The following is a 71,283-nucleotide window of genomic DNA, read 5'->3' as shown; positions in this document are numbered from 1 at the left end:
CATTCACCAAAAAGAAGGGGGAAGAGAATCCCCTTAGTGTCTCTTTGGACAAAATAATTTCAGGAGCATACCCCCTATCAGCAGCTACGGAAGCTCCGTGGGTACCTAGAAGCAAAAGAGCTGAAAACTGTACCATGCATAAGGGTTGTTTTCGTCAACCTAGTACTCAGAGGTGCTGGCTTCCATTATCCCGCCCTGCAACCAACCTTTGTCAGGATTTCATGCTGAACAGGCTGCTTCCTGGTAGAGAATCAGTTGTATAATTTCAGAGAGGCCTCAGGCCACAGCCAATGCTCATCCCTTAGGGAGCAAATGCTGAGTCCTATTTATTTCTCCATACTGGTCAGAACTGGACTTGTCATTGAATTGGGAGATTCTTTCTTTCTGTTTTTCCTTTCTTTCCTTTCCTTGTTTTTGTTTGTTTTCTGTTTGTTTTTTGTTTTGTTTTGTTTTTTTGAGACAGGGTTTCCTGTGTAGCCCTGCTGTCCCGGAACTCACTCTGTAGACCAGGATGACCTTGAACTCACAAAGATCCCCACCTGCCTCTGCCTCTTGAGTGCTGGGATTAAAGGTAAGAGCTACCACCACCCAGCTTGAATTGGAAGGTTTAAAGGTGTTTGCAAAACAGACTTAAGAGAAGGCTAATAATGCATTGGTAAACATTTTAAATTGATACATTTCCATTTAGGATTTGGGTTTCAGTTTGGGTTTTTTGTTTGTTTTTTGTTTTTTTTTTTTTTTTGGTTTTTGTTTTTGTTTTTTTGTTCTTTTTTTAGTTTTATGTATGTGATGTATATGGGCATATGTGTGAATGCTCAGTGTGTACACATGCATGAAGAGACCAGAGATGGGTGGCAAGGGTATTCCTCAATCACTCTTTTGTTGTTATTGTCTTTTTTTTTCTTTTTTAGAGTTATTTATTTATATGTAAGCACACTGTAACTGTCTTCAGACATACCAGAAGAGGCATCAGATCTCATTACAGATGGTTGTGAGCCACCATGTGGTTGCTAGGATTTGAACTCAGGACCTCTGGAAGAGCAGTCGGTGCTCTTAATCGTTGAGCCATCTCTCCAGCCCTTGTAGTTATGGTTGTTTTGATTGTTTGTTGTTTTTCTGAGACACAGTTTCTTTGTATAACATCCCTGGCCGTTAGGAAACACATAGCTCCCCGCCTGCATCTGCTGGCGACTAAAGGCATGCGCCACCAGCACAAGACGGTCTTAGTGCTCTTTATAGTGTTTCTTATTGGACCTGGAGCTTGGTGACTCTGGTTCTGCTAGACTGACTGGCTGAACAGTGAGCCCTGGGAGTCAGCACATCTCTAGCTCCTCAATGCTGGGATTACAAGACCACACCCAATGCTTGGCTTTTCATGTGGGTGCTGGAGATCCAAACTCCAGTCCTCCTATTATAAGAACTTTACCAACTGAACCATTTCCCCAGATCCCTTATATGCCAGTCACTTTTTAAAAGTCACACACACACAGACACACACACACAAACACACCATGTATAGCACATATGTAGAGAGATCAGAGGACAAGCTGCAGGAGTGGATTTCCTCCTGTCGATTCCCGAGATCACAGTCCAGTCATCAGCTCAGCAGCAACTGTCTTCACGATGAGCCACCTTGCTGGCTTTCTGTATCTGTTTCTTTAAAATCTCACTCAAGAGAACTGAGTGACTAAGCTTGTAAAATCCACAGGCTGATTCTGAGCTATGGTAAATTCCACAAGATCATATCTCTTTCGAACCAATGAACCAGGCTTCACTGCAACACTATGACAGCCATACAGACCATCCTTGTCCATCCAACCAACACTGAGGGAGACCCACAGACCTTTTCTTATTTGAAATTCCCCTTTCTGTTTTCTATAAGTAGGTGGAAAGCATACTGTTTCGCCTTTGCAATGGTTTAAATAGGATTCATGTGTTTGAATGCTTGACCCTAGGGAATGGAACTATTAGGAAGTGTGGCCTTGTTGGAGTGGATGTGGCCTTGTGTCACTGGGGGCAGGCTTTGAGGTCTCAGACGCTCAAGCTCTGCCCACTGTTATCACTGTCTTCCTGCGGTCTGCAGATCCAGAGGTAGAGCTCTCAGCTCTTTCTCCAGCACATGTCTGCCTGCGTGCCACCATGCTTCCTGCCACAATGGACTAAACTTCTAAACTGTAAGCCAGTCCTCAATTAAATGTTTTCCTTTATAAGAGTTGCCAGGTCATGGTGTCTCTTCATAGCAATAGAAACCCTAACAAAGCCACCCTTGAACAGCAATGAGTTTGCAGGTCAAAGACCAAAGAAGGAGGGAGGTACCACAGACAATGGGTTCTCTTAACCCTTTCTCCAGGAACTACAGCCTTTTCCCTTTCCTCCAACACCTGTTGTGTATCCTCCGTGACCAGCACTGTTCACAGAGACTAGACCAGGAAAAAAGAACATTTGACCCAGGGTAGACCAATTCCCTTCCCTTTTCTGAAAATGTGAATTACAGCAGAATAAAGCATTCTTGTAGGTGAAACTGAAGGCAGCAAATCTGGAATAGCAGAAAACCTGGAGCAGGTGCAGTAGAGATACACCCTCAGGCCACTCGGTTCTACCTGCATAGACTTGTAGAACACCTGCAAGGGACTTGAAATATCTGTATCATTCTCTTTCCTTGTCAGGGGTTATGTACTTCTCAAGAGCAAAGCTTTCTCCACCTGCCAGCTGAGCCCCAGATCAAATCAAACAACACCATCTGTTGAGTTGTTCACACTGGGAACTGGAATGGTTTCAAACCCGAATTTCAAGTCTTCTGTCGGCACCATTTGGTACTTAGTCAAAGTGGACGTGAGGGGAAAGGGGGCAAAGAGATCCAGCAAACCCTCAAGTCTTTAACCTCCTACAGTGAGATCACAGTTTGAATGGAGAGCCAAGGATGGATGTGCACATCTAAGCAGTTCTGGTCAAGGTATGGTCCCACAGTGATCTGGGCTTCCGTCACATCCTGTAGGATGACATGACAAGTTGTTGGGACTGTTTGAAATCTCTGGGAGACCAGCTCTCCTTGACTGGGGGCTTTCCTTCTTCCAGCATGAGATTCCTGGGGAAATTCCCATTTCCTTGAGGTGCATTGTTTTAACAGTTCATGAACTGAGAGACACAAGTGTCCCTTTCGAACTTCTCCATTTCCGCCAAAGCAATTGCAGCCTCATATACATATATAATTCAAAGATGGAGTGTTTATGAGGTATGATATGCTAACAATTCATGGAAAACCCAGTACAGAAGAACAAAAAGAGGGAAGGGGAAGTGTAGCTCAGTGCTCGCTGGGGAGTAACATTATCTGCCTTCTGCCTTGTGCATGAAAGAAGCCTGGGATTCGATCTCAGCACCGCTGGCCACACTGACCCCAGCATTTGGGGGATGGAGAAAGAAGAGTCAGAAGATAATGCTTGTCTACAACTGTACAGAGAGTTGGAGAATGGTCTGGGCTGTATGAGACCTGTCTCAAGGAGGCAGGGGTGGGTGGGCGGGCCAGGAACAAGAGATAAAATGTAAAGGAATTTTCTTTTGACTTATGAGTGATTTTTGCCAGAACATAAGGAATCCTGGGGGGGGGGGAGGGACAGAAAACAGGAGTAAGTGTGGAGAACCAGATATGCCCAGAGTATAGAAGGGTCCCAAGTACCCAGAGAGTTTTCCCAGACTGTGGGAGGAGAGAGGGGAACAGGATGTGAAGCTGGAATCTTCCAGAGCTTGAAGCAGACAATGAACTCAAACAGGAGCCCCCACCACAACAACCAGCATCACCAATGAATGAACCAAACAAAAAACTGGTGGTCACACCTTCCAGACTCTGCTGCCCTGGATGAATCAGGCCATACCTACACCTTACACACCCCACAAACCCACGCTCCTCTACAAAGGGAAATGTTGCTATGGAGATAACAGACAACACCCGCTGTGACCCTGAAACCCCACTCCACCCCAATGGCAAACAGGGACTGCGGAATACTCACTGTGCCTTCCCTCTCCCCAAGGAACCTTATGAGAAGGGAAACCCAGCTTGTCTTCTGGGTCCAAATACTCTTTAGAAGCCCTGCAATGGTTTCTGTGGCATTAGTAACTCTCCTAGTAAAAGTCCTACCCAAGGGACAGTTTGCCTCAGTGACCCTCTGTCCAAACTAACCTAGTAGTGCAATTCACTAGGCTAGTTCACTCTGAGTACTCAGAGTAGAATAAAACAAAAATCCTTACCTGCCAAGAATTCTGATTAGGGACATCTACTTAGAGACACTGGCCAAGCAGTGGTGGCACTCTCCTTTAGTCTCAGACCTCAGGAAGCAGAGGCAGGCAGATCTCTGAGTTTAAGTCCAGCCTGGTCTACAGAGCAAGTTCCAGGATAGTCGGGGCTGTACAGTAAAACCCTGTCTGTCTCTCTCTCTTTCTTTCTGTTTTTTTGGTTTTTTGTTTGTTTGTTTGTTTGTTTTGTTTTGGTTTGGTTTGTTTTGTTTTGTTTTGGTTTGGTTTGGTTTGGTTTGTTTTTTTTTTTTTGAGACAGGGTTTCTCTGTATAGCCCTGGCTGTTCTGCAACTCACTCTGTAGACCAGGCTGACTTCGAACTCAGAAATCTGCAGGCCTCTGCCTCCCAAGTGCTGGGATTACAGGCATGCACCACCACGCCCAGCTAAACCCTGTCTCAAAAAAACCAAACTAAACCAAACCCAAAAACAAAGGTTGTTGGGGTCAGAGCCTGGGCTCTGGACGCCCTCTTCCCCACTCGCCCAGATCCCCCAACTAACGAGATCTGTCCACTCATTCTCAAAAGGCCAAAGAGACAAGTGTTAGGATACAACAAAACAAAACAAAACAAAACAAAAACTCATGGTCCAGAGTGGAGACTTGACATTCCGGTTGGGCTGGTTCAATCACTTTGGCTAAAGTGGGCTCACTTTAAGCGATGCTGCAAAGATAGACAGGATAATTAGTTCCTCAGGGAGAGGCTGTACTTTCCCTACCAAGATTCCCTTCCCGAGTACAGACGCTCAGGGGTTGCAACCCTGTTTGGGTCTTAAATCTGATACTTTTTCTGAATTATACAAAAAGACATGATTTCCCCTCTTCTTTCTCTCTTTGCTGTTCTTTTTTAATTTATTCATTATCTTTATGTACAGAAACCTTAGTGTAAGCTGGGCGGTGGTGGGGCACTCCTGTAATCCCAGCACTTGGGAGGCAGAGGCAGGCAGATTTCTGAGTTCCAGGCTAGCCTGGTCTACAGAGTGAGTTCCAGGAGAGCCAGGGCTACACAGAGAAACCCTGTCTCGAAAAAACCAAATCCAAAAAAAAAAAAAAAAACAAAAGAAGAAGAAGGAAGAGGAGGAGGGGGAGGAGGAGGAGGAGAAAAGAAGAAGAAGAAGAAGAAGAAGAAGAAGAAGAAGAAGAAGAAGAAGAAGAAGAAGAAGAAGAAGAAGAAGAAGAAGAAGAAGAAGAAGAAGAAGCTGGGTTAAAGATATTACCCACAGTCGGACGTGATGGCACAGGCTGCTTCCAACACTCAGAAGGCAGAGGCAGGCCGATTTTTCAGGCTAGCCTGATCTACCAAAAGGAAATAAGTTAAACTTTACCCCATTGTAGGAAGAATGGCAAGATGTCTCAACGGGGAAAGACCCACATCACCAAGTCTAATGACCCAAGTTTGTTCCTCGGGATCCATAGCGGAAAGAGAAAACTGACTACTGAAGGTTGCCCTTTGACCTCTACATTCACACACACATGCACACGCTCAAACAAACAGGTAACTAACATTGAGAAAGACATTTTCAAGTTGTAGAAATTGCAAAGCTCAGCAGCCTTGTGTTTCTTTTGCTTTCTCACCCCATCGTTTCCCTAGTCTTTGCTTCAATCTTGACCAAATTCTAAAGACTAGTCTCTCCTATTCCTTCCCTGGCTCCTATGAATTTACTTGCAAAAAATAAAATAGAATTCATGTTTATCTGAAAGGAAAATGCAGATCCTGGCCCAAGGAGGTGGAGAGCTGTTTTCTTTCTGACAAAGAGAATCTAATGTGCAAATGTGCACTGCCTCACCAAGACCTTCAACATCCGAGAGAGAGCGAGCGAGCGAGAGAGAGAGAGAGAGAGAGAGAGAGAGAGAGATCCTCTGTATTCTTTAGAGCCAGCTTCAGCGCTTGGATTTTAAAATAGGCTTCTGTATATGTGTGTGTCCGGGCAGTAGCTATGGAAACCAGAACCCCTGGAGCTGAAGTTACAGATGTTCATGAGCTTTCTCACACCGGTACTGTGGACCAAACCCAGGGCCTCTGCTAGAACAGCAAGCACTCTTAACCCCTGAGCCAACTCTCCAGTCCTAATTTGTTTTGTTTTGTAAACATGTCTCCCTGTAGCCCAGGCTAGCCTCAGACTTACTTGTAGCCAAGGATGGTCTTCAGTTCCTGATTTCCATGCCTCTGCCTCCTTAGTACCTGGATTGCAGGTCAAGGGACTCCAGCCAGCCTAGCAAACACCGCTCTGGCAGGCCTTGCCCTTCTCCCCAATTCCCTCTGCCTTGCTAAAAACCATTAGATTACATTCCTAAAGCCAGCCACCACAGTCCATTCCCTTACTTGGCTACTTCCTCCTCCTGAGGCTGACTACCGAGGTCCAGCTATCCAAGTATTGAAGGCCAGCAATTAAAAGCCTCCTTTGACTCACCTAATAAACATTCCCAATTAAAATTAAACACCTTGTCCTAGCCCAGGGTTTCCCCTTATCTTTATAAACCACCATTTTCCTATGCGTCAGGTCTGTCTCCTCTCTGTCCAGAGGCAGCCCTTTGTTCCCCTTGAGGACAAATATTGCTCTCCCACGTTCCTTTCCCCTCATCCTCCAGCTCCAATCTTTGTCTCTTATTCCCCAGCCCTCTGTCCCTCTAGGGCAAATAAATCTCCTTTGTGGTGAGAGCCTGGTCTTGTGGGTCTCCTTGTCTCTCCTTTCAACAAGTAGACACCACCATACCCTCAAAGACCAGCTTTGAATGAACATGGTTTCTTCCATTGGATTTTGTCTTCCGGTTCTTCAGTTGTGTTTAATTGCACAAACTACCATGACCCAGGAAGTTACTCTGGGTAGCATATTATACCTCAGAAAAGGTCATATGAACCTTTCCTACCTTCATGACAAAGTCTTTGACAAATACTGTACCCTAAGCTATACCTCAGCCCTGTATTTCTGTAGTCACAGAGCATAGAAAACTACAAATCAGCCAGGAATAGTGGGACAAACCTCTCTTTAATTACAATACTCAAGATCTCTGTGAGTTCTAGGTCAGCCTGGTCTACACAGTGAGTTCCAGGACAGCCAGAGCTATATAGAGTGAGACTCTGTCTCTAGAAGAAAACAAAAACAAAAGAAAAAGAAAACCACAAATCAATATATTTGATAAAGCTGGGTAAGGTGGTGTATGCCTGTAATCCTAGCATTAGGTAGATAAGACAGGAATGTTGTCATGAGCTCACTCTTAACCTTAGTAGTTCAAGGCCAGCCCAAGCCATAGTCTGAGATCCTGTCTCAACAAACAAGCAAGAAAATTCAAAAAATTCCTTGGTAAAGAAAGTAGGTAGGCAGACCATATACCAATTTGAATTTCTTTACTCTAGGTTTCAGAATATATATATATAGGATATATATATCCTATATATATATATTTCCTGTAAAATATATACATAGGATATATAGCCTATATATATATATATTTCCTGTAAAAATATATAACTTTATTATTTTAAAAACTTGCAAATGAATAATATCGTATGCTATTTTATAGGATTCTTGGTGTAGGGTTGATGAAGGCTAGAGGTCTTCAGAGTTTAAGTACACATTCCTTGTAGTCATGAGGATATGAGGCCAGTTACAGAAACTGCAGCAAATAGTTATTAGAGGCACTCAGATAGGCCAAAGCAATTTTGGCTTCCAACCTATAACATTCCTCCGTCCACAATCACCATGATGTTCTACTCAGCCAAGGTCAGTCTGTGGGATCTTTAATACAGACTTGTCTTTTTCTGAGAACTTCAATGCCATATATACTATTAAGGAAAAGTTTGAAAAATTCAACCACACTAAAATTACTATATTCAAGGCCAAGCAGAGTGGCACGGCCTGTGATCCCAGCACTTGGACGGGGAGGGCAGGAGGATTCTCTAAACTCAGGAAATTAAAAGTAGTCCAGGCAGCACATGGAACCCTGACCCTGTGACATCCCCCCAATTAGCTTCTTTGGGCTGGGGTGTAGCTTTTAGTGATAGCTTGCTTCTTTGGCATGTTGAAGGCCCTATGTTCTATCCCTAACCTACAAAAGAAAAAAAAAAACTAATGCATTTTCATCAAAACATATCAAAGCAAATTTGGAAAGATAGCCAATTAATTTGGGAAGTTGAGGCAGGACGGGAGACATGGCCAGCCCAAGGTTAAGCTCAAAATAAAAAAAAAAAAGAAAAGTGTATGTGTGTATACCTATATATTTAGAAGTTAGAGATAAACCTTATCTACCCTTTTTTATTTATTTGTTAAATCAAGACAAGGTTTCACTATGTACCCTGGCTCTCCTGGACCTCTGTGCAGACCAGGCTGGCATCCAGATTGAAGGATTCACCTGCCTTTGCTTTCCAAGTCCTGGGATCAGAGGTGTGAGCTACCACGCCGTTTAGCCTGTGTGCACCTAGGCGTATGAGCTGCAGAAGCCAGAGACCCTCAGGGATCTGGAGCTAGGCTCCGAGCCACCTGAAGTGAGTGCTAAGAAGGAACTCCACTTCTTTGCAAGAGCAGCAAGTGCTCTTAGCTCTCTAGCTCTGAAAGCAGATTCCTGGGTTGAAAGACTTTGGAGAAAGCTGGTTCCTCCCAGGAACATGGCTCTCGTCATGCCACAGGGCGCTCACAAGACCTGAAACAAGTCTGTTTCACCAACCACTTTCCAAACTTGTTCAACCTCTCCCCTCTGACAGGTGGTGTCATGCCAGGCAGCTGCTCATCCCACACCACTGGCAATGCCTTCTTGTTGTGTGTCAGAAGATGGCATCAGATCGTAGCCAGAGATGGCTGCTGACGTGTACCCGCGTGGCATTTTTCCAGACACAAGTAGCTATGATTTCACAAGGTTGGAAATATTGGGATAAAGCTTTTATCATTATCAGTTGGCTCCGAAATTACTGTATTGACATCTTGAAAAGTGTGATTTTATTGATATATAAATCTGATTGGTTAATTAATCATAAGGAGTCTTGATTCTACCGGGTAACTAAGTATTGAGACGGCTGATCGTGGGGAGTGTGGGGTGTAGAGTGGAAGTGAGAGGAACTCGGGGCCTCCACCAGAGAGATGACCCCGTGGGAGCTGGAGAGTCAGCAGGCCAGCAGAATTGTGGGAGCATGATCTGAACCCAGGGACCGTTGGCGGGTCATTTTTTAATATTTCCCGCAACACTGGAGAGATAATTTGGCAGTTAAGAGCACTTGCTACTCTACCAGAGGACCAGGACTTGATTCCAGCACCCACATGGCAGGTCAGAACTGTCTGTATTCAGGCACTGCACATACATGGTGCATAGACATAAATGTGGGCAGAGCATTCATACATACAAAACAAATTAATTTTTAGCCAAGCATGACGGTGCACACCCTTAATCCCAGCACTCAGGAGGCAGAGCCAGGTGGATCTCTGAGTTGAAGGCCAGCCTGATCTACAGAGTAAGTTCCAGGACAGACAGCCAGGCCACACAGAGAAACTCTGTCTTTAAAAAAAAAAAAGTTAATAAACAAATTTAAAAAAAAATAATTTAAAAAAAAGGTGGCTGACACCTGAGGGAAAACACTTGAAGTTGACCTCTGCCCTCCTTAAAAGTGCGTGTAATTGTGGGTTGGGTGGTACACACTTTTAATTCTTGCACTTGGGATGAGAGGCAGTTGGAGCTCTGTGAGTTCCAGGCCAGTCTGGTCTACATAGTGAGTTCCAGACTACTGTGGGCTACGGGGTGAGAAAGAAATTAAAAAAATAAAAAGTGAAGCAAAGCTGGGGAGTGAGAATGAAAGGAAAATTGAATGAATATTAGTGTCTGCACTGTGCAGAAACATTCTTGCCCAGTTTGTAAGCTGAGCAGAGGTAACGGGGATGCAGTTCAGTGGTAGAGCAGTTGCCCAGTGTACACAGTCCTGGGCTCAATCCCAGAATAAGGAAACAAAGTATGGGGCATCCCAACCATCTGAGATACACCACCCAGTTATTTCTGACACTGAACTGGTAATACAGGCTCCTTTTAGTTTCTTTTTCAAATGTTGTTGTTTTGTGTGTATGAGTGTTTTGCCTACATGTAAGTTTGTGATTCATGTGTGTGCTTGGTTCCAAAAGAGAGCATCACATCTCCTGGAACTGGAGCTATAGACATTTGTGAGCTGCCATTGTGTGCTGGGAATCAAACTCAGGTCCTCCGGAAAAGCAGCCAGTGAGCCGCCTCTCCAGTTCCAGGCTCACTTTATATGCGCCCCTCAGACAAGTTATGATTTCCCTAGGCTGGAATCAACACTTGCTTGGTCCCTTCATCTGAGTCTTAGCTACATCACTCGGCAATCTGGCAGAAGAAAGAGAGCTTGGTCCCCAGGGATGATAAAACCTGCTCCAGCAGCCACCAACAGCAGCAGAGAGGAGGAGGCACAGAACAGCTCAGCAGCCACAGAAAGAAGGCCCACGGCTCTGTGGCACCTAGTCCAATACTGGGATTCTGTACCCTGTAACAGAGGGAGATGGAGCGACCTCTGGTGGCCTAAAAAAAGCTCCATTCCTGTGCCACGCTGAGGGCTGGGAAGTATTGGGTTTAACTGTAGACAAGAAGTGGGGCGGTGAGGTGGTGGCACACGCCTGTAATCCCAGCACTCTGAGAGGCAGAGGCAGGCAGATTTCTGAGTTCAAGGCCAGCCTGGTCTACAGAGTGAGTTCCAGGACAACCAGGGCTATACAGAAAAACCCTGTCTCGAAAAAAAAAACCAAATCCAAAAAACAAACAAACAAACAAAAAGCTGTAGACAAGAGGATGGGAGTGTGGGGGTGGGGCACCTCAGCTACTTCCAGGTCACTCATTACCCTGCCTTCACTCCATACTTCTGGAACATTCAGCAATCTACATTTTTCTTTTGCCTTTTTCCTCTCTTTTATTTATCATCATTGACCAGCTCTATCCCTCAAAGACGACATAGAAGTCTGGATGTGGCTCAGAGGTAGAGAATCATTGATCGCCTCACAAGAAATCCTGAGCTTGGGTCATTGAGATGGCTCAGCAAATAAAGACCCTAGTCACCGGGCGGGCCTGACTGCCTTCACTCCATCCCTAGGGACCACATTGGGGATGGAGAAAACTGACTCCTGAAAACTGTCCTCTACCCTTAACATATCTGCTATGATATGCACACGCCCACTGACACAGTTACATAAACAAATGTAAAAATAAATAAATTTAACATAATAAATCTTTTAAAATTGTATCTTATCAAGTATTTCTGTTGCTTTTCTTGTTTTCTATTGTTACTTTCTTTGTATGTGTGCATATGCTCATCTGTTTATGTATGTGTATGATGTGCCTGTGTGTATGTGCTCATGTGTGTGTGTGTATGATGTGCCTGTGTGCATGTGCTCATGTGTGCATGTGTATGTATGATGTGCCTGTGTGCATGTGATCATGTGTGTGTGTATATGATGTGCCTGTGTGCATGTGCTCATGTGTGTGTATGATGTGCCTGTGTGCATGTGCTCATGTGTGCATGAATGTGTATGATGTGCCTGTGTGCATGTGCTCATGTGTGCATGTACTCATGTGTGCATGTATGTGTATGATGTGCCTGTGTGCATGTGCTCATGTGTGCATGTGTGTGTATGATGTGCCTGTGTGCATGTGATCATGTGTGTGTGTATGATGTGCCTGTGTGCATGTGCTCATGTGTGCATGTGTGTGTATGATGTGCCTGTGTGCATGTGATCATGTGTGTGTGTGTATGATGTGCCTGTGTGCATATGCTCATGTGTGCATGTGTATGTATGATGTACCTGTGTGCATGTGCTCATGTGTGCATGTGTGTGTATGATGTACCTGTGTGCATGTGCTCATGTGTGCATGTGTGTGTATGATGTGCCTGTGTGCATGTGCTCATGTGTGCATGTGTGTGTATGATGTGCCTGTGTGCATGTGCTCATGTGTGTGTATGATGTGCCTGTGTGCATGTGCTCATGTGTGTGTATGATGTGCCTGTGTGCATGTGCTCATGTGTGCATGTGTATGTATGATGTGCTATGTGCATGTGCTCATGTGTGCATGTGTATGTATGATGTGCCTGTGTGCATGTGCTCATGTGTGCATGTGTATGTATGATGTGCCTGTGTGCATGTGCTCATGTGTGCATGTGTATGTATGATGTGCCTGTGTGCATGTGCTCATGTGTGCATGTGTGTGTATGATGTGCCTGTGTGCATGTGCTCATGTGTGCATGTGTATGATGTGCCTGTGTGCATGTGCTCATGTGTGTGTATGATGTGCCTGTGTGCATGTGCTCATGTGTGCATGTGCTCATGTGTGCATGTGTGTGTATGATGTGCCTGTGTGCAATGATGCATTGCATACCACAGTCATGTGCAGAAGTCAGAGGACAAATTTTAGGAATCCATTCTCTTCTTCCTCCACAGATTCCAGAAATCAAATTCAAACCACCAGGCCTGCACAGCAAGCAATCTCACTCACGGAGCCACCTTACATATTTATAAAATGTTTTAATGCGTGGAGCTGTCATTTGCTTAGTGTATAGCTCTTAAAAGTTCTTAAGTTATGCCATTTATTATTATTACATTGTTAGTCAATTTAGTCTTAGTACTTTAGATTCCTCTTTTTTTGGGGGGGGGGGTTCTGTAGTCTTTAATTGTGGCAAGAGCCCTGTGAACAAGAAGGAACAGAAAAAGTCAGCCAGGTGGACAGCCACATTTTTTTTATTGGGGGAATGGGTCTCTAGTGGGTGGGGCTGGGCCCTCACTGCACAGCTTGTTCATTGGCACTGCCTCCAGAATCCTGTGGCTTCATCACATCTGGAAGCTCTGGAGGGTTGGAGAAGGGCTCTAGACACAGAGCTTCGAAGGCATCATCTGCTCTGAAGGCCAGGCCCACTGTGGCTGGGACCGGAGGCTGTGTGTCTGACTAGTGAAGCCACACTCGCCCAGAGTTTTTCCATCACGAAGCTGGTCATCAGCAGGGCGGTGGTGGCGCACGCCTGTAATCCCAGCACTCTGGGAGGCAGAGGCAGGCAGATTTCTGAGTTCGAGGACAGCCTGGTCTACAGAGTGAGCTCCAGGACCGCCAACAGCCAGGGCTACACAGAGAAACCCTGTCTCAAAAAAACCAAATCCAAAAAACCAAGAGAGAGAGAGAGAGAGAGAGAGAGAGAGAGAGAGAGAGAGAGAGAGAGAGAGAGAGACTGGTCATCCTTGTACAGCCACTGCTTCTCTGGCGGCCACTTGAGGATGCCCTCGACAGTGTGCTTCAGTTCGAAAATGGTGCTCGACTTCTTGGAGTCCGTAAAGATCATGAGAAACACGTCCATTCCGGCGGCTGCTTCTTAGATTCCTCTTGAAATCAGCATCGTCTCTCTGACTCTCCCAGCATTTCATTACCATGTAGTTCTTGCTTACACCTTTATTTGACTTTTAAAATATTATTTTTAGCCATGTGGATGGTGACACATGCCTTTAATCCCAGCACTTGGGAGGCAGAGGCAGGTGGATCTGTGTGTGTGTGTGTGTGTGTGTGTGTGTGTGTGTGTGTGTGTGTGTGTGTTGTGGCCAGCAAACATCAGCCATTTTCCTGTATCTCCCAACCCCTTTTCAAGCTCTGGGATTACTGGTTCATGGGTGGTCACATCAGGCCTTATTTGTGGGTGATGCAGATCTATATTTAGAGCCTCGTGTTTGTGCAGTATTTTTTACCAGCTGAGCCATCTCCTCCTCTCTCACAGTCTACTGTTTGTTGTGTTTGAAACAAGGTCTCATGTAGTCCAGGCTGGCTTCAAGCTCAGCATGTAGCTGAGAATGAACCAGACTCTTGATCCATCTGTCTCCACCTCCCAAGTGCTGGGATTACCAGTGTGTGCTGCTACATCCAGTTTGGTTTGAGACTGGGTCCATCTGTGTATTCTCAAACTTAAGGTCCTTCTGACTCAAGTGCTTCGGTTATAGGCATAAGCCACTACCCTTTGATTATAGTCAAATGTGTTTTATCTTATTCACTTAAGAACATTCATAGATGGGAACTGGAGAGATGGCCCTGGAGTTAAGAGCACCCAGGTTCCTCTTCTAGCTTCCATAAGTACCCACACAAACATGTCAGATACACAGACACATATAATATACTTTTATAAATAAATTTTAAAAGAAAGAAGGAGTCTTCAAAAAACTGGGTGTGGTGTGACTCCACTACTCAAGAAGTTGAAGCTCTAGAATTGCCTCAAGTCCAAAGCTAGTCACACCTAGTTAGTGAGTTCTAGGCCAGCCTTGGGTATACAGCAAAGCCTAATCTCAAAAGAAAAAGTAATCAGCTTTGCCTGTGGCATAAGCTTCTGTCTTAGTGTGGGTTTCTATTGCTTTGACAAAAGTATGGCCAACATGCAGGTTGGGGAGCAAAGAGTTTATTCATCTTATACTTCCAGATCATAGTCTATCATTGGGGGAGTCAGGAAAGGAACTCAAGCAAGGACCGTGGAGTCAGGAGCTGATGCAGAGGCCATGGAGGAGTTCCGCTTACTGGCTTACTGGACCTGCTATTTCATAGAACCCAGGACCATCAGCCCAGGGACGGCCCCACCCATCCCCAGGCTGGGTCCTCCCACATTGATTACTGAGAAATGCCTTACAGCTAGATGTCACGGAGGAATTTCTTAACTGTGAGTCTCCTTCCTCTCTAATGATTCTAAATTGTGTCAAATTGACAACAAATCAGACAGTAAGCATATACTCAGGAGGCAGTGACAGGAACATTATATTTTCAAGTCCTACCTAGACTGCAGAGTGGGTTTAGGGCCAGCCTGGACAAGGATTGGTTTTGTTTAGAATCAGAATCTCATGTAGTAAAGACTGAAACTAGCTATGTAACTGAGGCTGGCCTTGGTCTCCTGATCCTCCTACCTGGCTCAGCATCCCAAGTATGGGGATTACAAATGAGAGCCACCATGCTCTTAGTAGTGGGCAAAGGTGCCTGCTACCACACCTGAAGACTCCCTGGGACTCAGGTGGTAGAAGAGAAATGACTTCCACACGCTACCCTCTGACTCTACATGTGTATTGTGGCTGTCATGTGCACACACATAGGTACATATACACTCACTCATGCATGCACCCACATATACAAACTTTCTCATGAAATAGCTCTGAGAAAATCAAAAGCCAAGCAGTAACATGTAAACTTTGCCACCCCTCACCTCCACACTGGGACTCACTGTCACCTCCACACTGGGACTCACTGTCACCTCCACACTGGGACCCACTGTCACCTCTACACTGGGACTCACTGTCACCTCCACACTGGGACCCACTGTCACCTCTACACTGGAACTCACTGTCACCTCCACACTGGGACCCACTGTCACCTCCACACTGGGACCCACTGTCACCTCCACACTGGGACCCACTGTCACCTCCACACTGGGACCCACTGTCACCTCTACACTGGGACTCACTGTCACCTCCACACTGGGACCCACTGTCATCTCTACACTGGGACTCACTGTCACCTCTACACTGGGACTCACTGTCACCTCCACACTGGGACTCACTGTCATCTCTACACTGGGACTCACTGTCACCTCCACACTGGGACTCACTGTCACCTCCACACTGGGACCCACTGTCACCTCCACACTGGGATTTACTGTCACCTCCACACTGGGACTCACTGTCACCTCCACACTGGGACCCACTGTCACCTCCACACTGGGACCCACTGTCATCTCTACACTGGGACTCACTGTCACCTCCACACTGGGACCCACTGTCACCTCCACACTGGGACCCACTGTCACCTCCACACTGGGACCCACTGTCACCTCCACACTGGGACCCACTGTCACCTCCACACTGGGACCCACTGTCACCTCCACACTGGGACCCACTGTCACCTCCACACTGGGACCCACTGTCATCTCCACACTGGGACCCACTGTCACCTCCACACTGGGACCCACTGTCACCTCCACACTGGGACTCACTGTCACCTCCACACTGGGACTCACTGTCACCTCCACACTGGGACCCACTGTCACCTCCACACTGGGACCCACTGTCATCTCTACACTGGGACTCACTGTCACCTCCACACTGGGACCCACTGTCACCTCCACACTGGGACCCACTGTCATCTCCACACTGGGACTCACTGTCACCTCCACACTGGGACCCACTGTCACCTCCACACTGGGACTCACTGTCACCTCCACACTGGGACCCACTGTCACCTCCACACTGGGACCCACTGTCACCTCCACACTGGGATTCACTGTCACCTCCACACTGGGACTCACTGTCACCTCCACACTGGGACTCACTGTCATCTCCACACTGGGACTCACTGTCACCTCCACACTGGGACCCACTGTCACCTCCACACTGGGACTCACTGTCACCTCCACACTGGGACTCACTGTCACCTCCACACTGGGACCCACTGTCACCTCCACACTGGGATTTACTGTCACCTCCACACTGGGACTCACTGTCACCTCCACACTGGGACCCACTGTCATCTCCACACTGGGACTCACTGTCACCTCCACACTGGGACCCACTGTCACCTCCACACTGGGACTCACTGTCACCTCCACACTGGGATTTACTGTCACCTCCACACTGGGACTCACTGTCACCTCCACACTGGGACTGTCACCTCCACCCTGTGACGTACTGTCACCTCCACACTGGGACTCACTGTCACCTCCACACTGGGACTCACTGTCACCTCCACACTGGGACCCACTGTCACCTCTACACTGGAACTCACTGTCACCTCCACACTGGGACCCACTGTCACCTCCACACTTGGACCCACTGTCACCTCCACACTGGGACCCACTGTCACCTCCACACTGGGATTCACTGTCACCTCCACACTGGGACCCACTGTCACCTCCACACTGGGACCCACTGTCACCTCCACACTGGGACCCACTGTCATCTCCACACTGGGACTCACTGTCACCTCCACACTGGGACCCACTGTCACCTCCACACTGGGACTCACTGTCACCTCCACACTGGGACCCACTGTCACCTCCACACTGGGATTTACTGTCACCTCCACCCTGGGACTGTCACCTCCACCCTGTGACGTACTGTCACCTCCACCTGGGACTCACTGTCACCTCCACACTAAGATTCACTGTCACCTCCACACTGGGATTCACTGTCACCTCCACACTGGGACTCACTGTCACCACCTCAGAGTTTCACTGTCACCTCCACCCTGGGACACACTGTCACCTCCACACTGGGACTCACTGTCACCTCCACACTGGGACTCACTGTCACCTCCTCAGAGTTTCACTGTTACCTCCACCCTGGGACACACTGTCACCTCCACCCTGGGACTCACTGTCACCTCCTCAGAGTTTCACTGTTACCTCCACCCTGGGACACACTGTCATCTCCACACTGGGACTCACTGTCACCTCCTCAGTTTCACTGTCACCTCCACCCTGGATGCACTATCTTCTCCTGAAATTCACTAAGATCTGTTGATTCCATCTCCTAACCTCTCTTCATTATCTACAGCTACTTTCCTCCATAGCTTGCAGTCATTATCTGTTTTAGTGGAAAGGTCGAGAGGAGTAGACATGATTTGGTTTCATTTTTGAAAGAAAGTCTTAATAGTCCAGGTTGGCCTCTCACTCGCCACATAGCAGAGATAGCCCCGATCTTTCTCCACCTACTAAGTGGTAGAATTTCAGGCCACCACACCAGGCTTCAATGCTCTCCTCTAAACATTTTTATCTCCTTCTTGCATTTGTTATCCCCTCCAACCTGTTCTCCATAGTGTAGCCAGGAGTTTTTTCACATGTAAATCTAATCACAAACTTCTAGTTCTTATTTTTTTTTTATTATTATATGTAAGTACACTGTAGCTGTCTTCAGACACACCAGAAGAGGACGTCAGATCTTTTTACGGATGGTTGTGAGCCACCATGTGGTTGCTGGGATTTGAACTCAGGACCTTCAGAAGAGCAGTCAGTGCTCTTAACCTCTGAGCCATCTCTCCAGCCCCAAACTTCTAGTTCTTAATCTCTCAGAAATTCATTATGCTCTCGACCACAGCCACGTGAGACTTCTTTGGTTCCTCCAGCATTTTTGGTTTGGATTCTTTCTGCCATAGGCTTTTCTACAAGCTGCCTCTTCTTGGACTTCTAGCACGCTTTCCTGGTTACATTGTTACATTGCCAGCTCTTAACTTGAAGTCTGCTTCTTTGGTTGTCATCAGCTTCAGGACAGGTTAAGACTCCCAGTTGTATGCTTGCTTATTTATTTATTTATTTATTTATTTATTTATTTATTTATTTTTGGCTTTTTTGAGACAGGGTTTCTCTGTGTAGCCCTGGCTGTCCTGAAACTTATTCTGTAGACCAGGCTGGCCTCAAACTCAGAAATCTGCCTGCCCCTGCCTCCCAAGTGCTGGGACTCATCTTACTTCCTGTCCCTTTCCTTCCCAGTACTTGTCACAGATTATAGTTAGATATGTGTTGTTGTGACTGTTTCATTAGTATCTGTCATCTCTAGCAAATGAGAAACCCTTGGAGGACAGGAAGCAAGCCTTTCATACCAAAATATCTACAGACTTCAAAGCTTGATGTTATGATGCCTTACACATGGAGAAGCTCAATTACGTGTGTGGGGCACACGTATGTACATGCCTAGTCAAGTGACTGTGTAACTCACAACAAAGTTGACCTGGAGTGTGGTGACCTCATAAGGACTGCATTTCCATCCTGTCAGAGCAGCCCATCCACCTCCCTCAAAGGCATCTCTCTGGGCCACTGTCATTTGCAACATATCATAGGATATACCACCTACTTGTTTGGCTTCTGAATCATCTGAAAACCACCTCATTCAACAATGTGGTCTATCAACTTTCAGAGATAGAATAACAACTGCCACTTATTCATTGACTAATATTTATTCCATGTCGATTCCTGCCACATTCATACAGTGTTCGAGTCATGGGGGAATACAGATGAATAAAGGCTTCCTTGTTATTCTCAAGGAATGTATGATTTTGAAGGACAGTTAGACTTATATGCAAATTATAGCTTCCTCCTTTCAAACACTAATATTCCAAGGCACACTCAATGTTTTAAAGGATCACAGTGACTATCAAAGCACATAGCAAAACCCTAAGAGAGGTGTGTCTTTAGAATGACTACCCAAGGGACACACTTTTCAAGTCTTCTAATCTCTCACTTTGGATCTGTTTATGCCACAGGAAAACGATTTACTTGATGCTCTTAAGTCCCCTTAAAAAATAACCATCATTAAGTGGCTTTTCATGTCCTTAGCTTTTATTGAACATAGAAAAAGCCACACAGCTGTCTTAAAGGCTTTATTACATCACTGTTTCCTAATAAAGCCACGAGAGTCTACCTTTGGAATTAAAGTGATACACAAGATGATGGTCCATGTCCTCTGGTGAACCGATTCCATTCAGATAACATCTATTCATCATAACTGTGGCTTCATTTTTCTTTAGCATCCAAGAAGCTTAGAACTAAATTTTAAATTTAGTCATTTACCACCAAGATAATTGGGTTTTTTAAAAAAGCTCTAATGTTTTATTTCTAGATTTTAGTTTAAACCTTTATATCTATAGAGACACTAAATGTGCTAAAATAAACATAACGTGGGTAATGTGTCTAGGGAGGCAGGAGGCTCCAATCCCAATATGGCAAAAAGAAACAGAAAACCAGCAATTTGTTGGTTTATATTTATACACTGTGCTCTTATATTTTACAGAAATAAATGTGAAAGTATATGGCCTATGTTATGATCTTAAACAGTTTGTAGAAACGGAAGAGGACTCAGAGAAAAGCAACCAAAAAGAGCAGGAGGAGGACGAGGAGGTGGAGGAGGAGGAAGGGGAAGAGGAGATGATAGTATGCCTTTATTGTCTAATCCAAGTGTGTTGAAGTACTGTGACAGCCATCTTGGCAATTAGAAATGAAAATCTGTTCTAGGAAAATGTGTTATAGAGATCATGTTAAAGCCAGATTACAAGAATCTCAGCCACTAATATATGAATAATTACAGAAAGGCTTTGAATGGGGAAGTGTTCTGATCGCTCTATTGATGTATTTGAAAGCACTAGAGTTACTCCCCAGGAAAAGAACTAGAGTTTCCTAAAGCAGAACCTGTTTTCTATTATTTGCAGAATATCAAAAGCATTTTCTAGCCAACAGCAGAGAATCTCGATGGACCCAAGGAAGAACCAGCCTGAGTTGTCAAGTGGGATGAGGAAGCCAACTGCTAAATCAGCTATTAGGGGAAGTTCCTAACACCCTGGTACCACTTGGTTAGACAGTTTAAGCCAGTGGGTTTTCTGGTAGTTTTGGGTTTTCTGGTAGTTTTTTTTTCCCTCTCTCTTAATTCTTTTTGCGTAACATATCTATTTAGTGAGCCGATTAATGGCCGGGTCATCTATCCGCAAAATACATTATTTGTAACACATCTCTTCCAATTTTGCCCATGATTGCACAGGGTTCGTGGATTAAATAAAGCCTATCCTTAGTTAACCCGGCTGTTTGTGAAGATTTCCTGCGACTCAGAGAAAATCCCTTGATAACCCTTTAGAATCACCTCTTTTATCGGTCACGCGGCCACGGGTCTCCCTAGGTCTGTCCCTCCCCCCAGCCCCCACCCCCAAGGCCCCTGCCGCGCAGGTGCGAAAGACCTCTTAGGCCACCCCGGCAGAGAGGGTGAAGGGGGGCCCTGGGAGGGGCGGGGGCGGGGGTGTTGCTAGGCGACCACGCTCTCCGCCCAGACCGGCCCACTTCTTCCGCAGGGGGAGCCATGGGCCGAGCCCAGGCTTGCGAGCCTCCTGGGGCGGCCCTTTTCCGGCTTACTCCCCTCTGCCGGGCGGTGGCGCGCGCCCGTGACGTCACAGGAGGCGGGGCCAGCGCGGCTGCCGGGTGCCGGAGGCGCCATTGGAGCCGGCTTGGCTTGGGAGCCGTAGCTGTAGAGTTGGATTCAGGGCCGACCTTGCTGCCGCGTCTGCGTCTGGTCTCTGGCCCTTCCGCGGGATGGCGTGCGGGGCGACACTGAAGCGGCCCATGGAATTCGAGGCGGCGCTGCTGAGCCCCGGTTCCCCGAAGCGGCGGCGCTGCGCCCCTCTACCCGGCCCCACTCCGGGCCTCAGGCCCCCGGACGCCGAGCCTCCGCCGCTTCAGATGCAGACGCCGCCGGCGAGCCTCCAGCAGCCTGCCCCGCCCGGCAGCGAGCGTCGCCTTCCAACTCCCGGTAACCTGCGCTTCTGCTGCGGACTTGGCAGGGAGCCAGGCCGGGGCGTGGGGGGCGGGGAGGGTGGGGATCGTGGACACCGGCCGAAATCACCTCAGCACCCCTTATCGGCCTTGGGAGAAAAAGGAACTGGGGTGCTGCTAGGCCCGGTTGCTTCCGGGGACGAGAGACATCCGGGAAGGGCAGTGACCCCACAGTGTCGGTTTTCGGGTTTCCTGGAGCTGGAGAGTCTGAGGGGTGGGTACCAAGCTGAGGTGGGGATACCCCAGACCGCCGAAGGCTCTCGGTGTCCCTGAAGCCCCTCCTGCCTCCGCTTGTGCGGAACCTCCCAGGAGATCCAGTGGGCCATGGAAAATTGGATTCTGCTCACGAACCCAGCCATAAGTGGGGCGGGAGACAGATTAGAGGGGAAGGGGCGTGAGTGTATGTAGCGCCGCAGGGTGCCGGAGCATTTAGGGAGACTTGATTTCTAGAATTCTTTAGGGAGCAGAAGCCATAGGGTACAATTTCAACCAGACTATTTCTTAGAGGGACTGACCTTGTTTTATTGTGTGGCTATTGTCTTGTTTCGGGTATGACTTGAAGAGAGTAGTTGGTTGGCTAGTATTTGAGAATCCTTAAGTATACAGAGATTCTGTACTCAAAATTCAAATATGTAATACAGTGACTCGACTTGAGTAAGGCACTTCATTTTAGCCAAGGCAAAAGGAAGGACTCATGTGACAGTAAAGATGCCTATCATATTGCAGTAGGAGGAGGGAAAGTGCTTCAGCATTCATATTCAGCAATTTAAAGGGATCCCAGAAATAATCCCTCAAAAGTGGATTTGGGCAAGCTGTTTCTTTGGTTTTTTTTCTTCTTCTTCTTCCTCTTGTTCCCCAAGCATTAGGGAAACCTGCAGTCCCTTAAATTCATTTTTTCCCCTTACATCTTTCAGTTTGTAGTGCCTCTAGCTTTCATTTCCTCCTTCCTCTGCTTAGCCACTCAAGGATACTGCTGCCACCAGCAGACCTCTCAAGCTTTACCTGTGTTCACATCCTAATCATATACTTCCTTTAAACTTCCTGCTCTTCCCACCAGGCCTGCTTTCTGTGTCTTTTCTTTAAGTTTGTTAATCTCAATAGTCCTTTGCTTTGTTGATTTGGGACAGTGTCTCACTCTCTAGACTGGCCTGGAACCCACAGCGCAGCCCAGGCCTATCTTGAACTCAGCAGTCCATCTGCCCCAGCCTCACAAGTGGCTGGAATTACAGACTTGTAGCCCATCATGGTTGATTCCAAGAATCATTTCTAAATAGAGTGTTAACATCCATTACCTAGTCTGACACACAGTGTAGTCTTTTCAGTTTAAATTCCTTCATGACTTACTGTTCTGTATAGTCTTACACACAGAATGACTGAACAGTTGGAAGACTTTTTTGCTTATTTGTTTTTAGGAAGGGCCCCAAAAGCAGGGGCAGGCAGGGCTGAGACAGGAAGAACCGAGTGAACCAAAAAATTCACACCAGCCAGGGTCACATAGGAAGACCCCATTTCAAAAAGGCAGTGGCATAGATGTCTGTTTAAACAAAAATTTTATTTCTTCAGTACTTACCTTTCTATACCATTTATGTTGTGGCCAAGCTAAACTCAGTTGTTTAATGATCATTTTAAAATGTGTTCAAAGACTGAACATGGCAGTCCTGTAATGAGGTCTTCTTTGTTGTTGGGGATGCTGGCTCTGAAAACCAGAACCTCAGTTTGCTCTGGGAAAACTAAATGCTCAAAACTCAATTACAGTTTTTTTGGTTTTTTTGGTTTTGGTTTTTTGAGACTGGGTTTCTCTGTGGAGTCCTGGCTGTCCTGGAGCTCACTCTGTAGACCAGGCTGGCCTCGAACTCAAATCCTCCTGCCTCTACCTCCCAAGTGCTGGGATTACAGGCGTGCGCCACCATGCCCGACTTCAATTACATTTTTTTAACTTTTTAATTTATTAGATACACCCCCCCCCAAACCTTGTCTTAATGCCTATTGGATGTTTGGTTCTGTCCGTCATGAAAGAAACATGAAGTATTAATACATTACTTAATGTTTTAGTTTAAGTAGAACATGTCATCTGGATTCAAGGATAAAATAGAGATGTTGCTAGTTGCTCTACAAATAGACTAAGTGGGTTTGGCATCCCATACTGTAGTCTCAGCACTTGAGAAGCAGAAGCAGGATCACTACAAGCTCAGGACCAGCCTGGTCTATGTAATGAATTCCAAGCTACCTAGGGCTTATCCAGACGCTATCTCAATATACCAAATAACAGTGATGTCATCTAAGGGGAAAATCAATTAACAGTGGGATTTAATTTTCCTTCTCTTGTTCCTCCCTCCTTTTGTGGGTTGGTTGGGGAAGACATATAACCCAAGATGGTCTTGAAAAATGATCACTAGACAACTAAGAATGTCCTTGAACATCCTTAGTTCATGTGTTGCCTGGTTTGGAGTCAGTCTGACTTTGAGTAGCATCCCACTCGTTAGTGTCTTGTAGCCATGCTCGAGTTTGAACTCTGTTCTTCCTACCTCTACCTCCTGAATACTGAGTAGGATTGCTCAGTATTCCTGTCACCATGCCTGCTTTAGGGATGAGTTGGGGGAGGGTGTCAAGACAAACTTTCTTGAGGTAGCCTAGTTGAACAAGAATTCACAAAACTACACCTGCCTTTGCCTCTGCCTTCTGAGGTGTACTCCTCCCTCCCATACATAAGGCTGACCCTTGAAAGGCATTTAGTTTTATAGTAGCTTATAGTAGCTCAGAAACATTTGTTTTAAGGAGGAACTTAGCTTGATAAGTAACCTGGAAGCTAAATAATAATGAGACTTGAGGAATAGCATCATAAGCATTGTAAAGAAATTTGCATAGTTAAAAATAAATGCTGTTTCCTTTTTTAGGGTGGTTTTCAGAAGAAAATCAACTGTTTTCTTCCCGGCTAAAAGAGGAATGTTAGAAACTGTGTTAGCATCTCGGACTTGGTAGTGGATCCCTACCAGCCTAGAAGTGTGTGTTTCCATTGCTCTCTCAGCTGCTCGGAGCAGGTGTAGTTGGTCAGAGCCTTCTGCCCTGATACTTGTCCTTTCTTGTTCCCTGGCAGTTGCCTACACCCTTGTATTGAACGAATCTGGAGGGTATGCTCTTGAGGTGTAGGACTTTAAAAAAAGCTTTCCGATATGCAGGCGTCTAGAGCCTGAATTTCATGATTTTTTTTTTAAGATTTATTTATTATATGTAAGTACACTGTAGCTATCTTTAGACACACCAGAAGAGGGCTTCAGATCTCATTACAGATGGTTGTGAGCCACCATGTAGCTGCTGGGATTTAAACTCAGGACCTTCGGAAGAGCAGTCAGTGTTCCTAACCTCTAAGCCATGTCTCCAGCCCCGAATTTCATGATCTTGTTAAAGGAAAATGTTACTGTATTCTAGCATGTAGGCAGAGTTGGTTTACCTAGATGTACAACTACTGGACCATATTGTAACTGGCACTATTACCTGTTCTGTGATTTAGGGTCTCATTACCTGTTCAGATGACTTCCTAAAATTGCTCATAGCAAACAGAGCAACATCATCATCACCTCCCTCCCCTGAAAAATATGGTTACAAAGCAAAGTGTACACCGGAACAATCTGAGTTGGGGAATATAATTTCCTGGGTTTTAGCTAGGCAGCTGGTCAGAACTTGTTATATAGGCCAGGATGGCCTTGAACTTTGCCGTGATCCTTCTGCCCCCACCCCCACCTCCCTGTATTAAAATCCTAGGCATTCATCACCATGGATGCAGTCTCTGCTTTTGTTATTGGGGTGCTACATATTATCTCGAAAAGGAACACAGTATTTTGTCACTGTATATAAAACTTAAAACCTGCATCCTTCTAGATGCTTGTCTCTAGGAATACAGTTTTGTAGTTAGTTGCTAATTGGTGTTTCCTGCTTATTAGCAAACTCAGTTTGTGATGACTGACTCAGAATAATAATTTGACTTCTGGCAAACATTGCCTGTTATAATATCACATTTCTTTGTTTTTCTTTATGGGATATTGAACATAGATTGCATGTAAAGCCAATGCTTTATCACTGAGCTGTATCCTCAGGCTTAACTTTTCTTTTCAATTTCTTTCTTTTCTATATATACATACATACATACATATATATATATACATACATATATATATATATGTATGTATATATATATATATAGTAGTTTTTGGTTTTTTGAGTCAAGGTTTCTCTCCAGGTAACAAACAGCCCTGGCTGCCCTGGAGCTCACTTTCTAGACAAGGCTGGCTTTGAACTCCGGAGATCCACCTGGCCCTGCCTCCCTAAGGCTGGGATTGGAGGTGTGGTGCACCTCTTGTTTAGCTGCTTAGGCTGACCTTTACTCTAACTCTCCTGGTGTAGGCTGCCTTGGCCTCTGAAGAAGCTGGGATTACACGTTGGCATCACTAGGCTAGGCCTAGCTCAGAAATATTTTGGTTTTGAGACCATGCATGCCTCCAAAATATTTGTTCCGAGACAGGGTCTCACTCAGCCCAGGCTGTGCTGGAACTTATTGAGTGGCCCAGGCTGACCTTGACCTACCAGCGATCCTCCTGTTTCTATTTCCCAATCACTGAGATTACCAACTACCAAGCCCAGATTGTTTTTTTGAGATGGTGTCTCATGTAGCCCAGACTGTTCTCAAATTCTGTATAATTGAAGATGACTTTGGGTTCTTGATTCTTCTGCCTCCCACCTTCCAAGTGTGCCGGGATTACAGGCATGGGCTTACCACCATACTCAGCTCAGAAACTTTTTCTTTCTTCTTCTTCTTCTTTTTTTTTTTTTTTTTTTTGGATTTGGTGGTTTTTTTTTTTTTGTTTTGTTTTGTTTTTTTGAGATAGGATTTCTCTGTATAGCACTGGCTGTCCTGGAACTCACTCTGTAGACCAGGCTGGCCTCGAACTCAGAAATCCACCTGCCTCTGCCTCCCAGAGGGCTGGGATTACAGGCGTGCGCCACCACCGCCTGCCTCAGAAACTTTTTCTTTAAGAATTTATTTTTCTTTTAAAGTGAGTGAGTGTGCATGTGCCTACAAAGCCATTGGGGTCCTCTGGGACTAGAGTGACAGGCAGTTGTGATTTGTCTAAAATGTGTGTGTCCTGAGAACTGAACCCAGGACCTCTGGGAAAACAGTGTTTCTTCTTAATCTCAAAGCCACCTCTCTGGCCCTTTCAGAATCACTTTTTTTGTTTTTTGTTTTGTCTTGGTTTGGTTTTGGTTTGTTTGTTTTTTAAGATTTTTTTTATGTATATGAGTACACTGTAGCTGTCTTCAGACACACCAGAAGAGGGCATTAGATCCTATTACAGATGGTTGTGAGCCACCATGTGGTTGCTAGGAATTGAACTCCAGACCTCTAGAAGAGCAATCAGTGCTCTTAACCACAGAGCTATCTTGCCAGCCCCCCCCCAGTTTGTTTTGTTGAGACCACATTTTTCTGTATAACAGCCCTGGCTGCGTTTAACTCACTTTGTAGACAAGGCTGGCCTTGAACTCACAGAGATCCAACTGCCTCTATCTCTTCTGAAATTAAAGGTTTGTGCTACCATACCTGACTCAAATACTTTTAATGAGCCTTGATAATCCCAAACAGTAGCCTTCAGCTCCTCCATTAAAAGTATTTCTAAGTCAGGTATGGTAGCACAAACCTTTTTATCTACCATCTTCCCCAAAGATCTTTAAAGTCTCAAGGAACAAAACCTTAATTGTTAAAAGACCTTTAGTGATAAGCATAAATATAAAGCATAATACTGTGCTTTGTAGAAATATAAAACTTAGCTGATCTAAGGCAGGGGGATTGCTGTGAGTTGAAGGCTGATATGAGCCACAGTCTGAAACCACTTCTCAAAACAAAAAACAAAAGAGCCAGACAAGGTAACACACATGTGCCAGGCGGTGGTGGCGCACGCCTGTAATCCCAGCACTTTGGGAGGCAGAGGCAGGCGGATTTCTGAGTTTGAGGCCAGCCTGGTCTACAGAGTGAGTTCCAGGATAGCCAGGGCTACACAGAGAAACCCTGTCTCAAAAAACCAAATCAACAAAACAAAACAAAAAAAAACAAACAAACAAACAAAAAAAGGTAACACACATGTTTAATCTGAGTGCTTCAGAAATAAGGCGATCCTCAGGAGGAGTCCATGGACATCTCAGCTATACAGCAAGATCGAGGCCAGGGTAGGCTACATGAGACTCTGTCTCTAAAACCAAAACAAATTAAAAATAACAACATGGTTTATTTTACTTAAAACTGTACTAGTGAATCCAGCAAAATGCAGGTCTGACTTGCTTGCTTACCACAGGAAAAAGTAAAGGAAACTGGTTGATAGGCATAACCAGAATAGCTGTTGAGATTGTCTTATTTTTATTTTATGTATATGAGTGTTTGCATGCATGTGTGCATTCATGCATGTGTGCGTTTCTGTGTCTGTGCATGTGTGAACCACTTGCATAGCAAACACTTTTGTACACTATAACATTGACCTGTTAATGTAAGGATAGGGAAAAGCTTATGACCCTTATGAAAAAGGGATATTTAGTCAGAATAGCTTCTTTGGACTGAGGATGTATCTCATTGGCAGACTGCTTGCCTAGCATTTAAGACTCTGGGTTTGAACCCCAGCATCTTGTAGAATAAAATAAGATCTCTCTGGTCAATCTTCTCAAGAAAGTTTGTAGGTGAGAAGTTTGAAGAAATGACCATAAAATGAATATTCAAGTTTATTTTCTTTTTTTACTAGAGCAAATTTTTCAGAACATAAAACAAGAATATAATCGTTACCAGAGATGGAGACATTTAGAAGTTGTTCTCAGTCAGAGTGAAGCCTGTGCTTCAGAAAGTCAGCCTCCCTCCTCGGCACTTACTGCACCAAGTTCTCCAGGTAAGCAAACTTCCGTGTTAAAGATGTATTTTCAGAGTTTGTGAGCTGGATTTGGTGGTACACACCTAGTATATTTTGGAGGCTAAGGCCAGAATTGTGCATTTGAAACCAGCTAGTGACGCCTAGCAAGACCCTGTCTGAAAACAGTTGGTTTCTCTTTAACTGCAGTGTCTCTTTAGCCACTTGTGCTGTATTGCTTTTCTTCCTTTCTTCCTTCCTTTCTTTTCCTTTCTTTCTTTCTTTCTTTCTTTCTTTCTTTCTTTCTTTCTTTCTTTCTTTCTTTCTTTCTTTCTTTCTTTCTTTCTTTCTTTCTTTCTCTTCCTTTCTTTTGTTTTTTTTCAAGACAGGATTTCTCTGTGTAGCCCTGGCTGTCCTGGAACTCACTTTGTAGACCAGGCTGGCCTCGAACTCAGAAATCCTCCTGCTTTTGCCTCCCAAGTGCACTGTATTGCTTTTCATTCCTATGACAATATACTTGACATGAGCAACTTCAGGCAGGAGGGCTTTATTTTGGCTCAGAGGTTTAGGTGGTTTTGTCCTTTGTGGTAGCAGAGGCATGGTGAAGTGGCTCCGTTCATGCAGTGAGCCTGTGGCTTCCTCTTCAAATGGTATAGATCAGGAAATAGAGGTGACATGGGTCCAGATGCAGATAAAAACTTTAAACGCCTGTCCCAGTGACCTGTTTACATCTGCAAGGCCTCATCTTTTTAAAGACATAACAGCCTTCAAAATAATGTCACAAGCTAGGAAACAGGCCCTTAAAACATTGGCTGTGGAGGTACTCTAGAGTTAAACCAAAACACGGAGCTAGGTTATTTCTTATTTACACCTGCTAATTAAGTTTTAGGGACAAGAAATCCACTTTGAGGTTTTACTTTTGACTTGGACAAGTTGTTGATAAAATAGTCTCACATACAGCCCTGGCTAGCCTGGAACTCCCAGATATCCTCTTACCTTTGTCTTCTGAGTGCTGAAATTAAGAGTTGTGTGTCACCGTGCCTGGTCCTGTGTTTTGTTGTCTAGACAAAGCCTCAGTGCATCCTTGGCTGGTCTGAAGGCCCGAGCTGTTCTTCGGCGTGCGGCCGTCTTCTTGCATGCTGACTGCACTCTTGAGCCATCACTCCAACAAGGTTTAAGGTCCATTGCTCGTATGCATTAACTTTATTTCAGGTGCATAAGTAGCAGTCACATGTGACTGCTGCATTGGCATGCAACTGTAGAAAATTTGTTCTAGAAAGTTCTCTTGGGCAGGCCTGCTTTGTAAACCTAACATGTGGTTTGTGGGGGCTATGCTCAAAAATCTCAGGGTGTGAGGTTGTCTTTGTCACATAGTGAACTAGACTTTCCTGCTGTGTCCCTGTAAATAGTCAGCAGGCCAGTGTTGCCAACCTCTAGAAAAGTTTGTTTCCGCAAAGTATTCAGTTTCTTAACGTTTTTAAAGTTAAAAATTATCTTGCTTAAAAGTTATTGGCCAGAGCCGGGAGGTGGTGGTGCACGCCTGTAATCCCAGCACTCTGGGAGGCAGAGGCAGGTGGATTTCTGAGTTCGAGGCCAGCCTGGTCTACAAAGTGAGTTCCAGGACAGCCAGGGCTATACAGAGAAACCCTGTCTCAAAAAAACCAAATCAAAAAAAAAAAAAGTTATTGACTGGTACCTGACTATCTCAGCACTCAGGAAGCAGTGTCAGACAAATCAGGCAGAACTCGCTGAGTTCAAACAGCCAGGGCCATACAGAGAGACCCTGGTTTTTTCATCTTTTTTTATTTTTTGTTTTTCAAGGTGGCGGGTAGAAAGAGGAGAGAGAGGGAAAGAGGAGAGAGAGGGAAAGAGGAGAGAGAGGATTGTCTCCTGATAAATTGGTGGTTTCGAGAAGCTTGGTGGGCAGGAATAGTAAGGAGCCATTGAGTGGGTAAAGGGTTTTTTTGTTGTTGTTTTGTTTGTTTTGGGGGTTTGGGGTTTTTTTTGTTTGTTTTTTGGTTTTCCAAAACAGGGTTTCTCCGTATAGCCCTGGCTGTCCTGGAACTCACTCTGTAGACCAGGCTGGCCTCAAACTCAGGAATCCACCTGCCTCTGCCTCCCAAGTGCTGGGATTACAGGCATGTGACACCACTGCCCAGCAGTTTTGTTATTTCAAAACAGGCTTTTTCAGTGTAGCCCTGGCAGTCATAGAACTCCCTTTGTAGACCAAGCTAGCCCTGAAATCATAGACATCCACCATCTTTGAGTGCTGGGATCAAAGGTGTGTACCACACCCATCTATGGAAATGTTATTTTAAATGAGGCAGGAATCTTAAAACTTTAGAGAGCAAAGGTGAAGTTTGTTATTTTGTTTTCTAATTTGGGGATAGAATCTTAGTTGTCCAAGATTTTAGTAAATTCTTACCTCATAATCCATAGGATCTAGAAATAAATATTTTTAAAATATGTAAATGTAAGCAGACTTATTTATGGTGGGAGGCAGATGTGCTTATGTCATGGCACGGATGTGGTGGTCACGTTGGTTCTCTCTGTGCATAGTCTGGGTTCACTCAGACTCAGGTCCTCAGGCTTTACCCACTGAGCCATCTCACTGGCCCGATAATTTTAAAGTAGCAGAAATTGTGAATAGAGAAATGATTGCAGATGATGGGTGGCCTAATGTTTTGGTCATGTTTCATTTGTAAAGGAAAAAATACTTTGTTTAGTTTAAGAGAAAAAACCCACAGGGTTTGTTGTTTCAGGGTGGTGAGTAGCTTAAATACTGAAGAAAGATTCTACAGTCACGCTTGAGGATAGGCTGGGTAATGGCTTGATCTTTATGCAGATTTATAAAGCTGCCACTTCAGCAGCCTGTGGTATCTGTTACTCCAGTTGCTAGCTTCAGAATCGGGCTGTTGTTTGCTTTGTTTGGCCTCACTTCCAGAATTGAAACTTGCTATAGAACCTTTATCCCTCCTATTTTTGCTGAATGCTCTGAACATGATTGATAAAACAAATTCACATCTGAAACAGCTCCTAAGAAGCTGAAGGTTACAGTTTTGATGTTCATGGTCTCTGCTGGTAAAGTGACTAAGAAAACTGAGGAAGACATTTAGGTAAAAGATTTATCAAGTAGCCAAGAATGACCCTGACTTTAATTCCTGATCTTCTGCCTCCATTTTGGTAGTGCTGGGTTTATAGGAGTCAGATGAGAGGAGCGTGAGTAAATAAAGGTGTGATGAGTGTCTAGAGATGTGGCTCGGTTGGTAGAGTTCTTGCTTAGCATGCACGAAGCCCTGGGTGGGATCCTCAGCACAGAATAAATCAACACAGGGATCCCAGGATATGGGGAGGTAGAGGCAGAAGGATCAGAAATTAAAGGTTATTTGAGGTTATTTATAAGTTCAAGGCCAGCCTGGACTCCTTGAGACCATTTCTAAAAGAGTTCTAAAAGAGTAAGCGTTAATATTAGAGACTTGGTTTATATTGTTGAGCAACTCTAAAGGTCCTCACTTGCATACTCCTGTGTCCTTCAGAATCAGTTGTGGATCCTAAAAGTAAAAGATGCCTGGGCCCTGACCTACAGAGTTAAATTATCAGTGTAGTTTTGATGTTTGTTTTACAAACACTTCAAATCTGATGTCCATAGGGTCACAAGTGCTCCAGGATAGCAGTGAACAAAGTCCAAAACAAAATCACCAAACCTAAAATACGAGAGGCAGGGTGTGGTAGCACAGGCCATTAATCCCAGTACTGGGAAGGTGGAGGCAGGAAGAACTCTGTGACTTTGAGGGTAGTCTGGTCTACAGAGTAAGTTCCAGGACAGCCAGAGCTCTATACAGAGAAACCCTGTCTAAAAAAAACCAAAACAAAAGCCAGATGTAAGCTCACATTTGTAATCTTACCACTTAAGAGAGGTAGAACTAGGCAAGATCCCTGGGGCTCCCTGAGCTGCCAGGCTAGCCCATCTAAAGATAAGAGTATTTAAATGAAGGTTGTTAATTCTGAGCCTCAGAACTGGAATACATTGTGTAAAGAAGACTTACCTTTTCGGGGACCCAGCTTTTATTTTTATTTAGAGACAGAGTCTTGTTAAGTTTCCCATGTGTGCCTTAAACTCTGTCGTTCTTGCATTTAGAATTTCTGGGGTTTTAGGCATATGCTTACATTTATGTTTTATATTTATATATTAGTATCCAGCTTCTATTTATGTTTTTGCCAGGTGCTTTCTGGATGAAGAAGGACCAGCCCACCTTTACCCTTCGACAAGTGGGGATAATATGTGAACGTCTCTTAAAAGACTATGAAGATAAAGTCCGGGAGGAGTATGAGCAGATCCTCAGTACCAAACTTGCAGGTAGGCTGAGACGTGGGGTGCTGCTGCTGGTGGCACAACTCAGAAAAGAGGGGTTCATGCAGGAGATGTTAAGGGTTGTGAGCACTGAGGCCACTCCTTGGTACTATCATGGTGCTATTTTTATATCCTATGAAAGAACTCATTTGCATTTCTGAAAGTAGGTAAACAGAGCTCTTCATGTAAGAATTTTCCCTAATTATAGGCATTGAATAGGCCACCAGCTGGTGGCGAACAGGTGGGTTACCTATAGTACTGACTTCCTAACAGGTGTCAGGATTGGTACAGTGCAGTGTCACCAGCTTGTTCAAACTTCTGCACAAAAGTCACTTTGTTGATGTATAAGTTGGGTACATGTTTGGGAGGTATGACAGGAAAAAGCAAGTACAGGTCAGCTGGGGCTAGAGAACAGGTGTTAGCAATCACAGCTGGAGACCTGTGTGATAAAGAATAGTAATAGAGCCCAGAGAGCACCTCAGCCCAGAGGACCCACGTTGGGTGGCTCAAGACTACATACAGCTACGGCTCCAGCTGATCAGCACTCTCTGGACTCGGGCACCTGCACTCCATACCAACACATGCCCCGTGGATGGATGGATGGATGGATGGATGGATGGATGGATGGATGGATGGATTGACGGACGGACGGACAGACAGACAGACAGACAGACACACAATTTAAAAAAATAATGATAAACCTAGAGCTTACTGTGTGGACCAGGCTAGCCTCAAGCTCACAGAGATCCTTCTGTTTCCAGTCCCCTCAAAAAATGGTGTTCCAAGCATGAGGCACCATGCTCAGCCTTTTTTCCTCTTTGTTGTCTTAATTGGGAGTCTGCCGTACCCATTTGCTTACGCAGGTCTCTGTTACTGATCCCACTGTGATCCCTCTTGCTTGTGTTTTCATTTTGTAATGAAAGGACTTCAGAATCCAAGCTCATAGATCGCTGTACTGTGAAGCCATTGGCAGAGGGTAGAATTACAGGAAAAGAAAAGGAATGTTTGGGTAGAGAATGCAAACAGAGAAGACAAATGCCATCATGCTCCCTAAATTGCTGAGGGATTAGGGATGGGTTTCTGCAATTAGTATACACTCTTTCTTGTATCTTCACAGAACAGTATGAATCATTTGTGAAATTCACGCATGATCAGATCATGCGGCGATATGGGACAAGGCCAACAAGCTGTAAGTATACCAAGTTCTTCTTTAAAATATCTGGGTTTTTTTTTGGGGGGGGGGTGGATTTGGGTTTTTTTTTCGAGACAGGGTTTCTCGTTATAGCCCTGGCTGTCCTGGAACTCACTCTGTAGACCAGGCTGGCCTTGAACTCAGAAATCCACTTGTTTCTGCCTCCCAAAGTGCTGGGATTACAGCCGTGCACCACCACTGCCTGGCAAAATATCTGGTTCTTAACACAATTTTGCTTGGGAGTATTTTGTGTCCTGAGAGCAGAAGGCCCTTGGTTATTGCTCTTGCAGAGGGCCCAGACTCTTCATGTGGGTTCCCAGCATGCATGTGGTGGCTCACAACCACCTAGAATTTCTGTTCCAGGAGATCTCATGCCTCTTCCTGACCTCCAAGGGCACCTGGCAAACATATAGTACACAAACATATGCAGGCAAAACATTCATGTACATAACATAAATCAATCTAAAAAAATAACAATTTTTTTAAGACCCTGGAAAGTGAAATGGCTAACTAAGAATACTTACATGTCCAGCACAATGTCAAACCAACAAATCTTAATTTTATATAATCCTCACACTATCCTATGAGGTGCAACTTGCAATATTGACCCCATTTTATTGGTAAGGACAATGCTTAGAAATGTTAGATAATTTGATCAAGATTACTACCTACAGTCATCTGTCTCTAACGCTGGTCTCTTTGTTAATATCCCCAGAAAGGCAGTTCCAGTTAGTTGATGGATGTTGATTTATCCAATGAGTGGTCAAGATTTCTTAATTCTAAATATTTGAAGTGCTTGAAACACATTTCTTAAATTCTTGAAGTTTAGTATTTTTGAAGTGGTGGATCCCGCTGTTTGTTCGTTTACTACTCGGGTATGTTTTAAAAGTGCAAGACTGTGTTGTGTCTTCATTGTTCTTATTTGTCTTTTAATCCTAATTTGCAGATGTATCCTGAAGCCTTCTTGCCTATCTGGGTACCAGGTGTGACCTCAAGAGATGGCTGCTGTACACTTTTTGCAACTGGTTTGATATCACATTTCAGCTCCAACTTTGCATCCTGAGAACACTCAAATGCTCCTGCAGGTCCATTTTATACAATTGAAAGGCCTTTAAACTCTCTGGGCGCCACAAGCATATCTTTCTTTTGTGCTCATCCACTAAACAGCTGTGCCCTACTGTGATAGGTTTCCAGACAAAATACCTGGAACAGCAGTTGAGCAAAGAATGCCTTCGTGGCACTCAACACGTGGAGTCTCCCCAAGCACAGCTCTGTGAGAAGTGTGAGTGTGTGTGTGTGTGTGTGTGTGTGTGTGTGTCTGTGTTTTAAGTTATTATTTGTATTGTGCAAAAATTTTTTTGATCTTGGGGATTCTGGCTGTGAATTGATGCACGACAATTATGGTTAAAAACATTTTCTTGGTCTACAGAAGATCATTAATGTTTGGTGACCATATAAGTTGTAACAGTGGGTTGTTTATTTTGTAGGTATTATCGTTAAATACAGGGACTGTTTCCAGGCACAGAATTTGACTTGTAAGTTAGGATGGACATTAGATGTGATTATGATGATAATAGGGAAGGTCTGCAGTCCTGAATCTGCAAATCCGTGGTGAGAAATTAGAACAAACTGGAGACAGGCTATCAGAACATGGACTCTGCCTAGCTGTGCTGGAAAAATACTTTGACTCCAAGCCTTAAAATATCCTGTGGAGTCTGAGCTCACCTCATTCACAGTCACGGAGCTCCCTGGACGCTGAACTTCTACAGGGAAAAGATCTCCCCTGGAACGGAAGATCAGGGTGTGCCTGGAGCGTGTAACAAGTTGAGTGCGGGGCTGGGCCAGGCCCCAGCACTGCTAGCTGGGAGGAGCCGCTCACCTTCGCATCTGTTTCAACCTAGAATCTGGATCCTTAGTCCAGGCTACCCCAAACTCTTCTGAGGTGTCCGTGTTCAACCCTTAGAGCTTGGTTTTGGCAATACCCTGCCTGAAGTTGCTTATTGGCTGTTCTTTGCCTTGGCCCCAAGGCTGTGAGCAGAAAGCAGCCTCTGTTTTGAGGAGGTGGGAGTTAAAGTATACATTTATTTTTACTGTGACTCGTTCAGGACCACATTTTACAAAATGCCTTGTTTCCTTTACTATTGTTTTGGAAAGGAAAGTTTTATGAAAACTGTTTTAGTTTGAATATAGAATAGTTTTATTAATTACGGCTTTATTTTGGAAAAATCTTGAGTTTTAATTCAAATGTTTGCCAATACCTTCCAAAGTAAGGTGATATTCAGAGACAGTTGTTGCGATCAGCTGGCTTGCGGACATTTCTGGGGTATTCACATTTGAAGATTCCTTATTAATGAATGTCTTTGACTTAAATCTAACCAAAAACTGCAACATTATTCTTTGTACATTTTCATTATATAGTGTTAACAAGCTTAGTTGCAAACAAATAAAATACTTAAGCTATTTGTTTACCTTGCCTTCTTGATACTGTGATGATGTGTATTAGTTCAGATAACTATAATAAGGCTGCTAGAACCATTTCCACAGTTTAGTAACGTGTTGGAGATTAACAGACTCCCGAGAGCCCACCAGTGCTCTTTTAATAATTAAAGAATGACTGACTCACTTAAAGGACAGTTTGTTTTATCTCGTCTTTCTCTAGCATAGTTCCTTGTTCCTTGAAGGAGCCATAGGAATGGCTGTGGTGTGGAGGGTAAAGGCGTCTGGGGCTGTCACCCAAGGCCCATTAGACACCACATTGATGTGCTTCCTTACAAAGCATTCCAGCTAGTGGCTTCTGGCTAGGAGTGGTTTTCGTGATTAACAGTCATGCCACCCTCTCAACTGCCAGCAATGCCTGTAGGCTGTTTTTAGGTTATCCTTTGGGGCCACTGAGTATGATACCGCTGTGGCTGGCACTAGGAAAATGAGGACCTGGAAGTCTGTGGGTCTTCAAAGTTCAGGGTCATCCTTGGCTACATAGCATTCAAGGCCAGCCTGAGCTGTGTGAGTACATGAGACCCTGTATGTATATGTATGCATGTGTGTATATGCATATATAATATATATTTACATAAATATATATTTTTAGCTTCACTTTGACTTCAAGGGCTTAAGGGTTACTTCCCAGGTAGGGAAATTATGGAAATTCTGACTTAATAATAAAACCTACAGAAGCTACAAGGATGCACTGGAATGTGTGATTTTGGAAAAAACCTGTATAGGGAGCTAGTTCCACAGCTGGCTGTGCAGACTAGCACCTGTGTTTAGTGTCTGTCTATTTGACAGTACAGGAGATGATACGTGGGGCTTCATACATGCTGGGCAATGGCACACTACTGAGCTATGTTCCGGCCTCCATCAGAGGCGGAGAGTACCATGCGACACAAGAACGGTGTTAGAGTAGACCTGGACGCAGCACGGTTACTAGAGTGCCCGTCTGGCATGCACAAAGCCCTGGGCCTGGTCTCTGGCAAACGTCATACATGTCTGTATCTCTAGGATGGAGACATAAAAGAAAATCAGGGCTCTTAGCTACATCATCAAGTTGGAAGTTACCTTGTACTAAGAGAGCTGATCTGACAAGTGATGAAAGGCTACAGATGGCTTGGTGGTTAAGAGCATGTGCTGCCCTTGCAGAGGAACCCAGATTTTGTTCCCAGAAACCGTGGAGTTTGAGGCACACCTATCTTTTTTTTACTTGATTCTTTGTGAGGTTCACATCATCCACTCCAGTCCTGCTCTGTTCATTTCCCTGTCCCCTTGCTGCCTCCTACTCCCCAAAAAAACACAACAAAGAAAACACAAGAAAAATGTACTCAGAGGCTGTCGTGTGCCGGTGTATCCCATAGTATATCGCTCTGTCTGCATATATTCACTTGTCCTTGCAGTGAGTCATTGATGTGGTTCGAGATCTCTGGTTTCTAGCACCATCAATATTGGATCATCATGGAGACCCCTCCCAGGTACTCTGTTGTTGTTCTGTGTCGTGGAGATTCTGAGGCTTTGGAGCAGGAGGAATGGCCCTTACACTTGTCCCATCTGTTCGAAGGTGATATAGATTCTGGGGGGTGGGCCAGCCCAGACCCCTGATCTGAGCCTGGGTGGGAGCTGGGCTGGTCAGCTCAGTACTGACCCCACCTTCTCAGCACCCACCATGGCAAGCTCTCCAGCACTGCTCTGCCTAGGCCACCTCATGCTGCCATCAGCAGAAGGCAGGGTCAGCTCTCCTGCTCTCATACCCATGGGCTGGCTCACCTACACCTCCAGAACCAGCTCCACTGCTGCCCAGGCAAGGTCCAATTTCCCAAGTGCTGCAGCCTGTGGGGCTGGGTCAGCCCTCCCACTCACCCAGGGGCTGGCTCACCGGGGCCAACCCCACTGTATTGCCTAGGTGAGGGACAAGGCCTGCCAGTGTGGGGCCAGGGCTAGCTTTCCCAATCTTGGCTCTTGGCTATTGCAGGTGGCAATGGGAGGAGGGGAAGGGCATCACCCCTGCATGCTCACCACCTCTTGCCAGATGAGTGTGGTGGGGCCAGCTTCTCTTTGCTCGGCCTGGTTCACCCACTCCCCCTTGACCAGGGCTAACACTACTGTACTGCCCAGGCAAATACAAGGCCAGCTCTCCGGAGTGCTGCAGCTGGTGAGGGGCAGGGCCAGTTCTCCCAAGCTCATGACCCTGTGAGCAGCTTTCCTGACTGCCAGAGGTGGCAAGGGACAGCAGAAGACATCACCTCTGTACCCGGCCTGCTTTCCCAAACGCCGCCACCAGTGAGAGATGGAACCAGCTCTCGAGAGACCACATTCAGCAAGGGGTGAGACTAGTTGTGCACATCTATGTGGTCCTGGTGGCTGCCCCCACCAGGACATCCCCATGGTCTCTAGTGGGACCAGTCCCTATGACCGTGTAACCATGAACTCTGACATGGCCCTCAGTGTCGGCTCTGTCTGGGACCTCACCATGTCCCCAGGTGGCAGGACTAGCCCCTCATAACAGGCTATTCCTTTCATCCAAGTCTTCAGTTCCATCTCTCTTCATAATTTTTTTGGTCTGTAAAAAAAAAAAATTTTTTTTTTATATTTTTGGTTTTATCGAGACAGGGTTTCTCTGTGTAGCCCTGGCTGTCTTGGAACTCACTCTGTAGACCAGGCTGGACTCAAACTCAGAAATCCACCTGCCTCTGCCTCTGCCTCTCAAGTGCTGGGATCACTGGCATGCGCCACCACTGCCAGGCCCGCCCAAGTTATTTGTAAGGTATTTTGTTTGTTTTTTGAGACAAGGTTTCTTTGTGTAACCCCCTGGCTGTCCTGGAACTTGCTCTGTAGACTAGGCTGGCCTTGAAACTCAAAAAAATCTGTCTACCCCTGCCTCCCAGTTTGCTGGGATTTAAAGGGCCTACCCTCCCGCTTCCAAGGTTTTTTTGTTTTTGTTTTTGTTTTTGTTTTGTTGTCTCACCTACCCTTCTTGGCTGGCCTCAAGCTTGCTGTGTCAGTCAGGCTCCCCTTGAAGTCACTCAGACCCACCTCCCTCTGCCTCTGAGAGTAAAGGTGTTCCCCGCCACATCCTACCCTCAGTACCCTTTCATAAATCCATGATTTTGTATTAGACTTCATTCACAGCTACTCTGGGACACATGTAATTCCGGTTCCGAGGGATTTGATGCCTCTGACCTCAGGCACCCATACAACATGCACATACCTACACCTAAGACACATAATTAAAAATAACAGACAACCCAGCCACCAGGATTGGGGGGGGGGGGTCAAGACAGAGTTTCTCTGTAACAAGGTTTCTCTGTGTAGCCCAGGCTGTCCTGGAACTCACTCTGTAGACCAGGCTGGCCTCGAACTCAGAAACCCGCCTGCCTCTGCCTCCCAAGTGCTGGGATTAAAGGCGTGTGCCACCTCTGCCCGGCTCACACAGATTTTAAGTGACGTAGGTGAAGTGGTAGCAGTGGTAACTGGGTGGTTAGACTGAGGACTTCTGAGGTGTGCTGCACCTGCAGTGAGCCCTTCATTTGTCTCTAACATCCTGTAAGGCGCTTGTCTCGGTGCCTCCTCCACTACTGCACAGATCTCTGTTATCACTATGACCAGTCCTCTCACCTCCTCACTGATGAGTGTCTCAGCACTGGCCTAGGACTCCCCTCAACCCCGGGGCAATTACTTTAAGCTTTCGCCAGGCTATCTCACAGTCCAGTGGACAGAAGAGCAACAGTTCCCTGCCTTGGTAGGCATTGTGTGCCTCTAGGAAAGAAGAGCGGAGTGGGTGCTAGGAAGGCTCCTGCCCAGGCAGCATCCCTACAGGAGTTTAATTATCTGCTGTTAGGGATGCTCACTCAGGAATAAAGCTATTTAGTTTATGACACCAGACCATGGTGCGTTACTTTATGGTGAGAATGTATGGTGGGTATAGTAAGTGCCTGGCCGGCTTTACCAATGCTTTGTGTCTTCATACCACTCGGGAAGTCCAAGTTTTCGGGTCAAGAGACAGCTCCATACAACAGAAGAGGAAGTCTTGAGTTGAGACAAAGTCTTCTGTAGTCCAGGCTGTCTGTCTTCTGCTGAGGCTGAAGGTGATCTCAACTTAACTCCTAGCTTTAGGTCCCTAAAGCTGAGATTACAGATTTGCATCACCACAATACCTGGTTTTTAATATGACTCTGGGGATCCAGCACTCTACCAACCAAGGAACATTCCCAGGCCAAGGGGAGTTGAAGTGGAAACTTAAGGGTTCTTTGGAAAGTCATTTGGATGGTGTTTTCTGGGGCAAACACGTGAAGGAATGTTTAGCTGAAGGGGACACAGGTAAAAGGCTAAGGCAGACTCGTGAAGGAACATTTAGCTGAAGCAGACACAGGAGAGAGAATGTGCTGCTAAAGCAAGCATGTGAAAGGACACATGATGAAAGATTCTTTGTTAATAACATGCAGTAGGGGCTGGAAAGATAGCTCAGCAGTTAAGAATACTGACTGCTCTTCCAGAGGTCCTGAGTTCAAATCCCAGCACCCACATGGTGGCTCACAACCATCTGTAATTAGATCTGATGCCCTCTTCTGGTGTGTCTGAAGACAGCTACAGTGTACTCATATATAATAAATAAATCTTTAAAAAAAAAAACATGCATGTATTGGTCCACCTTACATTTCGTAGTTTGGCTGCGTTTGTTGGGACTCAATAGAGAGAAAAACTTGTGGTGGCCTGTTGCAGGTTCTTGCTTCTTCCTCAGACTGATGGGCAGAGTGATGGCAGCTGAGACAGCATGTGCTGAGGCGAACCCCGTGGAGAACGTGAGGTTTGGAGGATATACATAGGACTCAGACTGTGACAGAGGCTGAACTGGACTTACAGAGCGAGCTGTGCAGGACTTGTGGCTCTCACGTCTTTGCTGATCTTCGCTTCACTAAGAAAGACAGAGCCAGGAACTTGTGGCATTCTCCCTGGTCCTTCCTGCTGACCCCTGCTGAGACAAGAGCCTTTCTAAACAGGTCCCCTACCTCTGTCGGGTAGCAGGCTACAAGGGAGGTGAAGATGTTTAAGAACTATCATTAAAAATAAGGTTTGGAAAAAAGGAAAGTTACAAGGAGTTCCTTTGTTTTGTTTTTTCAAGTCACAGTCTTGCAATATAGCCCTGACTATCCTGGAATTCACTATGTAGACTAGGATGGCCTTGAACTCACAGAGAACTACCTGCCTCTGCCTCCCAAGGGGAGCTCTAAGGATAGACTGCGGCCCTCCAGTTGCCTCTGGCATCTTGAGCCTGACAGCCTTGTTTCCAACCCAGTTTGCTTAAGGGATTCCTGGTTTGGTTTATTCAGCTTGCTATTTCCTCCATCACCATATGGAATCCACAAGATCTGCATTCTGTCATACAGCTCAATAACTGGCCTGAGAGTTTCCAACGCCAAGGGTTACCAGTTAGTTCAGCTCTTCATAACAACAGTGCAAGACACTTAAAGTTTCCACTATGTGAATGGGCCCAGGACAGAGCCCTGGGAGTGAATACCAAGGGCACTTGGAATAACCCCGCAGCCCCTGAATGTGTTTCAGAGGGGTTGTGCGGGGGCAGCAGCCCTTCATCCCAGGGGACGTGGAGGCTCCATGTCTGGGAGGTAAAGACAGGTATAAAGTCCTTTGCTTTATTATACAGTCCTAAAGAAGTATTGAGGGGGGACACAGTGATGGGGGACCCACAAGCACATCCCAAGGCTTGGGCACCACGGCAACAACTCGTACAGTTCCTGCTTGATCTGGGAGTTGTTTTCCAGCATTTGCTTGGGAGGAAAGGCTGCTGTTGACTGTAAGGACCCTATTGTCTGAGATGTCCAGTGGTGAGTGCCTGTTTACATTCAGATCTACAGTGGACAAGGCTGGCAGGGCCTGAGACAGGGCTTAGAAATGTCTGAAGGATTGGAATTTCCATCAGAAGCTGGTGAAATAAACAGGGTATGAATGTGTTGGTATTCTGTCGAAACTCCACCCCACACTTAACCTGGCAACAGCCAGGTATGCCCCGCCCCATAGACCTGGCCCACTGTAAAAGGGGCTACTTGCCCCTTCTCTTTCTCTCTCCTCATCACACTCTCACCTTTCTGCCCCTTGGCTCTCCTCCCCTCCCCCCTCCACGTGATCATGGCCAGCCTCCTCCATTCCTCTTCTCTCTCTCTCTCTCTCTCTCTCTCTCTCTCTCTCTTTCTCTCACTCTCTCTGCCTCTCTAACTCCTATTCTCTGCCCTCAATAAACTCTATTCTATACCATGTCTGTGCGTGTGTTCCCTCAGGGGGAAGAGGTGCCTGGGCATGGGCCACCTAGGCACCCCCTTCCCCCACACCCCCTTGCCACACTCCCTAAACCCCACTCTCTCTTTTTAAGCCCCCTTCAGAATAAATTTAAAGGGGAGAGATGGTGGTAGCAAGTCAGAAAGAAGAGAATCAAACTTAAATTAAGATCAAGAGAAAGTTTGGTGGAGAAGGGCACCTACCATCTAGCCTGACAACCTGAATTCATCCTGCTTGAGTCCCTAGAGGTCAATCCCCTGGATTTAGGTGGTAGAAGGATGGAACCAACACACACACACACACACACACACACACACACACACTATAAGTTTTATTTCTGGATAACTGAAGACAGAAGTTTGGGAGGGAGTAGGAGGCAGTATATCAAAATTCAGAAATAGAAATAGGCCGGGCAGTGGGCCACATGGCTTTAATCCCAGCACTTGGGAGGCAGAAGCAGGCAGATTTCTTGATTTTTTTAAATTTTTTTTTGTTTGTTTGTTTCTTTGGTTTTGGTTTTTCGAGACAGGGTTTCTCTGTATAGCTCTGATTGTCCTGGAAATCACTCTGTAGACCAGGCTGGCCTCGAACTCAGAAATCTGCCTGTCTCTACCTCCCAAGTGCTAGGATTAAAGGTGTGCACCACCACTGCCCGGTTTAGGCAAGTTCCTCCACTGGATCCTGACATGAAGATAGAGTTTAAATAGAAGGCAAGATATATATATATATAACCAATCTGGCCAAGGTGGGTGCCCTGCCCACTACCGTCTCAGCTCCAATCTCTCCTGCATCTGGTAAGTTAGTAAAGCATAACAATTAATTGTCATGACAGAGCTGAAAAGGAGAATTAAATACTTCAGTAGCATGAGGAAAGGTCAATTTATCAGCTGTCAGAGTCTGGAGGCTGGCTGCGCAGGCGCACACTGCTGTGCTTGGTTTCTATGGTTCCCACGTGGACGCGGCCGGTGGCCGATTTACGGCGTCGCTCTGTAGATGTCGTGCTGCGGGCCTCCTTTACGGCAGACTTCTGCGTCCTCCGGAAGCCGGCGGTCGTGAACTGCGTCCAGGGACCTGACAAGGGCACTGCTGAAGTGCGGTAGGCGCTGCTGTTCCCGCGCATCCAGGCTTAGCTCCTCGACAAATCTCTCTCTGTGGGTGTCCCAGGTCTGGGCAAGTCCTCCTGTCATCCCTTCGCCCCATAACTAGGTCCCCTCCAGCCCTCCAAAGTAATTCCGTCCTCTGCCGGACTCCCGCCTTGGCCTCCTTCCTACCCTGACATCCCCGCTCCTTTTCGTGTTTTAGTTTTTGTTTTGAGACGTGGTTTCTCTGTGTAGCCCTGGCTGGAATTCACTCTGTAGACCAAGCTGGCCTTGAACTCACAGAGACGCATCTGCCTCTGTCTCCCAAGTGCTGAGATTAAAGGCGTGCGCTACGTCCTGATTTTGGTCCCATTTTCCTGAGCCCTCCGCTTTCTCCCTGTTGTGCACTTAGCTCCAGAGCCTCTGTCCGTACTCATTGTCACTTCTGTTGTCGCTGACATATTAGACTGCACTGCTTACTGCTCGTGTGTGTGTGTGTGTGTGTGTGTGTGTGTGTGTGTGTGAGAGAGAGAGAGAGAGATGGATGGAGATCCGCCTCGGCAGTTGTGAATTGTGTGGGTGCTATTCTCCCAAGAGCTTCCTCCCCTGAATTCTTACTCAGGTTCCCGGTGTGGGTCTCCAGTGCTTATGATGCGCTCTTTCCCCTTTCTGCCTCTAACATACACAGTAAATGACTAAAAGAATGGGAGGGGACTTTATAAATTAAATTCACCCCTAAATTTCAGGATGATTTTGATGTGTGTGTTGTGCTTTCTTTCCAGTCTTAAGCACTTGTGTCACTTGGGATTATTTGTTCCATGTCAACTTTATTATGTATTTTCCATATGTTCTTTGTGCTTAATGTCTGTCATGGTCCACTGAGCACCAGAATCCATCCATTTCTTTTTTTTTTTTTTTTTTTGGATTTGGTTTTTTCGAGACAGGGTTTCTCTGTATAGTCCTGGCTGTCCTGGAACTCACTCTGTAGACCAGGCTGGCCTCGAACTCAGAAATCCGCCTGCCTCTGCCTCCCAGAGTACTGGGATTAAAGACACGCCACCACTGCCTGGCTGTTTTGCTTTTTGTTTGAGTCAAAACAATTTTTTTCTGCCCTTGACAAAAATATCCTTATATATAGAAAAAAATAATTTTAGTTTTCTATTCCTTGAGTTTTGTGAAAGCCTCTAAATTACTCTGGGAGAACCTGTCTAATAAAAAAGGTTGGTAGGGCTAGAGAGATGGCTCAGTGGTTAAGAGCACTGACTGATCTTACGGAGGTCCTGAGTTCGAATCCCAGCAACCACATGGTGGCTCTCAACCATCTGTAATGGGATATGATGTCCTCTTCTGCTGTGTCTGAAGATAGCTACAGTGTACTTACATATAATAAATAAGTAAATCTTTATATTTAAAAAAAAAAAGATTGGTAATCCCAGCAGTTGGAAGAGGGGGGCAAGGGATGAGGAAAGGCTCTCTCTCACTACAGGGACTTAAAGGCAGATGAGATGCTATCTCAAAAAACACAAAGTTGAAAGAAAGGAGAAGAAATTTGGGGCCTCAGACTTCACAGATGAAGTATCTTGTTTCTTCCCAGTACCACGTCATTTTATCTCTCATGTTGCCTTGTGTTCTTTTACAGCCATGCCTTTCCTTGATGTGCAGAAAAAGCTGGGCATCAGCCTAGACCGGCACTTTATGTTCCTAAGTGCTGAGCAGCCCTACAAGAATGCGGCTCGGTGCCACGCTTTTGAGAAAGAGTGGATAGAGTGTGCAAGCCAGATCGGTGCAACCCGGGCGAAAAAAGAGTGCAAGATAGAGTTCGACGACTTCGAGGAATGCTTTCTTCGCTTCAAAACGGTGAGAAAATAATGGAGGTGGGAGCTGAATTACTTCCCTCCCCTTCCCCTTACACTCTCCTCTGGCCCTGGGGGGGATTGAATTCAGAGCTTTGCACACTTTAGGTAAGTTCTGTCACTGTACTAAATCCCTAGTCCCCTGGGCCAGCTGCAGTGTGTCCTGTTGGTCTCTGGGCAGTGGCTGCTCACTTGTAATTGGGAAGACTCCTGGCACGTAGGCAGCTAAGACCCTTGGATCTGAGGAGGGCCTGTTCTTCCTCTTCTTACCCTGTCTTCTGCTATAACCAGAATTGTGTGTGTATGTAGGCCTTGTCTTTTCGGTAGTCTGTAAAGCAAGAATTCACACTGGCTTTGATTGGTCATTCTTAAAACATTTTTCAGGAGGCTGGAGAGATGGCTCATGACTCAGTTAACAGCATTGGCTGCTCTTCTAGTCTCGGTGCCCACAGGGCAGCTCACAACTATCTGCAACTCCATTCCCAGTGGATCTGACACCATCTTCTGGCCTCCACAGACACCAGGCATACTTGTAGTACACAGACATATATGCATTCAAAACACCCATATATGTAACATAAAGTAATTTTTACAAAAAGAAAACTTTGGGGTGGGACTATTTCACAGTCATTGAGTCCTCATTGGAGAAGCTGTCAAACCCTGGAGATCTAGGGTTCTCCAATGAGGAGTGTGTTGGTCAAACATAGTGTGACCAACTGGATGTGTTTCTGAAGAAGGTGGAGGCATTGATTAATGACCTTGCTGTAGGCAAATTTGACCAAAGGTTCAGGGAGGAAAAGGTCTTAGCTGAATGAATTACGTAACACATGGGCCCTAATCTTATAGAAGGAAGCTTTGACTTTGGCCACCATTTTGCCTGTTTCTGTGTTGCAGCTATACCTACAGATATATTTCTTTTGTTTGATTGATTGGGTTTTGTTTGTTTATTTGCTTGAGATGGTCTCACTATACGGCTTTGGCTGTCTTTGAACTCAGAGATTTGCCTGCATCAAGGTCCAGAGTGCTGAGATTTAAGGTGTATACCAGAAACCAAACTTGAATAAGACTTAGATTCAAAATATATTTACAAATACCTTGGCTATGTAGCTAGACACTTTGCTGACTAGATATAACTCAAAATATCCCGTTTATTCCAGCCCACATTCCACCAGGTGGCTGGTGGCCTGTGCTTAGGTACCACGTGTTCATCTCACATCTTCCCAGGGAATCTCACACCTGGCTCTATCCCAGAATTCTTTCTGCTTTCTGGATGCCCCACCTTCTATTTCCTGGCTAAGTCATTGCCATAGGCTTTTAAATCGACAGATGATGCTTCCATACAATAAAGATACTATTTGTACATGCGTGTTCACGGGTGAGCAGTGGTGCGTGGTCAAGGTTAGATGACAACTCTGTGAAATTGATTCTCTCCTTCTACCATGCCAGTCTGAGGAATTGGACTTTGGTCTTTATGCTTAAATGGTCAAGGTCCTTTACCCACTGAGCTAGCTCACAAGCCCACAAATGTCTTCTCTTAATAGTATTACAGTTACCTGTTTTGGTTTTTTTTTTTTAATTAATTTATTTATTTATATGTATATGAGTACACTTTAGCTGTACAGATGGTTGTGAGCCAACATGTGGTTGCTGGGAATTGAACTCAGGACCTCTGCTCACTCTGACCCCGATCTCTCTGGCCCAAAGATTTATTTATTGTTATCTGTAAGTACATGGTACCTGTCTTCAGAAACACCAGAAGAGGGTGTCAGATCTCATTACGGATGGTTGTGAGCCACCATGTGGTTGCTGGGATTTGAACTCAAGACCTGCAGAAGAGCAGTCAATGCTCTTAACTGCTGAGACATATCACCAGCCCCTGATTTCTTATATATATTGAGAATATCCTGATTATTAGCTTTCAAGTATGTATTTTTATGTATATTAGAATTCTGAGTCAGGTATATGTATGCTTTTAATCTCAGCACTCTGGAGGCAGGAGTAGACCTCTAAATTTGAGGCCAGCCTGGTCTACTGAGTGAGTTCCAGGACAGTCAGGGCTACACAGAGAAACCCTGTCTCGAAAAAATCAAAAAAATAAAGAGACAGAAGGAGAGGAAGGGAGCAGAAGGTGAGGAGAAGAGAGGGAGAGATCTGATTATTAAAAAGTTTCAAAGTGATTTCCAGTTGATCCTTTTGTTTTTCAGTTAGTACTTTAAAGATTAATTTAGTGGGCCGAAGGGTGGCTCAGCAGTTAGAGGCACTTGTTGCTCTCTCAGGGGATCTGAATTCAATTCCCAGGAGGTGTGTCAAGTGGCTTTATAGCCTTCCCTCAGGTCTCAGACCTGATGCCCTCTTCTCAACCTCTGTGCTCTCCCTCTCTCTCTGTCTCTGTCTCTCTCTCTCTGTCTCTCTCTCTCACACACACACACACACCACACCAGAGAGAGAGAGAGAGAGAGAGAGAATAATAAAACCTTCTTGGAAAATGATAAACTTCTGGTCTGGGGCAGCATTTGCCTATCATGTACAAAGCCTCGGGTTAAGGCTTCAGCAAACGATAGCAGCAGATTCAGTGAGAGCAGAAGCTCTTCTCTGGGTCCTGACTCCCTTGGCCTTAGTGCTTCTTATCCTTGACAGATAAGGCGGATGCGTGAAATCAAGCGCCAGCGGGAAAAGCTAATGAAAGAGGGCAAATACACCCCCCCACCTCACCATTCCGGCAAGGAGGAGCCCAGGCCCTGAGCAGAGGAACCGGAAACCGCTTCGCATCTTCTGTTTTCCACTGGAGAGAATGTTTAAGGAAAAGCCCCTTCATCGAGTATGTGAAAATAAAGAATTACTCAGTCTTTGTCTGTTTTCTTTTGGGCCATGTTTTTCCGTGATGAAAGGCTTCCTAGTTGCCTCTCCTGATGAATGCCTGCAGAACTGAAGCCAGAAAGCCCAGAGGGAGATGGGGACTCTAGGCAGCCAGCGGTTGAGTGCCATTTGCATAACAAGGCTCAGTTTTTGTTTTTTGTTTTTTATTTTTCTACCTCCTTTGATAACTTAACAGCCTTAGGAGTTTGCAGTTCCTTGAAGGCTGTCTCTTGGAGCAGCCTGTTCAAGGTTATTTAAATGCACAAAAATGTTACTTGTCTTCAGGGAAACATAGAAACATCTGAGGTGTGGGAACATCCTTTGAGGAAGGTTATTCCTGTGTTCCTTCTACAAATTCCCCTCTTGAGAAGTAGCAACCTGGGATGTTCCCAAGCCTGTGTCATGAGTGCATCATGTCCTCACATAACCTTGCTTCACACCCCAGCAGTTGTTGGTAGTGTTCTGAAGCAGGCTGGGTCTTACTCTGTACCTCAGGTGTCCTGCTCCTGAGCCCCTGAGTGCTGGGATCATAAACAGAAGCTGCAATGCCCTAGTCACAAATTATTTTTTACTTATTTTTTTTTTTAAAGGTTGCTGGGAATTGAACTCAGGACCTCTGGAAGAACAGACAGTGCTCTTAACCTCTGAGCTGTCTTTCTAGCCCAAGTCCATACCTTTTTACATGGTACGCACACATACTCAAAGCTCAGATATTAAAAAAAATTTTTCTGGAAGAACTGGGTCAGTGGTTGTGAGCACTAGTTAGTAGTTCCAGAGGTTTAAATTCTAATACCAACATGGTGGCTCACAACAACTGTTTTTAACTCCAGTTCCAGACCTGATGTTCTCCCTTACCTTCCCAGAGCCCCAGACACAAAGTGGTACACAGGCATACCTACATGCCGAACACCCATATATAAAAGTTGTACTTTGTACATTAATTTGCTAATTTGGTCTGGGGATGTAGTTCACTGGTACAGCGCTTGCTTGGTGTGCGTAAGGCACTGGTTCCCATCCCCAGTCTTCTCCCTTCCCAGTTCTTCCCTTGAGTGGCAGGCGGGTAGTATTAAGGACATTCGTATTGCTGCGCAGCCATCACCAGAGCAACAGCATCAATTTCTAGGACTCTTATTTCTAAAATACAAACTTTCTTCATTAGAGGACCGTTCTCATTCTCTCCCCTGAGCCCCTGGCAACCACCATTCTGTCTTTCTGTGGTTTTGATTTCTTTTAAGCACCTCCCTTAAGTAAAATACCTATAATATTTGTTTTCTTGCTTGTTTTCATGGTTCTGGGGGTGATGTTTCCTCTGGATTTAATGCTGAAAAGGTTTAAGGTCTTAGTTATTTTAGGCATTTTTAAACTAGAGCCCACAGCTATGTTTCTCTTTGTAAAAGCCTTGCCTCACAAGCACAAGGATGTGAACTCAGATTCCCAGAACTCACATAAAAAGCCATAGTAGATGGTTCTGGTAATGTATGCTTTTTTTTTTTTTCCAAGGCAGGGTTTCTCTGTGTGGTCCTGGCTGTCCTGGAACTCACTCTGTAGACCAGGCTGGCCTCGAACTCAGAAATCCGCCTGCCTCTGCCTCTGCTTCCCAAGTGCTGGGATTACAGGCGTGTGCCACCATGCCCGGCCTAGTGTATGCTTTTAATCTCAGGAGGTAGAGGCAGGAGGATCATTGTGAGTTCAAGATTCACGTAGTGAGTTCTAGAACAATCAGGGCTGTAGAGAGAAACCCTGTCTCAATATATATATATATATATATATATATATATATATATATATATATATATAATGGAGAGTTCTTTAGTTCACCCATGACCCCTAATGTGTGTGTGTGTGTGTGTGTGTGTGTGTGTGTGTGTGTGTGTGTAGGGGCTGGAGGACACAAGTTTGGTTCTCAGCACTAACACCACTGAGCAACCAGAAATTAATTGTAACTCCAGCTCCAGGGGATCTGATGCCCTCTCCTGACCTCTGTAGGCATTTGCACCCATGCATATACATAGACATGCACACATATTCACGTACTCGTAAATAAATGAAGTTCTAAATAGTAGACTAGAAATCACAGAGCACATACATGATTCTGGTGCTCAGGAAGCTAAGGCAGAAGGATGGAGGTTTCCAAGTCAGTCTGCTAGAATACACAGCAAAATGCTGCTCATCAGGGGAGGCCAGGGCACAGGCCTTTATCTTTGGAGGCAGAGGTAGGATCTCTGTGAATCTATGAGTTCCAGGCCAGGCTGATCTACATAGATACTGTCCGGCCATCTAGGGCCTGTCTCAAAATAAGTAAATTAAAGAACAAAACAAACTGGGCTGGAGAGATGGCTCAGCGGTTAAGAGCACTGAATGCTCTAGTTCTAGAGGTCCTGAGTTCAATTCCCAGCAACCACATGGTAGCTCTGTAATGTTACTATCTGTAATGGGCAACCCATGCCACCTTCTGGTGTGTCTGAAGACAGTGACAGAATATCCACATACATGAAATTAAATAAATAAATCTTTAAAAAAAAAAAAAAAAAGAACAAATAACCTGTAAACTGAAACAAGAGGATCTGGAATTCAGCCCAACTTGAGCAACATATTAAGATTCTTTCAGAAAACAAAACAAATTGCAAAATGGCAGCTTGGAAGCTACAAAGCCGCAATAAAAGCAATTAAAGAATATCAAAACCAGTTGTTTTTGGCAAGTTGTTTGTGGAACAACAACAAAAAAAAATGTAGTAGTGCACACCAGCATGGTCTACGGTCTACAGAGTGAGTTTTGGGACAGCCAGGGCTACACAGAATAACCCTGTCTCAAAAACAAATTAAGACAAGGAAAGAGAAGTAAGGAAAATTGTATCAAAAAGACAGTATTCGCTGGGTGGTGGTGGCGGTGCACACCTGTAATCCTAGCACTCTGGGAGGGAGAGGCAGGTGGATTTCTGAGTTTGAGGCCAGCCTGGTATACAGAGTGAGTTCCAGGACAGCCAGGGCTACACAGAGAAACCCTGTCTCGAAAAAAAACAAATCCAAAAAAAAAAGAAGAAGAAGAAGACTGTGTTTGGGGGCTAGAGAGATAGATCAGTGGGTAAGAGCACTGCCTGATCTTCTGAAGGTCCTGAGTTCAAATCCGAGCAAACACATGGTGGCTCACAACCATCTGTAAAGCTACAGTGTACTCACATACATAAAATAAATAAATAAATCTTAAAAAAAAAAAAAAAAAAAAAAGACAGTGTTTGGCCGGGCGGCAGCGGCGGCAGCGGCAGCAGCAGCAGCGGCAGCAGCAGCAGCGCATGCCTTTAGTCCCAGCACTTGGGAGGCAGAGGCAGGCAGATTTCTGAGTTGTAGGCCAACCTGGTCTACACAATGGGTTCCAGGATAGCCAGGGCTACACAGAGAAACCCTGTCTCAAAAAAACAAAAAAAAAAAGACAATGTTCTCCAAAAGTCTATCTTTATGTTGAGTCTCTATCAGACTCAGTAGTATACTCTCTCACACAAAATCCAAGTTAATGAAGACTGCAGAATAAACATACACATACGTGTGCGCGCGTGCACGCACACACACACATAACTGGGGGACTCATAGTTCCCGATGTCAGAGCTCCCTACAGATCAGTAGCAATCAAGATGGCATAAGGAAGGATAAACTGAAATCAACAGAGGAGAGTCCATGTGCCCACATAGCTATGGCCAGTTGGTTTTTGGCAAGAATACCCAGGACCATTTAAGGAGGAAAGTGCAGGATTTCAGTGGGTTCTGGGAATTCAAACTTCGGTTCTTGTGTTTTCCTGTAAGGAATTTTTATCAGCTGATCCATCTTCCCAGCCCCCAGCTCAGAGAACGTTTACCCAGGTAGATAGAGGCAAGAGTGCCAACCTGCTAGACCTTCTGACCTCATTGTCATTTAAGGCAGAGCACTAGGCACACAACCAAGTTTTGTTGGCTTGATCTGGTGCTGCTATGTATTCCAATACTAAATTCTATACCCCAAGATCTGGTTGCCCCCATACAAGCAAATCCCCACATACACCAGTTTTTGTTGTATAAACCTTGTTCCCAAATTAAAACTATTGGTTACATAAAAGTGGCTACATCCCATTACTAGGGAGAATGCAGGTAAGGTGGGGTTTCAGTTACTGGGCTGGGGATTGCAGGTAGGGACCATGTGAAGGAGAAGAAGAGGAGGAGGAGGAAGAGAAAGAAAGAGAAAGGAGGAAGGGCAAGAAGGAGATCATCATGAGAACAGACCACAAACACATGGACAGGAGAAGTGAACCCTAAGGACAGGCAGAAATAGCCCTGGTGACACTCAAACAGCAAGTATTTGGAGAGCACACCCGGGGAAGTAGACCATCTAATTGTGCTGAAGCTGATTTAAAAGTTCATAGGACTGGCTCAGCAGTTAAGAGCACTGACTGCTCTTCCGAAGGTACTAAGTTCAAAACCCAGTACCCACATGGTGGCTCACAACCACCTGTAATGGGATCTGATGCCTCTTCTGGTATCTGAAGACAGTTACAGTACACTCACATATAATACATAAATAAATCTTTAAAAAAATTCATAGGACTCTGCTTCAGTTATTGGGAGGCTGGTTTGGCCATAGTAATAACTAATAGAGTTATTAAATAACATCTAAAAATACCATTTACAAAGTTTAATCCTTAGCTGCTCTTTCTGGAAGAACCAAGATGTGGGATGGAGCAGTGGTCTATGTCATGGTACTCAGAGTGAATAAGGGTGAAACACATCTACAAATAGTCATTTCAGCAGATGGCTCACTCAACCCTACCAGAGAAACACAAATCCCGTTTGATGACCCGTAGGAGGGAGAAAGCCTTAAAGTACCATTTCTCAACCTGTGGGTCATGACCCTTTCATAGGGGTCATATACGAGATATCCTGCATATCAGATATTTTATGTTATGTTCATAGCTTAGGGAAACTACAGTTATGAAGTGGCAGCAGAAATATTTTATGGTTGGGGATCATCACGACATGAGGAACAATATTAAAGGGTTGCAGCATTTGGAAGATTGAGAACCATTGCCTTAAAGGGCATAGCACACATACCTTGTATCTGAGTCTGGAGTCTTAACTCCTTTAAGGGAAATGGGCTAGCTCTTTCCTTAGGAGGGAGAAGGGAACTTTTTTTAATTGTAACTGATCAGAACATTTTGTGGTTAGTTTCTACACTGGGAGATAGGGAACAGGGAACATTTTGGCAGTGATGTAGCAGAATCCTTTAAAAATCCTGCCAGGAGCGCCCTGACCGCATTCAATGTTTTCTGTGGCCATCTCTTCCTGGGGATGATGTAGGGTTGGATACAGAGGCATCAGGCTCTAGCTGCGGACCTTGAGAAGATATAAGGCCACTTTGTAAACTGGCAGAGATGGTGTCTCCATCCAGGATACCTGGCTATGTTCCAGACAGTAGCAGGGAACTAGGGTGACATCTCCCAGTGTCTCATGAGAGATCAGAAGCCTGCATTTTTATCAAAAATCTGTGCTGTTTAATGCTGAGTTTAATTTTTGTTTTGTTTTGTTTTGAGACAAAGTCTCACTGTATTGGTCTCCAACTCCAATTTCTCCCTCCACTTCTGAGATTCCAGTCCTGTGCCACTATGCCTGGGTAAATTTTTTTTTAAGTTTTCAGGGTCATTTCTGCCTCTGGAAAGACAAAGTAGACAAGCTTTTCCCAAGTCTTTTGCTAAGTACAGCTAAATGTTCTGTAAGTGGAACAGGTAGAATGAACAAAAAAACAGACCTGCTAGGTGCATTGGGATCAAAGAAACTTGGTGTCATTTCCTGAGTATTCTTTTTACCTCACATATGACAGAATGGATACAGGAGACACCAAGCAACTGCCAATAATGGTGACAACCTAAAGTCCTGAGGAAAGCCTGCTTCCTTTAGTTAAAAGACCAGGAAAGGTACTAGAAAGATAATGTTTGGACAGCATCTTCTTCACTCCAGCCTGGTTCTCACTCCGTAAGTGGGCCCAGAGTAGGCTACTGTAACCATGAGGTAGCCCCTCCCCTCCAGGCGATCAGAGGTCCACTCAGGACATCCACCCACAAAGACGCTATCCATGCCTTTCCACAATATTAGTGGAGACCACTTGGGGTCAGAAGGAGGTACTATCCCACTAGCTGGGGCGTAATGCAAAAACTGCCTATTGCCTAGAAAGACTCCCCTCCCCCTTCCAGCTCCAGCTGCCTGTGGAGACCAAAGGGAGATCTTGAACTTTCACACCCTCCTTGTTGTATTCTGTAGCTGCCTGCAGCTACTAAGAGCCGGGTTCCTGGAACAGAAGCTGAGGGATGGATGGGGAAGAGTTGAAAAGAAGGAGGCCAGACTGATAGTTTACAGATCGAGGCCCCAACTTTAATGGTGGTCAGACTATTTAACAGTTTGGGCAAGCCCCTCCCCCCAGAATCTGGGTAGAGTTCCCAGGGAAGTAGTCCTTGGCTCCACTGCTCAGGCAGCTGGGTGGGTCACCTGCTTAATTCAGGAATTCATAGACCTGGAGAAACAAAGAACTTCACCTACACTCTGAGCACTCCACCCTAGGATAAAAATTCCTGCTGTAACCTACTTCCCTATTGTGCCCTAACATCAGATTCCTGCCCGGAAGCCCTTGTCCTTAGTCAATGTCAAGTTCCTACCAATTGGCATGACACCCCAATATGGCTCTGTACACCTCCTGGCATTAGGAGACACCCTCCCTGCTCTTCCCACAGAGCAGTGTGGGAGGAGGGGTACACACAAACATAAGACCCCAGAGTCTGATCCTACTCAAAACACCCTGGTCGAATAGGAATGCCCCCATACACTCACATTTGAAAGCTTGGCCAGAGGGAGTGGCACTGTTAGGAGGTGTGACTTGTTGGAGTAGGTGTGGCCTTGTCCTAGGAAGTGTATCAATGTGAAGGTGGGATCTGAGGTCTTACAAGCTCAAGCTCACACCGCCTCTTGCTGCCTTCATGTCAAGTTGTAGAGCTCTCAGCTCCTTCTTCAGCACCATGTCTGCTTGCATGCTGCCATATGAAGCTATAAGCCAGCCCCAGTGAAATGTTTTGTTTTTTTAACAAGAATTGTCATGGTCATGGTGTCTCTTCACAGCAATAAAACTAAGATACCTGAGATCCACATGGTGAAATGAGAGACAAACTCCCACGTGTTGTTCTCCATGTGTGCATATGCACACACATACATGATATCCTGATGTAATTTAAAAAAAAAGCAAATGTTAAAGGAAGCTTGTTGGGGCTGGAGAGATGGCTCCGCGGTTAGGAGCACTGGTTGTTCTTCTAAAGGTTCTTAGTTCAATTCCCAGCACCCACATGGTGACTCACAACCCTCTGTAACTTCAGTCCCAGAGGATCCAATGCCCTTTTCGAGCCTCCTCTGGAACCAGCCAGATACGTAGTACATACACATACATTCAGCCAAAACACCTATTGACATACATTTTTAAATATTTGTAAGTGAATAAACAAGAAAGGTCCAGTAAGATGGTTCAGCAAGTAAAGATGCTTGCCGTAGAAACAGGGCAACCTGGGTTTGATACTTAGAACACATGTACAGGCTAAAGGACAGAACTAGCTCTGAAAAATCATCTGGCTTCCACAAGCTCACCTTGTGTCATGTGTGCGTGTACACACTCACACACACACACACACACAGGGGCATACACATGAACACATATATATGAGCACACACAATTGATAATTTAGTTTCAAAAAACTCCATGGGTGGGGCTGGAGAGATGGCTCAAAGGTTGAGAGCACAAACCTCTCTAAGGAGGACTCTGGTTCAGTTCCTAGCACCCATATCAGGCAGCTCATGACCAACTAGACTCCAATCCAGGTGCATGCCACACCTCTAGCCTCCTCAGAGACTCATGTGCAGATGCCATTTCTAGACACGAGTGATTAAACATGATAATGTAAGACCCCCCCAAAACCCGAAGGTACCACAGCACCCCCCGCCTCGGAAGGCAACACCCAAATCACTCGCAAGAGAAGGTCTTGATGCAATAACATGAGGATTTCTTCATTCCAGAATTCTGGGCTCCACAGCAGTTCACCGCGCAGGGCTACAGGACAGAGGACCACAAGTGAAGAATTAGGACAGCTTTTATAAGTTCACAACAAAGCCCGCAAATCATCAACCAATCATTCCTTAGCATCGAGAGCCCGCAAAATGCAAGCCAATCGGTTTGTACCACTCCATAGTTTTTAGGCCAATCAGTTTAAATTATCGGAACCCACACTCAGGACCAATTAGTTTCCTATTTTCTTGGAGTCTATAGCTGCTTGAACTCCTGGATAGGTAAAGGTGTAAGCAGTTTACAGAAGCAAGATAAGCTTAGCTCATTTCCTGTAACCTTGTGGGGCCAGGATCACCTATTCAAGGCCTTTTTGCCTATCTCTGAACTAAGGGCAGACTCTGGAATGTGACCTTTTACCTAGTTTCTAACAAAGAGCACAAAGACCAGGCTCTGGAATAAGAAGTGTTTGGGGCTCCTTAGAAGGCTGGAGTTAGGCTGTATTTTCTTTCTTTCTTTCTTTCTTTCTTTCTTTCTTTCTTTCTTTCTTTCTTTCTTTCTTTCTTTCTTTCTTTCTTTCTTTCTTTTTTTTTTGATTTGGTTTTTTCGAGACAGGGTTTCTCTGTTTAGCCCTGGTTGTCCTGGAACTCACTCTGTAGACCAGGCTGGCCTCAAACTCAGAAATCTGCCTGCCTCTGCCTTCCAGAGTGCTGGGATTATAGACGTGCACCACCATCGCCCGGCTTAGGCTGTATTTTCTATTCTTTCAATAAAATAGTAGAAAAAATAGGTGTTTTGCCTGAATGTATGTTTATGCACTACATGTGTGATTGATGCCAGAGGAGGCTAGAGTGTTTGTAATTTTATCACTTGGAAAGAAAAGACACCTGGGCAAAGAGTTTAAGGACGTCCTTGGCCTCATAGTAAGGTCAAGGCCAGCCTGGGCTACCTGAAACACTAACTAAAAAGGGAAAAGAAGCCGGGCAGTGGTGGCGCATGCCTGTAATCCCAGCACTTGGGAGGCAGAGGCAGAGGCAGGCAGATTTCTGAGTTCGAGGCCAGTGTGGTCTACAGAGTGAGTTCCAGGACAGCCAGGCCTACACAGAGAAACCCTGTCTTGGAAAAAACTAGAAAAAAAGGAAAAAGAAAATTATCTATAAGCCTGGTGGTGGCACACACCTTTAGTCCCAGCACTCAGAAGGGGGAAGCAGATCTCTGAGGCTTGAGGCTAGTGAACTCTACAAAGTGAGTTCCAGGACAGCCAGGAAACCAAAAGAAAACCCTGTCTTAAAAACCCCAAAACAAAACAAACAAAAAGCAAACCATATTCTCCCACATATAATGACATAGAATATACATTGCCTTTGCAAAACGGAGGGAAGGGAGCACAATGAGGAAAGACTGGACCAAAGCAAGACCAAAAACCAGCTGGGCAGACCCCCACACGCTGCAACTCCACGTCTGTTGTCAAAGTGCTGTCAGCTCTGGTAACTACAGCACACTGGTTTCTCCTGGGCTGGTCCCACTCCTTTATCAGCTTTCCCTGGCAGGTGTCCCACGGCTCTGGCATCTCCAACATCTTGGGATCTCCAAGACAATGCCAGCTTCACTTTCCCAGCTTCAGTAAATAGCCTCCAGGCCTCTGTGCAGGGACTCCCCTGACACAGGCCAGGCCCCACAGCTTTCCCTAGTTGAAGAGGGAAACCTGTTTCTTGTATCCTTGACTCTAAAGCCAGAACCACATGGCTGAAGCTGCCAAGTTCTGCTGCTTGCTGGGGCTGGAACATTCAATTACATCTTCACCAGCTTTCTGGTCTCCATCGATTCCGTCACTGCCTAAACTTGGCTGTCCTGGAACTAGCTCTGTAGACCAAGCTAGCTCAAACTCAGAGGCCAGTCTGCCTCTGCCTCCTAAGTGCTGGGATTAAAGGTCAGAAGCATTTCTGTAACTCCTTTTCGCTTTTTTAAAATTCCTTTTCACAAGTTGGAAGCCTGGCTGAGCGGGTTCTCACCCTGAGGTCACCGCTCTCTTTATTCCATTTAGTATCAGGTTTTGCTTTACACTTTTTAATCTATATTTTGTATTTATGTGCATTTTTTTCTTTGCTCAGATTGCTCGTTTTCATTTTAGATCTATGTGAGTGTGGTCACTAATAATAACCAAACAAGACAGTCAACACCAGAACACTAGACTGACTAGAAATTTCCTCTGCCAAAGTGATTAATCCATAACTGTTCAGGTTAGCCTCAGGCAGATTCTTTTTTATTTGTTTGCTTGTTTTTTGGTCAAGGGCAAAAAGCAGCTACATTATTTGCCAAGACATCACAAGAAGGGTCTCTAGCCCTCATACTAACATTCTTCTCCTCTGAAACATCTCGAACTGGGTCCCGACAGCTCAAATCACCCTCAGCACCACTGCCTTCCGTCCTCCTATAAATATGGATCATTAATCCCTGCTTAAAGTGTTCTACTGCTTTCCTAATCCAAAAAAAAAAAAAAAAAAAAAAAAAAAAAAATCCCCAGAATCCACATCCCTCCAAACAAAAGCATGGTCTCCCTGTCACACCAATACCACAGTCTCTGTTACCAACTCCATCTTAGTTGGGACAAAGGAAAAACAAAATGTCTCAAGGAAAAAAGTATTTCCCAACACTCAGGAGGCAAAGGAAAACAGAGCTTTCTAAGTTTGAGGCCAGCCTGGTCTCATAGCAAATTCCAGGACAGCTAGGGACTCATAGAAAGGCCTTGTTAAAAAGGGATGGGGGCGGGGCTGGAGAGATGGCTCAGTGGGTTAAGAGCACTGACTGCTCTTCCAAAGGTCATGAGTTCAAATCCCAGCATCCACATGGTGGCTCACAACCATCCATAAAGAGATCTGACACCTACAGTGTTGTTACATATAATAAATAAATAAATATTTAAAAAAAAAAAAAAGGGATGGGGGGAGCGAGCACTGGCTGCTCTTCCAGAGGTCCCAAGTTCAATTCCCAGCAACCACCTGGTGCCTCACAACCATCGGTAATGGGATCAGATGCCCTCATCTAGCATGCGGGTATACATGCAGATAGAACACTTATACATAAAATAAATAAATCTTTAAAAAAACAAAAACAAGAGAGAAAGAGTCTCCATCAATCAGTTCAGTCTGTACCACCTCAGGATGTTTCAGTAAATGATGAGAGACATACATCACATCACATAGAGCCTAAATTATAAAGGGGCTGACAATTTCCTATCACTTCATGACATCCTAACTGTCATAATGTAAGAATCTCTCCAGAGTTCATAGTGACATTTGGATAAATAAATATCTTGCACTGAGATCAAGTGAATGGCCAGTACACAGTACCAAAACTTAACTGCTTACATATTTACTGTACTGTAGTTTGCTTTTCTTTTTCTTTTTAATTTTTGATGTATTTTGTTTTGTTCATTTCATTTTGTTTTCTTTATTTAAAGATTTATTTATTATATGTAAGCACACTGTAGCTGTCTTCAGACACTCTAGAAGAGGGCGTCAGATCTCATTATGAATGGTTGTGAGCCACCATGTGGTTGCTGGGATTTGAACTCAGGACCTTTGGAAGAGCAATCAGTGCTCTTAACTGCTGAGCCATCTCTCCAGGCCTTTTTTCGAGACAGGGTTTCTCTGTATAGCCCTGGCTGTCCTGGAACTCACTTTGTAGACCAGGCTGGCCTCTAACTCAGAAATTCGCCTGCCTCTGCCTCCCAGAGTGCTGGGATTACAGGTGTGCACCACCACTCCCCAGCCCTCTTTTTAAAGTTTTGTTTCTTTATTTATGTTATATGTACAAGTATTTTGGCAACATAAATGTCTGTGGATCGTGTGCATCTCTGGTGTTCACAGAGGCCAGAAGATGGCATTGGATGCCCTAGGACTGGAGAAATAGATGTCCTGAGCTGCCACATGGGTCCTTTTGAAGAGCATCCAGTGCTCTTAACTGCTGAGCCATCCCTCCAGTCCTCCATGTATCTATTTGTTTGTTGTTTATATTTATTTTATGTGTATGAGTGTTCCACCTGAATGTATGTCTGTGTACCACATGCATGCAGTGCCCTAGAGACAAGAAGAAGGAGTTGGATCCCTTTGGAATGAAGTTACAGATGGTTGTAAGTTGTCGTGTGGGTACTGGAAACAGGATCCTGGTCCTCTGTAATACCAACCAATACCTGTAAAAGTATTTTAATTCTCCTGATGTAGTTGTCATCTCTGACGCTCACTGCCTCTGTCTGCTAACCTAGGCCTAGTCCTGGAAGCTTCTAGATTAGCTTACAGTCTAATCTAGGCCTAGAATGTTTTCAGCCTCTGAGTCTTGCTACTGAATAAGCTTACCCTTTCTAGTTATTTCTGAACTCTGGCTGGCTGGTTTAACTCAGTTGTACTGGCTTAAACTCCTCTCCAAGCTGACTAATTCAATCCAGCTTCTCTCTTGGCCTCTCCTGAGTTGCTCTGCTTGGCCTCGAACAAACTCTGACGATCTCTCCTTTTCTGATTTTCTGGCTCCTTCTCATTCTCTGGCTCCTTCTGCCTCCATTTGTGTCCAGCTTGTTCTCTCTTCAATCTGTCTCTGTACATCTGTCCCAGTAAAACTGCGCTCTCTCTCTCTCTCTCTCTCTCTCTCTCTCTCTCTCTCTCTGTCTCTCTGCCCTGTTTCGCAAGTAGCCTCCCTTTCCTCTCTTTTCTTGTGAGAGTTGGACATATCCTATTCTGTCAAATATTTCTCTAATTCATCACTTTTTCTGCTGCTCAATTAGACATCACTTTCAAACATGGGTGCTTCCTTCTACAAACTAACTTTTACCTTTATTGTTTGTGATTAAAGATGTGCACTAGGGTATGTGTGTATTCCATCAAGAGGCATTATAGGTGTGTGCTAAGGGCTGAGCCATACCACAACACTGTTTCAGAGTTCATAGTGTGATCAAATATCCTGCAACAAATACTCTGATCTGAAAAGCCATCACTCCAGCCCTACAGTAGAAAGGGAAGCTGGTCTGACGCCATCCTTTAATCTTAACACTCTAGAAGGCAGGGGTAGGCAGATCTCTGTCTGACTTAGTTTACATAGAGTTTCAGAAAGAGTTTCTACACTAGCTAAGGATAGACCCTGCCTCAAAGGGGTCTATTTCTATTAGAAAGAAAGAGAGAAAGGAAGGAAAGGAGAGAGGAAGGGAGGGAGGGAAAGAAAAGGAAAGGAAAGGAAAGGAAAGAGAAAGGAAGAAAAAGTGAAGGAGCTGAGGAAAGAAGGAAGGAGACAAACATATTTTTGAGAAGGTCCGAATCAGATATAGAGAACCTCTAATGGGCTCCAGGAATAGTTCAGGAGGTAAAGGTTGCACAAGACTGACAACCCAAGTTCAATCCATGGAATCCTTAGTTAGAAAGCTGGATTGAAATCGGGCATTGGTGGTGGCATACACTATTAATCCCAGGACTCCAGAGGCCAGCCTGGTCTACAGAGCAAGTTCCAGGACAGCCAGGGCTGCACAGAGAAACCCTGTCTCAAAAAAATACAATGAGAGAGAGAGAGAGAGAGAGAGAGAGAGAGAGAGAGAGAGAGAGAGAGAGACAGAGAGACAGAGAGAGAGAGAGACAGAGACAGAGACAGAGAGAGAGAGAGAGAGACAGAGACAGAGACAGAGACAGAGACAGAGAGAGAGAGAGAGAGAGAGAGAGAGAGAGAACCTGTTTCAGTGAAGTGAAGGTAAAAGCCAACTTCCAAAGGCTGTCCTCTGACTTTGATACTATGCCACATCATGTGCGTGCTCCTCCAATCTGTCTCGCACACACACATGATCAACTAACGAAAACAAAAACTCCTTATGAGCTGGATTGACCAGATAGACAGAGCTCATCCCTTCCAACACTAAGATGGCCAGAGCCAAAGCCAAAAGTTTCCAGAGTTGAAAGAAAATACTGGATCTGATGTGATGTGGAGTTTATTGCTGGCCCCGAGTTTTTAAGCCCCTGAGGAATCTTGATCCATCACACAGTGTAGATGAGCCGAGGAGAAAACTGCTGAGGAATGTTTGGAAACTCTAGATAAACTGGTTGAGGAAGAAAAGCAGTTGCCAGAGCAAATTTTGAACACGGGCGAGAATTCTGTTCTGGAAAGGAACCTAAAAGGACTTGCTTCCATAAGAAGGTGAAGTCAGTGCCAAGTTCCCAGGGTGTTTAAGGTCAGTTTGACTGTCTTGGGGAGTAGGGCTGTAGGCTACAAACTGAGATTCTTTGAGACACAGTAAAAGCCCCAGGCCCTTTGCTGTGTATACTCTGCCAGTGAGCTGCAAGAACTCTAAAAAAGCCAAAGATCCAGCCCCCTAACTCCAGCATGTTGGAGGCAGAGGCAGGTTCAAGGCCAGCCTGGCCTATGCCAGTTGAGGCTACATAGTAAGACCTTGTCTCAAGCAAACAAACACAAAACAAAAACAATACATGTACTACTCGCACACATATGAGACAAGAAAAAGTAAAGATGACCCAGTTTCTCTCCTAATTTGACCTCCTGAAGCATCTTTGGAGGTGTGCTAGTTGGTTTTTGTCCACTTGATTCAAGCCTAGAAACTTCGAGGTATCTGGAAAGAGAGATTGAGATTCTTGATTGGTAAAAGTGCCTCAATAGGATTTGATTGTCTTGCTGGCGCTGGTGGCATAGCCCTTTAATCCCAGCACTTGGGAGGCAGAGTCAGGCAGATCTCTGTGAGTTCGAGGCCAGCTTGGTCTACAGAGTGAGTTCCAAGACAGCCAGAGCTACATAGTGAGACCCTGTCTCAAAAAACAATAACAATAAGGAAGGAAGGAAGGAAGAAGAGAGGAAGGAGGAAAGAAAGAAACAACAGGAAGGAAGAAAGCAAACTGGCTTAGCAAGGCACAAGGAACAAGCCAGTGAGTTCCAGGACAGCCAGGGCTATACAGAGAAACCCTGTCTTGAAAAAAAACAAATCCAAAAAACCAAAAAAATGAAATGAAATAAAGTGAGGAGAAGAAAATGGGACAAAAACTGTGAAGAGGCATTTCTTTATATTAAAAAAACACAGAGGGTAAATAAGCAGATTAAATAATAGAAAATATTATCAGCCTTGAAAAATGCAAATTAAGAGCTTGAGATTTCCCTGCTCATTTGTTAGAAGCACTCAAAGGATTGTGGCCAGTAAGGATTGAATAACACCAAATCTTTCCTATGCAACTGCTGGAGATGTAAATGGAGCAGCCTCTCAGAACCTGTAAAATATTCTCTTTAAAATTAAATATATCATTACCATATGATCTGGAGTTGCACTCCATGGGGTTTGTCTCAGATAAAGGAAAGAAGAACGTCACAGATATGCACATGGCTATCCATCGAAAGCTTTATTTATAACAGCTCAGACCTGGAAACAAGTATCCCACAAATAGGCACATGGATAAACAAACTGTGGTGGTATGTTTGTATCAGGTTCAAGAGTTAAGCTTGAGCCCTTCCCCAAAACACATGTGCACATTCTGACTTCCTAGACCTGGGAATTGGACAAAAGGTCTTTTCAGAGTTTTTTTTTGGGGGGGGGAGTGGTGGGGGGTGGGGTTGAGACAGGGTTTCTCTGTATAGCCCTGGCTGTCCTGGAACTCACTCTGTAGACCAGGCTGGCCTCGAACTCAAAAATCTGCCTGCCTCTGTCTCCCAGAGTGCTGGGATTACAGGCACGCACCACCGATGCCCGGAAAGAGGTAATTATGTTAAATGTCTTTTTGAAAAAAAAAAAAACAAACAAACAAACAGTAGTGTGTGTGCACAAAAGCTAGGAGAGGGGTCAGATCCCCTCGAGCCAGAGTTACAGGAGGCTGGGAGCTGCTTGTTTCAGCTATGCAGTGAGTTCATCCTGGGCTATATGAAAACCTGTCAAACAAACAACAAACGGAAAACCTCAAAATGTGACTGGGGTGTTGTATGCCTATAGTTCCAGCAGGCAGAAGAATTGCTAGAATACGGGCAGCTCTAAGCTGGTCTGGGCAGCATAGTGTAGCTTCTTCTCCAGGCAGCTAGACTCACCAGGAGCTGAGAGCCTCCAGGGAGCAGTCTGCCCTACAGACCTCAGGGGAAAGAGCAGCCATTGGTGGTGCTGACACCTCAATTTCAAACTTCTGGCCTCCAGAACTGTATGAGAATAGATATTTATTAATTTAAGGCAAAAAGTCTGGGATGATTTATTGGGATGGTTCTGAAAAACAAATACACTTTGGGATACTTACTCAGCTATAAAAGGAGCAGATTAAATAGCTGCAGGGTGGATCCAAAGGAATGAAAAAAAAATCTCAAAAGGCAGGAGGTAATAGGGTACACTTGTAATCTCAGAGCTTTGAGAGATGGGCGCAGGATCACAAATTTGAGGCCAACATGGGATACTTATAGTGAGACCTTGTCTCAAGATGGAGCTATAGAGGCACATGCCTCTAATCCCTGCACTCATAATGCAGAAGGCAGATCTCTGTAAGTTCAAGACCAACCTGGTCTATATCACTATGTAGTAAGTTTCAGGCTGGCCTTGAATGTACAGAGATCTTCCTGTTTTGTCCTGAGATTAAAGGCATACGTCACTATGCCCGGTCTCCAATCAAGCTTTAATTGTCCATAAATTCTTAGGGAAGGAAGGCACCTGGTGAGCCCTTCCCCATTCTGTGCTCTATTGTGCTTATTGTATGGTGGTAAAAATCTAAATGTGACATAGAAACACATCTATACTCTGTACTGCAACAATCGCCTGCTTTCAGTCTTGTGTTATAGGCATGCCAGATGTAAGCACTGGAGGAAGGGTCTTTGGGATCTCGATACTCATTGTAACTTCGTATAAATTTAAAATGACTTTGAAATACAAAGCTAAAAATAAGTTAACCATCATGGGGCAATCTTTGTAAGTGATTAATGGGTTTTTTGAATTATTTATTTATGTTATGTGAATACACTGTTGCTCTCTTCAAACACACCAGAAGAGGGCATTGGATCCCATTACAGATGGTTGTGAGCCACCATGTGGTTTCTGGGATTTGAACTCAGGACCTCTGGAACAGCAGCCGGTGCTCTTACCTGCTGAGCCATATTGCCAGCCCAAGTGAGTAATGTTTTGACTGGAGCCGTGATTGCGTTGTGACTACTATTCTCAAAATTCATTTAACCAGACCCTTCACTTGGGGACATGTTTAAATTTTTGTTTTGTTTTGTTTTGTTTTTGTTTTTTGTTTTTGTTTTGTTTTGTTTTGAGACAGGGTTTCTCTGTGTAGCCCTGGCTGTCCTGGAACTCACTCTGTAGACCAGGCTGGCCTCAAACTCAGAAATCCTCCTGCCTTTGCCTCCCAAGTGCTGGGATTAAAGGCATGCGCCACCACTGCCTGGCCAAATTTTTTGTTTTTAATTAAAAAAAAAAAAAAAAAAAGCTAGCCTGGTCTACAGAGTGAGTTCTAGGACAGCCAGGGCTATACGGAGAAACCCTGCCTTGAAAAAAAACCAAATCCAAAAAAACCAAAAAAAAAAAAAAAACCCTAATATTTTCATGTGTAAGTATTGTGTCTGAGTGTATGTCTGTGTACTACTTGTGTGCTTTCAGAGGTCAGAAGAGGGTACTGGATCTCTTGGAACTGGAGTTAAGGATAGTTGTGAGCCTGTGAGTGCTAGGAACTAAATCCAGGTCCTCTGGAAGAGCAACAAGTACTCTTCACTACTGAGTCATCTCTCCAGCCCCAAGATGGATGGATGCTTGTGTATTGGAAGCAGGGCCTCATTATTATAACCCAGACTGGCCTTGAACGTGTGATTTTCCTATGTTGGACACCTACATGCTGGGATTGTGGATGTACACAACTTGTCCATCCTAATTTACCTCAATAAAGTTGAATTTTTAAATTAAAAATAACAATCAAGGTTTGTGGAGAAATGAAAAATAGCATTTCACCCTGAGTTTTCCCAGCCCAAGACTGGAATATCTGATACTCAGAACTGAGGCCTCCAGCAGAGGAAATAGAGACTGACCTGCAGTCTCTAGATTACTGGAATGATCTAGATAGTATCTTGCTGACGTATCTCAGGCCGCTATGTGTGGCTGTAGACTGGAGTAAGCACATAAACCCAGCCAGCCACAGGCTGCAGCCTCACTAACCAGGAGGGAAATCAGTCCTGGACGTCAGTGTTGGAAGTCTGGACCAGAGGCAGTATCAGCTTTTCAGGTTGTGGGTCTTTCTCTAATATCCAGTTGGACGAAGAGACTGTGAACTGCCGAACAACTCTTTAAAAAATAAAAAAAAATAATATTATATGTGTAAGTACACTGTAGCTGTCTTTACACACCAGAAGAGGGCGTCAGATCTTGTTATAGATGGTTGTGAGCTACCAGGTGGTTGCTGGGATTTGAACTCAGGACCTCTGGAAGAACAGTCAGTGCTCTTAACCACTGAGCCTTATCTCCAGCCCCCTGGGCAGCTATTTTTATGCCATTCAAACCCTCCTTGACCTGAGAGTTTATGACCAGAAGTCAGTCAGCCATTCTTTGCTGTTGATGAATAATAATGCCCTATTGCTCAAGGAAACACAGGACTAATGAAAATACCAAGGAGGAGCTGGAGAGATGGATGATCAATTAGAGCCCTGGCTGCTCTGCTAGAGGATCTACGATCTACTCCCAGCACCCACATGGCAGCTCACAACTGTCTATAACTCCAGTCTCAGAGGATCTGACGCCCTCTTCGGGCTCTGAGGACACAGGATGCACATGATGCACACATGTAATAAAAACACCCATATACATACAAAAATAAATAAAATGTTTTTAAATACGAGCTGGGCAGTGTTGGTGCACACCTTTAATCTCAGGACTTGGGAGGCAGAAACAGGGAAATATCTGTGAGTTCGAGACCAGCCTGGTTTATAGATAAAGTTCCAGGACAGCTGGGGCTACACTGAAAAACCCTGCCTCAGAAAACCAAAATAACAACAACAACGATAAATAATGTACATTAGAGAGGAGAAGTATATTTACAAGTTAGTAAATATTTAAATGGGAGCCTTTCCCATTCCAAGTGTTGAGACTGCAGATCTGTACTCAATTTAGAAATGCATAGAAGCTGGGACTGGTGAGGCACATGGGCAATCCTAGCATTCAGGAGCTTGAGGCAAAACTGTGAGTTTGGGGGCAGCCTAGACAGTGTAACCAGACCCTGTCTCAGATGCCAGGAGGGAAGAAGGGAGGGAACAAGGGAGGGACAAATGAACGGATGGAGGGAGAAAGGGAGGAGAGAAAGAAGGGAGGGGGGAGGAAGGGAGGGAAGGAGGGAGGGCTGGTGTTTGAATAGGCTGGTGCTTGATTCTTAAATTGCCTCATGGGGTGCGCAGGCTTAAAAGAGAACCCTGGATCTGGGATGTTAGCTACTTCCCTCCTTTCTGAAACAAAGTATCTGGCAAAAGCAACCTAAAGAACAAAGGGTTTATTTTAGCTCTCAGTTTTAGTTTTAACTATCTCCTGAGGCTGTGGGGCAAGAGAGTCAGACACCTAGACACTTTGTATCTGGATGATCTCTCCTTTTTATTCAGTCTAGGGCTACAGTACATGGGTGCCTCCCTCATTCAGGGTGAATCCTCCTGCGTCAGTGAACTTCTCCCATAACCTCAACAACTGATACACTCTGTTCAACCTTTTCCCCTCAGATATGACCAGAGGTTTGCCCACTAGGTTAGGTGACTCTAGATTCTGTTAGGTTCACAGTCTTGCCATTGCTGGGACCTGGGAGGTTTGTCTATTTCATACAGTCAAGCCTAACTACAGGCCAGTGCCGCACATTTGGTCCCTCCTTTGTTATTTTGCCTAATCCCACAACTTTCACTGTCGTGCCTATGGCCTAGTAATGACCACAGTCTCAGTCTTGTTCATTCATTCATGCATTCATTCACTCATTCACTCATTCATTCACTCACTCACTCACTCACTTACTCATTCATCTAATTAAGGAATATTCATTGAACACATTCTTGGAAACGAGATAAAACAGAGACAAAGTAGGCACAGGTCCTTCCCCCACAGGCTTTTGTTCTTGACCTAGTTGTGGGAGTGCTTTTTGAGATAGGTTTCCTAGGCTGGCCTCAAATGAGCTATATAGCTCAATCTGGCCTTGAACTCTTGATTCTCCTGCTCCCAGAGCTCTAAGATGACAACACATACTACCATGCCTGGCTCTCAGGTAGCACTCAGGTAGCACAGCAACCCAGATAACAAAAGGACAGCGACTAAAGAAGCCTGGAACAAGGTAGCAGACCCTGGGCAGCCACATCTACGTGTCTGCCACCTGAATCCTCTGCTTTCTTCTCTTTTCAAGCCAGAGCCTCTTCAGGAACCCCATCGCTGTGATACAGTCAGTTATTCCAAAATCTCTATTATGTCTTTTAGATCAGTCATTCAAGAGGGACTAGGGGTGTCAAGATGCTGAGTAGGCATCTATTGCCAGGAAGGAAAGGTAACACCCAGAGATCCAGGGGTATCTATGCCATTATTGTATATATGGCAAGAATCAGGATAGGGAGGATAGGGAGGGAGCTGTGGCAGAAAACTTGCCTAGTATAAGCAAGGCTCTGGGTTTGAATCCCAGGTCCCAACAACTAACATCTCCATCATCAACAGAACAATAACAAAAGCTGAGTTCTGGCGCACATCTTTAATTAATCCCAGCACTCAGTAGGCTGAGACAGGAGGATCTCTGTGAGTTCAAATTCAACCTCATCTACTTTATGGAGTTCCAGGACAGCTAAGAGTACACAGAGAGACCCTGTCGTTTTGTTTTGTTTTGTTTTTTGTTTTTGTTTTTGTTTTTTTGTTTTTGTTTTTTTTTTTTTTTTTGAGACAGGGTTTCTCTGTGTAGCCCTGGCTGTCCTGGAACTCACTCTGTAGACCAGGCAGGCCTCGAACACAGAAATTCGCCTGCCTCTGCCTCCCAAGTGCTGGGATTACAGGCGTGCGCCACCATGCCCTGCCAGAGAGACCCTGTCTTAAAAACAAAAACAAACTCCACAACAGCAAAAACAAATAACAGTAACAAAAGAAATCTGGGCACAGAGGCACATGCATTCCATTTTAACCTTTAGAAGAAGAGACCAGGCTGGTCAAACTCACAGAGCTCTAGCTGGCTTTGCCTCCTAAGTGCTGGGATTGAAGGTCTATTCGACCCTCGTCGTGTGGCTCCAACTTCTGATCCTTTTACAAGCCACATGAAGCTCAGTGGCTGGCCCCGGTGTGCATTTGACTGCTTTTGTTAAGTGAATACCATGCTCTGCGTGTAGATGAAACAGCGTGGCCCAGGCTGTTCTGGGCTCCTCCAAACCCAGCACATAGGCTATAAGATTCCAAGTCTACTTTAGAGAATCAAAGGCCTGCTTGTAAATGGGAGGGACCAATGAAGGGCACCTCTGGAAGGCAACCATTCTGAAGTATCTGCTACCTCTGAGTCCCGTGACAGAGGACAAGGACCTGATTGGAATCACTTCCGTGTTCCCAAGCACATGGTATTCCTCAACAAAAGATCGCTGAAATAATTGGAGCCCAGTAGCCCAAGGTCATCGGCCCACAGCCAGCTGCAAACATCTTGGCAAATCTCACAAGTATCTCAATCCCAGGGTGATACAGTAGGAGCTAGGGACACTGCCCTGGGGATTTACATCCGAATGTCCGGAGTCCAGAAGGTTCCGGAAGCCCCGCCTTCTGGCAGCTTGCAGCATGAATAATTCAGGATCAGACCAGTGATCAGAATTGGGAAGGTCACAGAGGGGTGGAAGGAGGAAAACCTTTAGATGTCCTCTAGGCAGACAGGCTGGGCCTTCAGGGTTTTAGTAGTTCTTTTCCTGAGACTTGCAGTGGGCCCTGTCTATGGAGACCCCGCCCTGCCCACAGCTCCCAGCCTCTAGAGATTGTTTCCCCTTGTTCTTCCTGTGTCTTCAGCTTGCTTCCCAAACCCTGGCACCCACAGTTTTGTCACTGGGCAAGCACTATGGCACTCATTTCTAAATTGAAAAATGACTTTTGTTTTGTTTTTCAAGACAGGGTTTCTCTGCCCTGGAACTTACTCTGTAGACCAGGGCTGGCCTCAAAATCAGAAATCTGCCCGCCTCTGCCTCCCAAGTGCTGGGATTAAAGTTTGAGGCCAGCCTGGTAAGTTCCAGGACAGCCAGGGCTACACAGAAACTCTGTCTCAAAAAACCAAAAATAATGACGTATCTTGATCAAATCCACCCTCCTTCCCTTCTTTCCCACTTTCTCCTCCCCACCCTCACTTTCCTCTCTCGACTTTATGCACTTTTGTCTTTTTTTTTTTAGATTTATTTATTTTATTTTATACTTATGAGTGTTTTTCCTGTTGGTATTAATGTACACCACATGCCTGCCTGGTGCTCAGTGAAGTTAGACGAGGTTATCAGATCCTCTGGAACTGAGGTTTCCAATGGTTGGGAGTCACCTTGTAGATGCTAAAAACTACTCTTTACCCCTGATGTGTTCTGTTTGAAACCCACCGAGTCCACCTGGTGCTGCTTGTATATGCATGGTTACAGGGCCATTTACTGAATCAGAAACTTTATATCTTACACTTATTTATAGACAAGTCCTTACAACATAGCTCAGGCTGGTCCAGAACTCAGTTTGTAGCCTAGGTTATT

At 45.1% G+C, this 71,283-nt stretch overlaps 2 protein-coding genes and 1 pseudogene across 4 annotated transcripts; 2 read left to right on the top strand and 1 right to left on the bottom strand.

The window, feature by feature from the left end:
• Positions 1-13,038: 13,038 nt before the first annotated feature.
• On the bottom strand, positions 13,039-13,606 carry LOC127680094 (elongin-B-like; annotated as a pseudogene).
• A 7,585-nt stretch (positions 13,607-21,191) lies between these two features.
• Akirin1 (akirin 1) lies at positions 21,192-36,457 on the top strand. Its single transcript, XM_052177293.1, has 5 exons — positions 21,192-21,548; positions 28,348-28,488; positions 32,669-32,803; positions 33,915-33,986; positions 34,936-36,457. The coding sequence occupies exons 1-5, from the start codon at positions 21,332-21,334 to the stop codon at positions 34,944-34,946; spliced, it is 576 nt and encodes a 191-aa protein (XP_052033253.1). The 5' UTR covers positions 21,192-21,331; the 3' UTR covers positions 34,947-36,457.
• Positions 36,458-43,777: 7,320 nt separating this feature from the next.
• On the top strand, positions 43,778-48,544 carry Ndufs5 (NADH:ubiquinone oxidoreductase subunit S5). 3 transcript variants are annotated; one of them, XM_052177292.1, is made up of 3 exons: positions 43,778-43,860; positions 45,483-45,700; positions 48,334-48,544. In XM_052177292.1, exons 2-3 carry the CDS (start codon positions 45,485-45,487, stop codon positions 48,436-48,438), a joined length of 321 nt encoding a protein of 106 aa, XP_052033252.1. In that variant the 5' UTR covers positions 43,778-43,860; positions 45,483-45,484; the 3' UTR covers positions 48,439-48,544. The 3 variants fall into 3 exon arrangements, with proteins under 3 accessions (XP_052033252.1, XP_052033251.1, XP_052033250.1); XM_052177291.1 differs by having other exon boundaries at positions 43,785-43,915; XM_052177290.1 differs by having other exon boundaries at positions 43,785-43,928.
• Positions 48,545-71,283: the final 22,739 nt, after the last annotated feature.

The sequence above is a fragment of the Apodemus sylvaticus genome, chromosome 3, assembly GCF_947179515.1.
Source record: "Apodemus sylvaticus chromosome 3, mApoSyl1.1, whole genome shotgun sequence".
In the NCBI taxonomy this organism is placed as follows: Eukaryota; Metazoa; Chordata; class Mammalia; order Rodentia; family Muridae; genus Apodemus; species Apodemus sylvaticus.
The sequence above is the reverse complement of the archived record's forward strand: the minus strand, read 5'-3'. Positions and strand labels throughout refer to the sequence as shown.

Bases quoted from the DNA above. Each gene is read 5' to 3' on its own strand.
- Akirin1 (XM_052177293.1), top strand. From the start codon at position 21,332: ATGGCGTGCGGGGCGACACTGAAGCGGCCCATGGAATTCGAGGCGGCG. The intron at 21,549-28,347 runs GTAACCTGCGCT...TTTTTTTACTAG, and splicing joins GCGTCGCCTTCCAACTCCCG to AGCAAATTTTTCAGAACATA. The intron at 28,489-32,668 runs GTAAGCAAACTT...TGTTTTTGCCAG, and splicing joins TACTGCACCAAGTTCTCCAG to GTGCTTTCTGGATGAAGAAG.
- Ndufs5 (XM_052177292.1), top strand. From the start codon at position 45,485: ATGCCTTTCCTTGATGTGCAGAAAAAGCTGGGCATCAGCCTAGACCGG. The intron at 45,701-48,333 runs GTGAGAAAATAA...TATCCTTGACAG, and splicing joins GCTTTCTTCGCTTCAAAACG to ATAAGGCGGATGCGTGAAAT.